Source organism: Pelophylax lessonae (genome assembly GCF_965119305.1).
Source record: "Pelophylax lessonae genome assembly, chromosome: 11".
NCBI classification, from domain to species: domain Eukaryota; kingdom Metazoa; phylum Chordata; class Amphibia; order Anura; family Ranidae; genus Pelophylax; species Pelophylax lessonae.
The window spans coordinates 114,214,581-114,286,669 of record NC_138778.1 but is presented as its reverse complement, the minus strand read 5'-3'; the positions used below and the strand labels follow the sequence as shown (position 1 = coordinate 114,286,669).

The following is a 72,089-nucleotide window of genomic DNA, read 5'->3' as shown; positions in this document are numbered from 1 at the left end:
CGGTACCGACCGATGCGGCTCGGGAGCCCCTCAATCGGTACCTGGGGGGGGGGGCGGGAGGGGACAATCCCCCCTCCCGCCGCCTTCCGTGGCTTTTACCCGGGCTCCCGTCCCACCGGGAGCCCTGAGCACCCAGCCGGCACGTCCGCGGGCTGGATGGAGTCCCGATCAACGCCGGAAACGGCTTCGATTGGGTCTCCGATGATGTAACCCGGAGGCGGCGTCCATGACGTCACTTCCGGGTTACTGTGCTGCAAAAGGTGGCAGTACGGCTGTATGCAAAAATGCCGTTTTCGGCGTTTTGCATTCAGGGTAGTGGAGGGGTCTAGGGTCTTTTAGACCCTCGATCCCTCCATAAAGTGTACCTGTCACTACATATTGGTGTCACAAGGGATGTTTACATTGCTTGTGACAGCAATAAAAGTGATCAGATTTTTTTTTTTTTAAACTGTAATAAAGTTAAAAAAAAAAATAAAATAAATGGGGGAAAAAAATAAAAAATTTAGCCGCCCCCGTCACCGTTAGCTCACGCACAAAAAAAACGTATACGGAAGTCGAGCCGCAAATGAAATCGCTGTTCAAACCACACATGTGAGGTATCGCCGCGATCGCCAGAGCGTGAGCAATAAATAAAAAAAAAAAGAGCTACACTCTAACTCTAAACTGGTAACCGTTAAATCAATTTAAAGCTTCGCCTATTGAGATCTCTATTGACCGTAGTTTGTCGCCATCCCACCGGGGGGGAGGCGCAATTTTAAACCGTAACATGTTGGGTATCTATTTACTCGGCGTGACATGTTCTTTCACAATATACAAAAAAAATGGGCTAACTTTACTGTTTAGTATTTTTTAAATGCAGTGAAATGTGATTTTTCAAAATTTTTCCAAAAAAATGGCGTTTTAAAGACCGCTGCGCAAATACCGCGTGACAAAAAATATTGCAATGACCGACATTTTATTCTCCAGAGTCTTTGCTAAAAAAATATATATAATGTTTGGGGGTTCTAAGTAGTTTTCTAGGAAAAAATACTGGTTTTAACTTGTGAACAAAGTGTCCGAAATAGGGCTGGGGCTTAAGTGGTTTAAGACGGCTCTCATGAGGGGACCATTGATTTTGAAATGCCAAAAAAAAGAAAATAAAAAAAATGCTTGATGTGGCTTAACGCTGTGTACTAACGTTTACACAAGGTTATAAGCATTTGGCTTTTGAAATACCGGTAAATTACCATCCAGAATGAGATTTATCTGCTTTCATTAAATGTTCGTAAACTCAACTGCCTCTAAACTACTTAGTGTACATGTATACATAAGATAACATAGATGAAAAAAATGGCCAACTGCTCCTAAAAGTGAGTTTAGCAGCTGCAGTGTATATGATGAGACCTTAAAGAGGTTGTAAACTCGTTTAAATTTTTTTTTTTTTTTTTACAACCTGAAAGACAAACACATAATGAGCTAGTATGCATCGCATACTAGCTCATTATGAAATACTTACCTTACAACGAGCCCCCGCCGTGCCGCTCACTCACCTGTATGACGTGCGACATGTTCAGTCGCCCGTCTTCCGGGATCGCGGCATCCGGCCATCTGATCTGCGGGAGCCGACGGTCACGGCATGGGACTCTGAAGGAACGGCACCAGCGGCCGTTCCTTCAGAGCGCATGCGCCAGTGACGTCACTGGCTGCATGTAAGGTAAATATCTCCTAAACGGTACATGTTTAGGAGATATTTACAGTACCTATAGGTAAGCCTTAATATAGGCTTACCTATAGGTAAAAGTTACAGAGGAGGGTTTACTTCCTCTTTAATTACAAAAGCATGATGCATAAACGTGTGGAAACATTTCTTGATGAGCATTTCACATTTTAATCTTCTATACCTTTTTTGCCTTTTTCCTCACTGAGGTCTCTAAAAAATTACTTTTCAACAAGCAAAGTGGGCTAATCAAAGATATGAGCCAGAAGAGCTTAAAGTGATATTAAAGGTGGATTTTTTTTTTTTTTAAATAACATACATGTTACACTTACTTGCTCTGTATAATGGTTTTGCAGAGCAGCTTGCTGGTGCTCATGGCCCCTCCCTCCTGTCAAGTGCCCCCATAGCAAGCGGCTTGCCACGGGGGTTCTCAAACTTCTGTCTATTCACAGTGTGTGGATGGGCCTTGCCCCTGCCCTCTCATTGGCTCCTTGGCTGTGATTGACAGTAGTCAATTATTTGTTTATATAGCAAAAAAAAATAACCCAGTGGTAATCAAATACCACCAAAAGAAAGCTGATTTAGTTTGGGTACAGTGTTGCATGAACACACAATTAGGTTGAAAAATAGACACAAGTCCATCTGGCTCAACCAATAAAAAATGGAATTACCAGTTAAAGTAGTGCAGTGCCAAATAGCAAAAAATGGCCTGGTTATGAAGGGGGTAAAATCTCCAGGAGCTCAACTGGTGTATGGGAGCCTCTACCTGTTAAAACAATCCATTCCATTTACAATAGAAATGCAAGGTTTGTGTATGGATATAAAAAAAATCCTTCAAGTGCATAAAGGGCTTAAGGCCCGTACAGACGAGTCGAAATTCGGCCGGGAATTTTCATCCGACGACCGATCTGCCGATTTTCGGCTTGTTAGTATAGTGCACTCGACAACCGACCCTGACTTTTCGGCCGAAAAAATCCTGGTGTGCAGGCTATAAAATTTTTGTTCACCGTCAAAACACGTCTGATTTTCATGCAGTCCATACAGATTTCGACAGGGAAAAATCTTATGAGCAAGACTGGGCATGCTCAGAGATGAAAGAACACAAAGAAAGCAATCCAACACATTACATCACTTCTGAAGTAGAATTCTGTCGTGCGGGAAAATTCGTGTGCAGGCTAGAGCACATTCCAAACAACAGACACCACTCTGGACAAAAGACGAACGACCGGTCAGCGGAAATTCGTTGCGTGTGTACAAGGCTTGAGAGAGTGGTGCCTGCAGTGAGTGTCAGCGGAGACATAATGAATATTTGTAGGGAGGCACCGATAATCATTAGAGCAAGTATCGGTACTCGCTCAAATGCTCCCGATACCGTAACCGATACTTTGCGGTGCGATTTGTGCCAATACAAAATAAATGGGCGCAAATCACACTGCAAAGAATTGCATGCGATTTCTGTCTGAATCGCAATGCGATTTCCCCCACCACTCCTGTGTGTGTTTACCCCATGCAGTTAATAAAGTACAATATTTAGGACCTTTAATAGAATCTTATGGTTCTGAACAGTCCAGAGCTTGTTGCTGAAGGTCCCCCACTTGTATTTTTCAGGTGACAGTAAGCTTTTTGCAGTCTTGTCTTCCAGGATATGGTAAGTGATAAATTGAAAATGCAGCATGCATCAGACACCAAGCCCTCTACTAGCAAGATGGATGATTGTGCAACATTTTTAAACATTAACACCATGTGTGCAGTGAATCTTGGCAAATCACATTGATTTTTATAGAAAACTGGAGAATCTAATTTGTGGTTGTAATGTAATAATATAATACAAGAGCAAAGCAGCTTTGCTCTACTACTGTATTACTATGTTAGGCCTGTAATAACATTATGAAACTTGCATAGACTGCCTGCAATAATTTTACTCATACCGTTTTCCTGTCAGCTTTTTGTCTTAACACAATAAATGTAAATGCAACTTTTTATAATATGAATGTCAAAGTATGGGGTAAACGAGCACTGTAGGCTATAGAGTGGTTATACTCCATTACAGCGCCTCTAAAACTTGTTACTCCAAAAGAACCCCTAAAGCAGAGTTCCAGCCGTTTCTGTGTTTATTAAAAAAGTCAGCAGCTACATATGTTGTAGCTGCTGACTTTTAATAAACACACTCGCCTTTCCCAGGATCCAGCGATGTGGCCACCTGAAGCCTAGATCCTCTCCCTCTTCTCTCGGCGGCACCGGCATCATTAGTGTGGGCATCCGCCTGTGACAGCTTGTGGCTTCATAGCTGTGTGTGCACTGTGCATGTGCGTCCTGAATGGCCAGGTGATTTTCTGGGACCTCAGCCGTTTCCCAGAAGATTGCAGGGAGGAGAGGAGAACTTGCACTCAGGGTGACGCAGCGCTCTGAGTAGGAGCTAGGTACCCATCAAAACTAGGTACCTGCTCCCCCCCCCCCCAAAAAAAAAGATGCCAAACGTGGTATGTCAGGGGGTCAGTAGTACTTAAATCAGAAGTCCCACTTTTCGGTGGAACTCTGCTTTAAAATAATTTTATGGGTCTGGGAACCCTTGCTAAAACCAATATATATCTGGGAATGGGGAAAAAATGCCTCTTACATTGGTGATCATTATGTAGAATGTCTTCCCTTACAGAAAGCTAAAATGAATACTGGAACAATATTCATTTAGAACAGTGCAAGCGCCATCAAATGGGAAGTCAGTCAACCACAATTTAAGAACCCCAAGCAACCTCTGGAGGCACCCTAGGGTTTCAAAGAACCCATGGTAGAGAGTGGTAGACGAAGCTCTGTGCTATATTTTAGAACAAGATTACCCAGTACACCAGCCAAACAGTTATCTGCAACAGCCCAATTCCAGGTGTCATCTTGCTTACGTTATGCCAGTTAGATATCAGAAAAAGGTTTATGGCTGTTTATTCTCAGAGAAAATGTAATGTCTGCTTCTCAACTTCAGGACTGGATTTACCCCAGCCTCTAATCTATCCCACCTAGGTGTCTACTGGCCCTTGTATGATGGTGGTAGCCTGCTCCAGTGCTTACAATCTTCTACATAATAACTCATCATAGGCCAGCTGTCCATCAGGCAGCACCAGCTACAAATTCAGGAAGCAGAATTTAAAACATCAAAGGAGAAAATTTGTATATAAATGGTGCGCTTATTCAAACACTATACTGAGAATGATCCACCTTGTACAACTATGAAATGTCCACATCCAGTGTAAATGATCAGAAAAAGAAGAAAAAAAAAAGAACAGAACATCAAAACAATGTCCAAATAGGAAGATTTTAGTTATAAACCAGTAGTGCATGCAGGTGCTTCATCCACAGGTCCCTCTCCCCTGCTACTGATTGTTCCAAAGTGGTTCTATATTGCTGAACAGATCACAGATTGCTTCCACCAGCCACCATAATTGGCCACTCACCTCAAGGAATCACCAGACCAGTCAAAAAAAAACACCTTTTACATATATAAATTGAGTTCAGGTTCTTCAGCCTGACAGGATCCATCTCACCAGCAGTTAACCTATTGGGACTAACCAGATCCACGCTTCCCGTTTTACTCTCTCTGGAGTCGGCAGGTCTCCCGGTGACAGACGTCTCGGTGTACTGGAAGCAGTACTGTAGGAGTTTCTAGTCCATCTATTGGAGTAATCAAGGGTAATGTGCATGGCTACCTGAAGAGGTTGTTTTTGCCTGTGTTGAGAAGTCTTTGCTTCTGGTTTGCCCGTCACCAGGAGATCTGCCGGCAGAAGTACTCAATACCTGAAGACTATTTATGTAAAAAGGTGTTTTTTGACCGGTCTGGTCATTCTTTAAGGCAGTGTTTCTCAACTCTGGTCCTCAGGGCCCACTAACAGGCCAGGTTTGCAAGAAAATTGAAATACATCCCAGGTGATCTCATTTGCTGCTCAGTGATTGCAGTATTCTAGTCTACATCTCCCCCAAGGTAATACCTAAAATCTTGCCTGTTAGTGTGCGCTGAGGACCGGAGTTGAGAAACCCTGCCTTAGGCCCCTTTCACACATACGGTCCGTTCAATTCATCAGTTCAGTCACGTCAAAATGTATCTGTTTTTCATCCGTTGTCATCTGTTTTTCGTCCGATCCGTTTTTTTGACGGATGAAAAATAGGGCATTCATCCGTTCAAAAAAACGGACATTGACGGAAGCGGATGAAAACGGATGTTAACTGAGGATCATCCTTTTTACATAGAGATACATTGATGTCCGTTTTTCATCCGTCAACAGATGGATGAAAAACAGACAGCATGTGTGAAAGGGGCCTTAAGGTGAGCAGGCAACTCGCTTAAAGCGTTTGCTACACCAACACTTCATATTCCTGACTTGTGGCTGCTATCGGTTCAGCAATATAGAACCACTTGGGCACGATCAAAAGCAGGGGAGAGGGTCCTGTGGATGAAGCACCTGCATGCACTACTAGATTATCACTAAGGCTAAGTTCACATGTAGGCGTTTTTCGGCTCTAAGGATCAGCTCAAATATCGCCCAACAAGATGAATCCTATTCATTTCAATGGCCCCCTGGTTCACATGTGAGCGTTCCGATGCCTTGAGCAAAACGCCCAACACGTCAAAAAGTATATGAGCTTCTTTTTGGGCAAATTACAGGCGTTTTTGCCCCATAGACTTAATGCAAACGCTGGAAAGGAGCTATATATATAACGCTTATAAAACAGCAACGCCTAGATGTGAACGTAGCCTAAAATCTTTCTATTTGGACATTGTTTTTATGTTTTTTTTTTTGATAATTTACACTGGATGTGATGAACATTTTATAGTTGTACAAGAAAGGTGGATCATTGATCCATCTAGCATTTCTTCTCAGTATACGGTATGATTTTTTTTTTTGGGTATATCACACAAGTGTTTTAATAAGCACACCATTTTTTTTTTTTTAAATGAAATTTTTTATTGTTTTTCAAAATAATACACATAACAAGTTCAAACAAAATAGGCGTACTTACAGGGAAATCAGAATACACATATGCAGATATCCAAAACCATAAGTAGCACCTGTAAAGCATCCAACAGAACACACCATTTGTATACATTTTTTTTTTTCTTCTAATTTTGAGTTCACTAATTAATGATTGCAGCTGTTCACTAAAAGTTATAGTGGAATTTATTTACATAGCAGCGCATAAAATACTTCAATACAAAACATCACAGGAGGCTGGGGCTGTCAGGAAGAGGCAAGTAGGCACCTAGGTGGGATTTAAAGCTGAAATTATGGCAGGAAACAACGTAATTTAAAGTGGTTCCAACGCCTAAACGTTTTTTATGTTAACCCCTTCTGTACCACCCACTGTGTATTTACGTAACTTATTTATTTTATTTTTTTACACAGCAGGCAGTCCCCTTTAAAATAAAAGGGGTCCCAGTGGCAGGTTCACAACAGGATCAGTGTTATGGGTGGCAGGAGAGGTGCCCCCACCACTTCCTGGTCATTTTCACCGCTTACCAGAGCCGTTGGTAGCAGGGAAAATGATCTGATCCCCTGTGCGGATGGGCAGGAAGTGAGAGCAAGATGGCCCCCACTCCACTCTATGCCCTTGGAGGACCAGAGCGAGGTCAAACGTCATTTGCACCCTCTGGCCCAAAAGGGCTCTCCGCAAATACAGTGTGACAAAGTATTGCAACTATCTCCATTTTATTTTCTAGAGCAAGGGTCTTCAAAACTATGGCCCTTCAGCTCTTCAGGAGCTATAATTCCCATCATGCCAGTTTTACAATGCCTCATGGGATGTGTAGTTTCGCAACAGCTGGAGGGCCATAGAGGATCCCTGCTCTAGGGTCTCTGATTAAAAAAAAATATAGGTTTTGGGGGTTCTAAGTAATTTTCTAACAAAAATACAGATTTTAACTTGTAAACAAGAAGTGGTTAATAAAATCTATGCTTTAAGGTTACAAAAAAAAAAAAAAACTCTGTCTAACAGAAGCCCCCTCCCCCTTATACCGTATTTATCGGCGTAAAACACGCACCTCACATTTAGGAGGGAAATTTTAGGAAAAAAGCTTAAAATTTTAAATAAACAGCATTGAGCTCAGAACTATTTTTTTTTAATCAAATGCAGTCTTACCTGTGCCCATGAATGCAGCCTCATCAGTGCAGTGTCCCCAATGCAGCCTAGCCAGCTCAAGTGTCCCCAATGCAGCCTAGCCAGCGCAAGTGTCCCCAATGCAGCCTCGCCAGCGCAAGTGTCCCCAATGCAGCCTCGCCAGCGCCATTACATTACTTCTTTAAAAAAAAAGCCGGGCAGCTCTGAGGCAGAGGGGGTAGCCGTGCGAGGAGAAGCGAGTACGAGCCGCCGCTGTCATCTGACATCCCGGCATTGGGCCACTGTGCTGTCTATCATAGGAGGCGGGACTTCCTATGACAGCAGCCACTCGTCCTTCCTTCTGCTCCGCCCGGCTTTTTTTTAACACGCACTGGTGCTTTGCCCTTTCCTTTAGGAGGAAAAAGTGCGTGTTATACACCGATAAATACGGTAATTACCCGAGTCCATTTACAATCCAGCACTGTGCATGAGAGCTGAGGCTCTTCCAGCTGTCTCTCCTCTTTGAGTAGATGGATAGCAAATCAAAGGCTGTGGAGGAGGCAAGGCCGGGCTGCCCAGTCTGCATCAATAGACACAGGCAGAGCAGGCTCAAGAGTGAGCCAGCATGAGTGCCCCTGTAGGAAGCAGCTTGCTGTGGGGGCACTCGCCAAAAAGGATCGTGGATGCTCTGTGCAAAACCATTACAGATCAGGTGACATATTTGTTTATCCTAGAGTTCATCTTAGATTAGTGGGTATGGCTTTTTTTTTTTTTTTTTTAAAAACCCACTCAAACCTATTTTTTTTTTTAAACAGCAGGTATGGGGTTAATAGCTAATGTGAACAAAAGACCCTTCATACACAATTGCACAAGGCCATATATGATACATGTATGTTGTTTTTATGACAAATCTGTCATATACTGTAAAGCTTTAGAAATGTATGTGAATCTAGTGTACAGAGAAGCGGTCATGATATGAAGTACTCTGGACGAGTAAACCCAAAGATACTTGAATAGAGGGGGGTTTTTCCCCCCCCCTTTTTTTTTTTTTTTTAGTGGTGCATTGTTTCTGCCAATAAATCTATGTATATAATAAAGCATGTTACCAAGGGAGAAATATGGCAAAAATACTGTACATAAACTGCATGCATACAACTTTCTGAAGATTGCTTACAAAAAAAAGTGTTCAGAATCTAATTGGGGCGTTGGTTTTGTTTCTCATTGTAGCCATAGACAGCTTTGCTGACATCTGCATGGAAGTTTCACCGATGACTATTTCATTGTATACAATGCCTTTTATATTGCTCTGAGCACACTAACCCTCATCCATAACACCATGCTCTGAAGGACTGCCATGTACATAATTATGAGCCTGTAAAATCTAACACTAGTTGGTATATTTGTGACCTGCATTACCACATCATCCTCTTCTGAGGGGGGTAGAAGACAAAGAATGCTAGTGCACGTTTCCTATGTACGTTCAATGCATACGTGTCATTACGGCTACATGGGCTTTCGCATACTAATAAAGATGGATGTTTTTCTTCAACCAGCCAGCTTCTTTTTTTCCCCCCTATTATGTCAGGATAGGTTAGATAATAAGCTTGCTGAGGTTGCTTTCACCAGCCCCTAGGCTGTATCCTGAAATATCACAGCCAGCAGAGGGAACCAGAGCACTGCAGTTCCCTTTGCCCCAAGTCATTAAAATGGTTGTAAACCCATCCATATAGCCAGTGAAGTGACTGGCCTCTAGGGATACACAGATGAAAGAAATCCTCCTACATAAATTGTACCGGTTTATTTTTTGGCAGCCATTTGTCCCGTATATTCTTGTAAAAACTCATAACTCACAAAGCAGGGGGGCTGCAGTTACACACTATACAAGAATGAGAGAGCTGATTGGAGGGAAGGGATTCCCCCCCCCCCTTCTTCACACAGGAACAGAGGGGAGGCTGTCAATCAGCTGAATATCCCTCCCATGTCACCAATGTTTATCTTGGGGTCAGGAAAACTTGTGAAAAGTGATTTGTGCTGATAGGACACAAAAAGCACACTTATGCCTCGTTTCCACTGAGTGGTACGGTACGCAATTTTTGCTGTTTCCATTGTCAAACGTTGAAAATGGTAGCCTAATTCAGAACCGTACCACTTTTTTGGTACACTTTCATTTGGGTATCAAGCACATTAGTACCGTACCAACAGGGTGGAGCAGCAATACTGTCAAGCTTAGGTACTGTTGGCAGTGGAAACGCAAGCCTGATCAAGGTGTACCGTACTGCTCAGTGGAAACGAGGCATTAGGGCCAGTTCACACTATTGCAATGCGGGAACACTGCGTGTTCCGGCATCGCATCCATAGCACAGGCAGTTCACACTGCCATATGTGATACACTGGGGGTGTCAATTCAAAGTTAACGACACCCCCCAGATCACATCGCAGTGCGATCTGACAGTTTGCACAGAAATCAGAACGCACTGGTGTGAACCACCATGCGATCGGATTCTGCTGCGGACCAAAAAAAAAAAAGGGTCCTGTGTGAGTTCACTGCGATTGCGGTGCAAATTCAGCCATACAAACTGTATGTCTGAATTTGCACCAGCACAGACATCGCATGTGATTTTAGGAGCAGTACGCTCCGAATCATATGCGATGTCTGATCGCAATAGTGTGAACCGGCACTCCAGGGGTTGAGTTACTAAAATTGAAGAGTGCAAAAACAAGTGCAGCTCTGCATAGAAACCAATCTGCTTCAAGGGTTTGTTTTTGTCTATGCTTAATTGAACAAGCTGAAGTTAGACACCGATTGGTTTCTATGCAGAGCTGCACCAATTAAGCACTCTCCCAATTTCTATAAATCAACCCCTTTGTGCTTTGGCGAGAGTCAAGCACACACTATAGAAATGTGCTTTTTTTTCAGATTTCAGGCCTGAGGTTTACAACCACTTTGCTGTCTCCCAGCTTGTACTGAGTAGGATGGATTATCTTCCAGTCAGGTTCAGCTATTTAGGCTCTACCCTAACCAGATGTTGGCCTTATAGTTTAACCACTTGGGTGGAAGTGCAATGTTTAAAAACAATCACAGCATTCATCCGCTTAATTGCACCCCCACCCCCCATTTTGTCACTTTAAAGGTTTCTAGACCCCGGTAAAAAGATACAATTATTCGTTTAGTCAAGAAAAGGCAGGGATCTTGCATTAAATAGGTCTTCCAGGCCTCTGCACCATCACATACATGCTTTCATTTATTTTACTGATCCATCTTTTTTGTAAAAATAAAATAGTAAAAAAATACACTGTATGCCTGTTCTATGAAACAATAAAGAAAAGATTTACTTTGGTATGTCTCTTCTCTATAATTTTGTATTCCATAGCTTTATGTAGAAACTGTTTGATTGTATAAAGAAAAACAAAAATACACAAAAATGCGGAGTTTATCAGATTTTTATTGAGACTCAATACTAGAGTGCCTGGCTTACTTTATTATACTCTGACCCAGACCAAGCATTCAGAGAAGTCACAGGAGCTACACTGGTTATATCAGTGACTAAAGTACAGAAGCCATTGTTCAGCATGACAGTCAGAGGCGAATAGCAGTCTCCATCCTTAGGAGGAAGACTGGTTCACCTAACTAATGTGCAGATACTGCCGGTCATGTGATACTAAGAACTGTACAGTGCAATAGATCACTTGTAAGCTTCACCCAAGTGCCTGCTGTGCAGGGGCATAAATCAAAACCAAATCCATTACATATACTAAAGTAGATGCAAAAATAAAATACATTTCATTTTATACATTTGCTTGCAATTACATTTTAATGACAGAAGCTAAAAAAATTCAAATTTATTTTTTAGTAGACAAGAAACCTGTATCAATCTGCAATATATTGGATTATAAAAATGTATTATCAGTGCACCTACACAGATGCTTTCTTCTTGGGTGCAGCAAAGGATGGTATAAGTATTCGTATATTTTCAGCTCAGAAACAATATTTAAATACAGCTGTGGCGACATTTGGTAGCAGCCCCTTGTTCAATTTATTAATCCGGTTGAGTACAGGGAGCAGATGAACTTCACCAGTCACAACCATTTTTGTAAATGGAACCATTTATGTTAAACTGGAAACCAAAAAGAAAAAAGACAAAGTGAGATTAGAAGAAGAATTAAAATACAGTCTGCAAAACTTGTATCTATACAAGAATGAGTTTATTGTATGTTTACTATGTCTGCTCATGTAAAAGAGGGGCTATATACCTACCTTTCTCTAGGCCTGTGTTGAAACATGGCCATTTCAGTGCTGCCAGCCACTGCACTTTTTCCGCCCTTCTTGGTGTGTTCTACCGCCTCCCACCACTCACCATGTTTTCTCTCATCGGTTCATACGTCACAAGACAACGTACTAGGTGGTGGGAGGAAGTGGTGAAAATACTAGCTGCAGCAGGTGAGTGTTAACCACTTAAGCCCCGGAGGATTTGGCTGCTAAAGGACCAGGGGTTTTTTTGCGATTTTTTTACTGCGTGACTTTAACGGACAATTGCGCGGTCGTGCGACGCTGTACCTAAACGAAATTGACGTCCTTTTTTCCCACAAACAGAGCTTTCTTTTGGTGGTATTTGATCACCTGTGCGATTTTTTGATCACGCACTATAAACAAAAAAAGAGCATAAATTTTGCAAAAATAACAATATTTTTCACATTTTTTTTATATGAAATTCCCCCCCAAAAAAAAAAATGTAAAAATCAAAATTTTTTGACATTTTTCAGCCAATTTGTTTTATGCTACCTAGGTTTGGTAAAAAAAAAAAAAAAAAAAAAATCGCAAAAAGCGTATTTTGATTGGTTTGCGCAAAATTTATCGCGTTTACTAACAAAGGGAAAGATTTTTGTCATTTTTGGTGTTTTTTTTTTAACGCGTAATGGCGGCGATCTGCGTTTTTTTTTTTCGGTACTGCGACATTGCGGCGGACAGATCGGACCCTTGACTGACATTTTTGACACTTTTGGGGGTACCAGTGACATTACTGCAGTAATCAGTGCTATACATATGCACTGTTACTGCAAAAATGACACTGGCAGGGAAGGGGTTAACTTTATTGGACAGGGAGGGGTTAAGTGTGTCCTAGGGGCGTGATTCTAACTGTGCAGGGACATTGCTATTGGTGTAAAAGCAAAGATCAACAGTTCTACATAGTAGAACGGTCAGATCTTCACTTTTACACAGGGAGAACTGACAGGCAGCTTGTTTACACAAGTCGCTCTCTGTCTTTCTCCCTTCACAGGAGCGATCGTAGTGTGACTGGCGGACATCGAGTCCGCCGGTCACACGCACTGACTTGTCTGTGAACGAGCCGCAGCGGGCGCGCGCCCGCAATGGGCTCGCAAGTCAGTGACAGGCGAGTGACGTATCGATACGTCACTCTGCCTGGCCGGGGCTGACCGCCGCAGTATATAGTCGTGCGGCGGTCGGCAACCGGTTAAAGCAATGGGGTTATGTATTTGGGCAGCCACACCTCATCACTGAAAACATGCATTATGTCCAGTTTGGGAGCTGTGGTTTCCATCTACTTTATTTCAATGCAATTATACGAGTCATCTCTGCTGCAAAATGATTTACTGGGTGCCCCCTTTAGCTGTTTTAGTCTATAAAATATTTCCAGCAATACCGATTACAATTGGGTTGATAAAAGAAAATAGGCTGCTCACTCACCTCACCTCAGGTTAGTAAATGAGGTGAAGCTTGCCGACTTGCATCATCCAATCTTTTGCAAACAAAATATGGGATTTTGGTCTTACCGTAAAATCCATGTCTCTGATGTTCATTGACGGACAAAGCTCTTGATCTTAACCATTGGGTTATACTGCCCTCCACAGGAGCAGGAGATTAGGCAGAAAAAGTCTGCCTTGCAAACTTGCGTCACTGACACCTGATAAAGGAAAGCACAGGAGCCACTGAGCCCTAAGTACAATGCACCTTGACAGGGAAATGAGGAACCTGACCTGGATGGAATAGACCTAAACCACCATCTGGAAATGGTCACAGAGGAAAAACAGACAACCCTTTCCAAGGCCCATCTGTGAGCACAAATAGTGAGTGTGACTTCCTTAAAGACTATGTAGCCTGCCAGGTACACCCCAATTGCCTGGTCCACATCCAAGGCATGCAAAGCAATTTCCCTCGGATGTCTTGGCCTGGGACACAGGAAAGGCAACACTTCATCTTAATTCAAATGAAAAACAGAGACAACCCGAGGAAGGAACGAGGGACAGGCGCGAAGAACCACCAGTAAGGTGAACGACAGTGTAACGCCAATTCAAACACTATGCGCACAGAGGTGAAAGCCACCAAAAAAGACCACCTTCTGGGACAGCGTAAGCAGGGGAATCTCCTGAAGATTCTCAAAGAGGCCTGAGAGCACCAAATCGAGGTCCCAAGGCAGCAACAGAGACCGCACTGGAGGTGTCAAGTGCCTAACTCCCTGAAGAAAAGCACGCATCAGGAAGTATGTGGCCAAGGGCTGTTGGAAGACCGCTAAGGCCAACACCTGACCCTTGATACTACTCAAGGCCAGTTTCTGCTCAACCCCCCGTTGAAGGAAGGTCAAGATCCAAGCCACCGAAAAGAGCGAGGATGAACCCCAAGAGACTCGTACCATGCAGTGTATGCCTTCCACTTATGATGGTAGCTTTTAACAGCGTTGGAAACACCGACCCACAACTGTAAAGCAGGATGGAAGATTGGTCCTTGGGACAGCCGATGCTCCCCGAGAGGAAGCTTTCAAGTAACGTCAGCGACCAGCTGCACCAAATCGGCGTACCAAGCCCAGCGAGGCCAGTCCGGGGCCACTAAGATGACCTAAATCCCTTCTGCCTCATTCCTGCGTAGAAGTCTTGGCAGAAGCTTAAGAGGAGGGAAGGCATAAATTGGACGATACTGACCCCACGGGGCCACCAGTGCATCTGTGGCATCCGCCAGAGGATCCCGTGACCGAGGTACAAACCTGTGCACCTTTCTGTTGAGAATGGAAACCAACAGTTCCACCTCGGGGATGCCCCACCGGAGACACAACTGATGAAACCCCCCTGGATGAAGGGACCACTCCCCTTGGTCTAACACATGCCGACTAAGGTAATCCGCATGCCAGTTTTCCAACCCGGGAATGTGTATGGCGGGAATGTGTATGGCGGAGAGGGCTGGAGCAAACTATTCTGCCCACCTTCGAATGCCAGCTACCTCCAGGAGCATCCAGGACACTTATGCCCCCCCTGGTGACTGACCTAAGCCATGGCCTTGTCCAGTTGAATATGCACTGGACATCCCTGAAGATGATCCATCCAATGTTCCAGGCTCAGGTCTGATTGCTCAAAATTCCAAGACATTGATCAGTAGTTTGGACTCTTCGTGTCCAGATACCCTGAGCGGAATATTTGCCGAGGACGCTTTGCCAACCAGACAGAGTGGCATTCATGGTGACCACTGTCCAATACAAGAGGAAGGATTTGCCCAGCCGAAGCGACACAAAGAACAAAGCCATCAGAGCCTGCGGATACTTGTCCCATTTGGCTAGAATCTCCCGGCAGGGACCTCATACGGAACTGTGCAAACTGAACCACCTCTAAAAAGGTAGACCCCCATCAGGCCCAGCACCCGAATGCATGTCCAGAGGGATAACCATCTGCTGGACAGCAGGAGACGAATTGTAGCCTGTAGTTGCTGGAGTTTGTCCAGAGGAATGAGCCCTCTGGCTAAGGCTGAATTCCAAGTCAGATCCATAGTCCAGCTTGTGGACAGAACCAGCGCAGACTTCTGAAAATTCAGAGGTCAGTCAAACTCCCATGGGGATTTCCACCACCAGTGGAACAGTCCACTTAAGAAGTGACTCCTCATAGGTGTGTCCCCTAGCAACTCACTTAAGGACCCCAAGGGCTGCTTTGGTCGTCCCCACTCTTCAGTGAATGCTATAAAAATAGGAGAAAGGGAACTCCTTTGCCGCTCTGGATGGCTTGTGAGTGCCAAAGGGAACCTGAGCCTCCGTCGCAGCGTCCTCCAACTTTAAGTTGCACCGCAGCCACCAGAAGAATCTGCACTGCACGAGCAGCGATCCATAAATTAAATAAACCAGGAGTCAGAACCAGGAGATTAGGGGCTCCTACCACCGAATTCGCCACACAGAGGGCTCCACTGTCATGACTGCTGCTATTTTCAATGGCAAACCACAGCAAAATGGCCACTGGACTACACAAACATGGCACCGAGGACACAGGCTACAATAAAATGGCAGCACCACGAGGCTCCCAGGAGGGATCTCAAGGCCTCAAGGATAGGCCCGGGCAAGGCCCCCTAGCCACCCCAAAACCCTCCACCATACCAGGAACCAGGTGGCCACCCCTCCAGACAGAACCTCCTCGTCATCAAAATGGGGGGTGTAGGCCAGGAGGAACGCTGCGACTCAGCCTGAGACCTGTTTGTATGAGACCTCGTAGGCGTTTAAATCGCAGGCCAGCCCAGTCTGGTGGGGCTATGTTTCGGCCGACCTAGTGTGCAGTTGAGGTCTGCACATGCTCGCTGGCCAGATTAGGGTGACCACTGGATCTAGATTATATAGCTCGTCACCCAGTTCTGCCGTTTGATTGTCGATCTCACACGAAAAAAAAAATTATATCTAAAAAGAAAAAATTACCAGGACCAGAGATCCCAGCAAGGAACTAGATCTTTACTTCTGACTAGGCAGAAAAAAAAATGGGTTCCTATAGCAGAGAGGGAGTATACCCCCCCTGGGACTGCACATAGGCGTAGCCAGAGTTTTTCTGCCTAGTATCCTACTCCTGTTAAGGGGCAGTATAACCCAATGGTTAAGATCAGGAGCTGTGTCCGTCAATGAACATCAGAGAAATACGTTTTTTCTTTTCCTTGATTGTGACTGGGTTTGCTTTGCAGGGTAAACTTTCACTAACCCAAGGGGAAAAAAAAGCCCATTTGCTTTTAGTAGGACAACCCCAATGTCTAATATAAATAATATATTCTAAATATCACTAAAAAATATGAGAAGCACAAAAAGGTAACCTCACAAAACATTCTAGTTTCTCTAACATTTTGTAAGAAGATAAAACTAAACAACCAATTTCCATAACATACTGCAAAAAGCTGGCACATCTGTCTCCAGTCTATTAGTAATCAGGCACATATCCCTGCACAGGATAATATTCAGACATAGTGGAAGGATGCTGCACTGCATATCTGCTCTGCTCATGCCTCAGAAGTTGGGTTAATACAGCAGTCAGAGGCACTGGGTAGGGGGCTTTTTGCTACAATAGCAGTACCTTAACCATTTTAACACTGCTACTGCAGCAATGTGGCTCGTTATCGTCCAGCGCCGTAGACCTAAGTCGCTGGACTCCGCCCCTTGTGGGCGCCGCGCGCCGCCGGAGGCTCGCTCCGGCTGTTTTCAGTCACAGCGGGAGTCGGGCCAGGGGAGGAGCAGAGGCGATCGCCGCTGCTCTTCCCCGATCGTCGGGGAATCTAGTTTGGAGATCCGCCCGCTTTTGTCAACAGAGCGGGCGGATCTCCTCAGTGACAAGGAGTGACAGATTGCAGTGTTCAGCATAGCTGAACATGCGATCTGTCCTTGTGTCACTCAGTCACCTCCTCTCCCCCCCCCCACACCCCACACCCCACACGTTAGTAAGCACCAGGCATACATTAACCCCTCCCTCTCCAATAAAATTAACCCTTTCCCTGCCAGTGTCATTTTTACAGTAACAGTGCATATATATATATAGCACTGATTACTTCAGTAATGTCACTGGTACCCCCAAAAGTGTCAAAAATGTCAGTCAAGGGTCCGATCTGTCCGCCGCAATGTCGCAGTCCCGCAAAAAAAAAAAAAAAAAAAAAAAAAACGCAGATCGCCGCCATTACGCGTTAAACACCAAAAATTACAGAAATCTTTCCCTTAGTAAAACGCAATAACTTTTGCGCAAACCAATCAAAATACGCTTATTTTTTTTACCAAACATAGGTAACAGAAAACAAATTGGCCAAAAATTTAAAAAAAATTTGATTTACATTTTTTTGGGAGGAATTTCATATAAAAAAAATGTTAAAAATATTGTTATTTTTTCAAAATAAACGCTCTTTTTTTGTTTATAGCACAAAAAGTAAAGATCGCACAGGTGATCAAATACCACCAAAAAAAAGCTCTGTGGGAAAAAAGGATGGAAATTTAGTTTGAGTACGGCGTCGCACGACCACGCAATTGTCAGTTAAAGCCGCACAGCGCCGAATCGCAAAAAGTGGCCTGGACGCAAGACAGCAAAATCCTCCGGTGGTAAAGTGGTTAAGAGCCGGTTCACACTAATCCAACTCAGTCGCCCCGACTTTGAAGTCGCCCTTGCAGCGCAACTTCATCGCGGCTTGCAAACAACTTCTCATAATAGAAGTCAATGCAAGTCGCTCCGACTTCGGCCAAAAATAGTGCAGGAACCTTTTCTAAGTTGGAGCGACTTGAGTCGCTCCAATTAGAACGGTTCCATTGCACAGCATTGGGAGCTACTTGTCAGGCGACTTAGTCGGAGTGAGAACCGGCTCTTATGGTGAGGATTTAGTCAAAAAGTAGTCTTAAAAAGACCCTTTCACCACCTGCTACGTTGCAAACTAAACACGAGCAGGCAATCTGTATTAAAGCTGACCTCCATGTTTTAACCTAGTGTGTGTTGGCTGGTTCAAACTCTTTACTTCAACAACATGCAGCGTCTGGGAGCGCTGTATAAAAAAGTATTTAGCCTCCTCTATAGCACTGTGTACTAGCAACATTATCAGACCTCCCCATCCGGCACCCAGAACAAAATTAAATTGGGTTTAACGCTGCTCAGATGTTAAGAGAAATTTTCTCAAGTGTCAAAATAAAAAAATAAAAACCCCAGAAAAATGAACTGGTACGCATTAAAATTGCATATGCAAAAACGCACCCAGAACACAGAAAATTTGGTGAACTAGCTTTGAGAGGGCAAATAAATGCATGTAATGATTTTTCAATTGTGCTATTCACACTGTTTATCTGCGTTCAGATGCAGTCAGTTTAGCTGCATTTACAGAAAATAAAATGGTGTATTCCAGGCTCCAGACATTCTAAATGCATGTAAACACCTCTGAATGTGTCTATACACAGACTGAAATGATCTGGGAGTCAAAAAATTGTTCACACATTTCCAGAATGACTTCTGCATTTAGAAAAGCTAAACACAGGAGTGGCAGCATAAATGAAGCCTTTGACAATCAAAGGAGCGGTTCAATCATCAGCCCACCACAGCTCCCACTGACATGGATCTCTATCTTAGCAGTTTTAACCAATTTGTACACAAGGAAAGATGTCCTGCTTGAATAACCAATAAGATTTTCATGCATCTGGAACATTTTGACGTGAACAAGTGTTTCAAGTTTACACAAGGCATGTTGGCACAGCTTAAGCCTCATGCACTCTGGGCATTTAGGTGCAGGCAGAAAGCGCAGACACAATCCAGCCCCACTTCCAGCTGCCTGTAAAACTATGAGAGGCTGAAAGCTGCTGTGGCTGGACAGCTGCACCAAGTGCTAACATCTAGGTCATAAGCACCCAAGGACAAATGCTCAGAATGCAAGAAGTCAACTGCTCAGGATTTTCAAGCTGCCAGCGCCTGTGGCTTTCAGCTCACACCTAATGGCCAGAGTCTCATGCACCAGGGCACAACACCCAGTGTGCATGGGGACTTAAACTTGCTTCTGCTAACCGGAAGAGTAAAGAATGTTAGGAAACGTCTTGCATCAAACTGGTTAAAGTTATAACTAAAAGGCAGAACTTTATCTTTTTATTTGAATAGAGCGTGTTAAAACCCTTAGTATGGTTGCAATTACTGTCCAATGTCACTGGGAACAAAGGTAAGGATATAACCAAAATTCTAAATAGCCACCAGAACAGGAATAAGAGAGGAATCTTACAAGGACACTAGTCTGCTTGACAATTTAAGGTCAATGGGAATCCTAGAATGGAATCACAGGGCCAAAATGTGGGGGTAGAAAAAAGGAAAAAAAATTCCCCACTGCAGAAAGAACACCCAATTATATCCCAATCAGGAACAGAGTGAATAGGGGTGATCATGCAGTGCATGGTGCACTGTGATCTTGCAAAGCCTTTATATAAAATATAGCCCAAATGGCCATATAAGTGAACACAGGCGTGAATGATGTGCACACAATAAGCATTGAAGTGGCCCCTCCAGTACTCACTTTTGTGGCCAGTGGTTAGATAGTAATGGCTTTGTGTTGAGTTATTTTGAGGGGACAGCAAATTTGCACTGTTATACAAGCTGTACACTCACTACTTTACATTGTAGCAAAGTCATTTCTTCAGTGTTGTCACATGAAAAGATATAATAAAATATTTACAAAAATGTGAGGGGCGTACTCACTTGTGAGATACTGAATGTTTGCTTCTCTATGTTTTCACATTTCACTTTAGCATTTAGTTCTACCATGCACATTGGATTTTTGTTTTTTGCTCACTTATGGACCCAAAATGTGTTTTGGTCCTCCAATGTGTTGTATTCACTCCCTTTTTTTTTTTTCTATGTCACATATACTTTTGGGGATATTTCATTTCAGCTACACTGTTCTTTCTGCTAAATAGCCCCAGCATTGAAGTGGCCCCTCCCCTCCAGTATACCAGTAGCCCCCGTGGTGACGGCGCACATGTACACAGCATGGAGAAATGCTGAGATGCTCTGGTACTTCCCGAGGTCACCGCACAAGTGCAGGAGCAGCGAAGTATTGCAGCAGATCTCCGTGCTGTGTACTTGTGCGCCGTCTCCTTCGTGTTGTTCTGCACATGCACCGATACCACGAGGACGTGGCTGGTCTTTCCAGTTGAACGCCACCCCGTGCCGTCACGGCTTCCACCGGCCTCGCCATTTGGATGACTTTGTCCTTCCCCTTTTGAGCCCCATGGCGGATTCCTGCCACTAGTATACTGGAGGGGAGGGGCCACTTTAATGCTGGGGCTATTTAGCCCAGGGTGCACTCCTCGGTCACCACTATTATTCTGCTTACTGGATCTACAGGCTTGGCTGTGATGTTCTCTTTCTAGCGGCACGCCAGGTAAACATTCCTCATTTCCACTATGGTAGCACCCCATATGGCCGATTGAGACAATCCTTTTGCTTCTTTCATCATGCATGTTTGCGTCTCCGTTTTCACGTTTCACTTTAGCATTCAGTTCTACCATGCACATTGTTTCGATTTTTGGTTTCGTTTGTGTTCACTTATGGACCCATACGTTTTGGTCCTCCAATAAATTTTTCCTTTTTCTACCCCCACATTTTGGCCCTGTGATTCATTCAGGTTATTTCCATAGACCTTCTATTGGTTCCAACTGGGGTCTATGTAGGCTTGTGACGGTATCAGATTTTCATGCTGCGATTAATTGATTAAGGTTTTGCCACGGTATACGGTATTATCACGGTATTCTATTATTAAATTTAAATTATTAAATTTCCACCTCACTTCAATTTCATTGCTGAATTTAGGGGCTTTGGTTCACTTATGCACATTATTATATAGTCAGTCAGTACAGACTCTGTGAACCAGGCCTAAAATAGGTCATCAAGCAGTGTCTGGCCTAACTGGTGATAACTGGTCCTGGTGCTCGGCTCCGATCCGATGGCCTGGTCATTAAGAGGGCAAATCCTTGTGGTCAAGAAGTGGTTAAACCTGAAGGAGGTGTTGTTTATAAATGACTTTACTATTGCTTTAGGCCTGGTTCACATGTATGCGGGTTGGTGGTTCACATGTATGCGGGTTGGCGGCCCACATTTGCACAGGCATAGCAGCCCATTGATTTGAACGGGCTGCTATGCCCTCATTTTCCGCAGAAAAAAAAGGTGCATGCAGCATTTTTTAAAATTCAGTGGCCTTGAAATCCATCCTGCTTTTGCACCATGCGACTAACCTGCAGTTCCTGCTCTGGCAAGCTTTCTGCATTTTTTGTAGACACTGCTTGATGGCTATATAATAATGTAATGTGGGCTGCTATGCGTGTGTGTATATATATATATATATATATATATATATATATATATATATATATATATATATATATATATATATATTTATTTATTAGAGCTGCACGATTCTGGCCAAAATGAGAATCACGATTTTTTAGCTTGGAATAAAGATCACGATTCTCTCACGATTATCTGTGTAACAAAAAAAAAAAAAAAATTGGGATAACTTTACTGTTACGTTTTTTTTTTTTTTTTATTCATTAAAGTCTAATCATTGCGTTTGAAAGACTGCTGCGCAAATACAGTGTGACATAAAATATTACAACAATCGCCATTTTATTCTGTAGGGTCTCTGCTAAAAAAATATATAAAATGTTTGGGGGTTCTAAGTACTTTTCTAGCAAAAAAAAAAACTGATTTTAACTTGCAAGCAACAAGTGTCAGAAAAAGATCCAGTCTTTAAGAGGTTAAACTTCCTTTCTCCCTGGCAGAGGGAAGGAAAAGATACAATGTAATCATTTTTGTTTATAGTTAGGAGACTTAATGCTGAAAGGGGTTAGCTGTGTGAGTGAATGAGTCATCCAGCTCACTGAAATGTATCAATTCACAAGTTAGGCAGACTTGACAGAGAAACTCGGTATTTTAAAAATGCCACAATAACAATACCGTGGCTATGCAATACCGCGATATATCGAATTACCGAAAACCGGCATATGTCTAGGTCTATGAGGCAGGGAGTTCACCAACTGATCCCCCCCCCAACAACTCCTGGGGGGAAATAAATTGACCTCTGGTTGGCTCTGTCCGGCATGACTGAAGTCGCATTGAGAAGATATTTTCAATGTTTGTGATTTTCCATGGGCATAATATGTAATGGTGAAGATATTTCGCAAGTATCCTTAATGTAAGTCTGAATTCAGAGGGGTTTTTTTGTGTCCGATTTGTTTTTTTAGATTTCCTTTTGTGCTTCTCCTGAGGAAGCGAGCTTTGATCTTGTGAAACACGTTGAAATACATTCAGCACAGATTCAATTTTTGATGGAAAGCTTCTTACTTTAATTGCTCCTATGTTGTCTACTTTTGTATTCTCCACAGTTGGCAATTGTACATTACTGTTTTTAAATGTATGTTACACTGGTGGTTTAGAGTAATAAAATGGTTTTGTATATTTTATATACATATTTATTTTTTTTGTGTTGGGTTGTTACTCATTAAAGTCCCTTGGACAATGATTTATTTTTGTGTTTGTACAATACGAGACTGAGTCCCTTGCATGCCAGCTTCCTTTGTGTAGAACATTTTGTAGTGTTTCCATCAACGAAGGGAAGGACAAGGCTCTCATCAGACCAGCAAAAACTGGAAGTAGGTATGTTCCTTGCAGCTTTTAGTCATCCTGTTGCTTGCAAGAAAAGATTGCAGTTTGCCATGGCCTTAATTTTACACCCTAGCCCATGCACCTGTGTCAGTACACTGAATCCATGTGATGGGTGGCCTACCTTTATTTTCCCCATCCCTAGATTGGCACATGCTGGGATTAGAACCCCAAAGTTTTTTTCTTTTTATTAGTGGGAATAATTATAACCTCTACCAGGTTTCTGCTGCCGTCCATGTTTCCGTCAGGGAGATTTCACCAAAGTTACTGTCCTGTAACCATACAGAAGTGAGATCTCTTCAACAGGCACGCACAGACATTGTACAATAATGTGGGATTCCCTGTCCCTCAGCAAAAACCATAATAAAATCTCCTCAGCATGGTTTCAAAAAGTTCCAGCTGAAGTTGTGCTTTAAAATAATTTTTCCCCTTGACCTTAAAAAGATAGAAACTGCTTTCTTTTGATACCTGACCAGTTGTTTCTCCTGTCAGAAAAAAGTGCTGCTTTGTTACCTTGAAAAAGAAAAGCTTTGTTGAAAGAGCAAAAGCTGCTATGATGAGGTACTTCACCATTACAGGTTTAACTCTTGCAGTAACATAAGAGACATGAAACCATTTGTAGACTGCACAAAAAAACATTAACATACCTGTCAATGAGGGAGTCTCTCATACTGGTAGCAATAGTGCTTGGCTGGGCATCACTTAGTTTGAATACACTTTCTATTACTGACAGCTCTGTACTTGTTGTGTCTAGGCCACAGAACGCACACCAGTCATTGACAACCATTCCTGCTGCAATGACTTCACTACCTCGATTCACTGTTCCAGCCTGCCAGGAGACAAGATTACTTTAGTATTTAAATGCATAAAAATAGAAGATTAAAAACAGCATTTTCAACTAAAGACTACCAAGTGCCAAACCAACTTTCCAGTCACACACAATAGTTTTAAACTGTTCACAAAAAGTAGCACTTGGAAGATAAAAAAAAAATCACCCTATATTAAAGAAATTTTTAGGCAGATTAAAAAAACCTGAGGAAGCTCTTTATTGCAGAAGAGACATGCTACGCTACCTCAGCATGCATTCCCAGCGCTCTCCGGCTGTGCTGGAATGACTAAATCCCTTCTGTAAGGCAGCATAAACAGCAAACACAAACATACACTTCCTCCAAGTCTGTAGTGTATTGTCTTGGGTAACTCTGCAAGGTAATAAAACTCTGAATTCCCAAGACAGAGGCAACTGGGGACTAGCCTCAATCAGGCATAGAATCAATAGGTCAGACCCTTCCTGGGCATAGTGGAAGATTTTTTTTCTAACTCTGTCATTGTGGATTTCTTCCCTTTGATTGGGTCTGCTACAATAGTAAAGAGGGACCCGGGTGCTGGGAGTTTGAAGAGTTGCAGGTCGCTCTATGTAAGTGCACTGCACTCAGTGTGGGTTAAAGCACATACACTGAAGACTGGACAATAAGTGGTTAACACACATACACTGCTAATGTGAATACTGGAGGGCACGTCTCACTGGTGACATGGAGAAGCTGGGTCATGGATTTCACTTTCCCTAGGTGCAAAAGTGTGGATCACACTGGTGACAAATACTGGTAAGTGAGCTGTGTGTGTAATTAGCTGCAGATCCCACTAGTAATATGGATACTATAAATGACCTATGTGTGCTGGGATTCAGTGGAACTCACTGGCAGGGGTCCTAGTCTGAAAACTGTGAGAGTCCGTAAGCTGTTTTTGTATCAGTGGCTGAGGCACTCATCCTATAGCTGCACATACATGTGCGGCTGTGGGGGGGAAGGAAACACCTCCTCTGTAGACGATTGGCCCAATACAGCGTTCGCTGACTGGTTCACTCACGCAGGTTTGGACTAGGATCTGAACACGCCCAAAGCTCATTGATGCTCATTGGTATTGTCTTGTGTGGGCTGGGGTGTAGAACTCACTGGTGACCAGAATACTAGGGATTAACTTCTGAGTGCAAATCTCACCAGTCACATTTATGAAGTTCATACATCGTGTGTTCTGGGGAGCATGCTCTGTTTAGCAGAGTTCTCCACTAAGGGCTGAATGCTCCAGCAATGGAGTAGCAGAGTCCTTTTTAATGCTATATTGGACAGATGTTTGATCATTTTGCAGAAAACCAAATGAAAAAAAAAAAAAAACCCACACACCATTAAACACTGAGTGGGGGAAATCGCTTATGTGTCTGCATCAGGGTAGGTGGAGTTATCTCTCTAAATATTATCCTGGAAGACAGGTGGGGAAAACCCTCTGAGCCATAAATTGGTATAGATTTTTAATTATGTAACTCACCACAAGGGGGACCTGGAGAAGAGAGGACAGCTCATCTTGGTCTTCTATTGATGTTTTAGGATGCACCAAGCCTCCTTGATTGCTGAAAGAACAGTAACTCCCAACCAGCACTTGGCCAGCAACAGTCTGTCTAAATACCTCTACTTTCAGCACATCTGCCAAAATCTCTTCCGTCTCCTGGAACATAAAATGGCATATCATCTCCTGCCCATACCAAATAGATTAATTGATAAAACAGGGTTTGTAGCATAAATCGAGACATGCAACACAGGAATAATGTTGGCAAGTACAATGAGGGGAATTTATCAAAACTGGGATATACAGATGTTGATTGGCTGTTTTGCCAATTGCTTCAGATTCATTTTCAAAGATTAACTGAACAAGCTGAAGATATATTCTGATTGGTTGCCATGCACAGGTGCTTCAGATTCTGTCTGCTTCAGTTTTTATAAATTCCCCTCAATGTGTATACAGACCTTCATAGCACTGGGCAAAGACCTGTGACCTTGACCAATATTATCTTTCATTAATGTTACTAAACTGCCAAAGAAAAAGGGCTGAAGGGCAGCCATAAGTTACTGAATAGAATGGTCTTTGCGCCATTCTATTAACTATCACTTAGTCCAGCATGAACAATGGGACAGGAGCCTCCTTAGAGGCCAACCCCCTGCCCACTTAACTTCCCTACCTCACCGCTTATTCCTCTGCTGTCCTAACCCTGTGTAAGCATTGTGTCATAGCGTCAGAGCTTACAGACTTCATAATGGGCTCAGGCCTAGTGACTGGCTGTCATAGTCAAGCACAGAATAATGAGATGTTGTCATATGTTCCATAGCAGCTCAGAAGAGAGTGTGCAAAGGTGAGAATTCAATTATCTAGTATTGTGCATTACAAGACCTCCTTATACTCCACAAACATCCCCATCTATAATATTAGTGATCATGTGCAAAGCATAAACCATGCAGAAAAGCAAAAATAAAAAAAAATAAAAAATTTGTAACAGCAAGTGCATTGTACAAGAAGATTTTGGGTGGTGTTCAGCTTTAAAGGCTATACTATACTATATGGTCAGAAAAAATCTTGCCATTCAGGTAAAGTGGCAGAAATGATTTTATATTTTTATAATTAGACGTAAAAAAGGGTGAAATTAATAAGTGGTGCAAGCAGAAAAAAAAAAAAAAAGGAGCAGATGTTGCTTGTAACAAAAGTGGCGCAAGTCCCTTTGCTAGGCTGGCCATAGACGGTTAAAATCTCGACCAGTTCAGAAAGAAGTGGCTGAGATTCGAACTGTGTATGGGCAGGCTAAATGTACCAACTTGGGTACAACTAACCTGCTGGAGTTACTTGCGATTATTGCTAGTGGCTGTTATAGCCGCCAGCAATAATCACCCCCCCCCCCCCCTGCTAATGGTTCGGCAGGAGGGATTCCTCGGTCAGCACTGGGGTAATCGTGCAAATTTCTTTCCAGCAACCTGTGGCTGCTGGAAAGAAATACGCACCGCCCATGGCCTGCCTAAGTTAATTAGAAGTGGTCAATTCTTTGTTGTGTGACAGAAAACACAGGGCGGGGAACAGAGCTGGAGCCGCATGCTCCAATCTGTCTGCCCATTCCAACTCAACTCAGAATGTAGGAGGCAGAGGACTGTAAATCCTGCAGGCTCTGATCTGTAGTGTAATCCCCGCACAGGCAGAGAGGAATGCGAGCTGTCTACTGCTAGCTCACATCCTATACATCTCACACCTGGTGAAATCTACATCAGTTTTGCAAAACTGTCTCTGTACTCGTAATTAGGAGCAGACATATGGTGCAGATGGACCCCAAACAAGTATCTGCTTAATGTGGCACATGCCACTCCTGACAAATTCCTGCATATGATTATAATTGGCATAAAGATTTTAGTTAATTCCCCTGACAGCGAGTGTGAAAACAGAAAACATACCCTGTCAAGGTCAGGGTGAACCAGAGCTACATAGTCATTACAAGCTATCACATTCCCTAGGGCGGACAGCCGCTCCTCCACTCGTTGGATCCGAACAGATTCTGGCAAACTGTTTCTTATATTTTGGAGCTCCTGGTCTGTTGTGTTGTTTGGAACTAGAAGGCCATTACGATTTCCTAAAATACAAGAAAAGCAAGATGGCAAGGTAAGACAGAAACCATTAACATGTTCAATATACAGTACATTTCTGATACACCTATAGGGGAAGAATTTACTGAGCATCCCGAGGCATTTCTAAACCCCCCCCCCCCCCCCCCCCCCAATAGAAGTGGTGGCACACTACCTGTCCCTGGAGAGCTACACTCACTCTTCACTGTATCAATGGAGAGAGTCATGATTGTCACTCACACATACTTTCTTAATCTCCATAAGGGGTGGGGAGTAGTAGTTCACCAATAACATTGAGCTGTGCTAAAAGCACAAACAAAGTGACAAGACAACTGCATTTCTGGCAAGATCAACAGGTATTTTCTGCACTCACTGAAAAGGTTTTTTACCTGAAAAAGAAAACTAATGCAGCCCACCACATCTAAGGACTACAGTATAAAACATTTTTGTTCCTGGGTTTAGATACCGGACTTTAGAACTTTGTAAAAAATGATAAATGCTTTGGTAATTACCTCCTGAAATCTGACTTGTAGATCATTGCCCCCCCACACCAATCTCCACAATTAAAACAAAGGTTTTTTTCCCCTCTGCGGTATCCCCATTTCCGGGCCATACAACAATAATTATCGTACAACCACTTCCTGCCTTAACCACTTGCCGACCGCCCCCAGTAAATTTACTGCGGCAGTCAGCCCCTCACAGGCGAAGCGACGTAGGACTATGTCGCTAGCCTGTGAGGCTCTAAGGGGCGTGCACGCGCCGCCGGAGGCGCGCTCCTGCACATCCCCGCGCGTGTGACCGGCGGACATCGGGTCGCTCGCGGTCGTCCGGTGCAGAGGGAGAAAGGCAGGTGGCTGAATTAAAAAAAGCCGGTTGTCATTCTCCCCTGTGTAAGAACAAAGATCTACAGTGAGAAGCACGCCCCTAGGGACACACTTAACCCCTGCATCACCAATAAAGTTAACCCCTTCCCTGCCAGTGTAAGTTTTACAGTAAAACAAATTGGCCTAAAATGTTAAAAAATTTTGATTTTTAAATTTTGGGGAATTTCATAAAATGTGAAAAATATTTTTGAAAAATATATTTTTTGCAAAATTTACGCTTTTTTTGGTTTATAGCGCAAAAGAAAGCTCTTTGTGGGGGGGAAAAAAAAGGACGTCAATTTCATTTGGGTACAGCGTGGCACGACCGCGCAATTGTCCATTCAGGGTTCATACACATTTTCACCAATGAAATTCCATGACTTTTCCATGACTTCACGTAAATATTCATGACCTAATGTTTCATGAAATGTCTATGTATACGTTTTAAATAAGAAGAAAATCTATATCACACCCAGCATGTGTCACACCCAGCACACCCAAAATGCAGCACAGTAATCTTTTAAGGCCCAAGCGACAGTCATGAGGTGCAGGCAGACTGGTATGGATGGCACAGATCTGATGGTGCACAAATGCGGCACTTACTTTTGGGAGAAAGAACAGTGGTGCTCCTGCTTGCCCAAATAAAGCTGTTCAGGTGGCAGTGAGTCATGAGCGCAAACCTTTAGACTGAGCGGGGGGGGGGGGACGTCAATGCAGAGTGACCAGCGTGCCCCCAATCAATTGCAGAGTGCCACAGCAATGCCCCCAATAAATTGCAGAGTGCCACAGCAATGCCCCCAATAAATTGCAGAGTGCCCACAGCAATGCCCCCAATAAATTGCAGAGTGCCCACAGCAATGCCCCCAATAAATTGCAGAGTGCCCACAGCAATGCCCCCAATAAATTGCAGAGTGGCACAGCAATGCCCCCAATAAATTGCAGAGTGGCACAGCAATGCCCCCAATACATTGCAGAGTGCCCACAGCAATGCCCCCAATTGCAGAGTGCCACAGCAATGCCCCCAATAAATTGCAGAGTGCCCACAGCAATGCCCCCAATAAATTGTAGAGTGCACAGCAATGCCCCCAATAAATTGCAGAGTGCACAGCAATGCCCCCAATCAATTGCAGAGTGCCACAGCAATGCCCCCAATCAATTGCAGAGTGCCACAGCAATGCCCCCAATAAATTGCAGAGTGGCACAGCAATGCCGCCAATAAATTGCAGAGTGGCACAGCAATGCCGCCAATAAATTGCAGAGTGCCCACAGCAATGCCCCCAATAAATTGCAGAGTGGCACAGCAATGCCCCCAAAAAATGCAGAGTGCCCACAGCAATGCCCCAAATAAATTGCAGAGTGCCACAGCAATGCCCCAAATAAATTGCAGAGTGCCACAGCAATGCCCCCAATAAATGCAGAGTGCCCACAGCATTGCCCCCAATAAATGCAGAGTGCCCACAGCAATGCCCCCAATCAATGCAGAGATGCCAGCTTCTCTCCTGCGTTAACATGCTGGTGGAGCAGGAAGTCGGCATTGCGGCCCGGGTAAGGGATGTGCTGCATTACGAGCAAGTGAACAACAGCCGTGACATGGCCCCCCCCCCCCCCCCCGCGACCCCGTGCACTTACCTCACGGACAGTCACAGTCACTCTTCAGTCCCCGGCTTCCCGCGTCTCCGTCCTCCCGAGTCCCGGCGCCTCCTCCTCGGCCAATGGCATGAAGTTGGCCTTTCGGCCAATCAGGAAGCGGGAGGACCCGCTCCCTGATTGGCCAGGAGGAGGATCCGCATGACAATAGCGAATTTTCATTCGCTATTGTCACACAATGGGCGTGCTCTCGGGGTGCACGCTCTGCTCCCTTGCCGCCCCGTCTGCGGCTGCGCCGTCTAACTAGGTGCTTGCGCGGGACGTAATTTACACTGCGCATCCGCGCACGCGCGCAACTTAAAGGGAACACTGCCAATGACAGGCAGCAGGGAGGGCCGGGCCGCGGTTTGCCTGTATGTGACTGGCCAGCAGCAGCAAACCAATCACAGGCAGCGGCCCGCCCTCCAGTGACGCTTCCGCCGCCTGTGATTGGTTTGCTGCTGCTGGCCAGTCACATACAGGCAAACCGTGGCCCGGCCCTCCCCGCGATTGGTGCTTGGTGTATGATCTACTCCTCGGCTGCTGCGGACCCGGAAATGTGCACAAGCATAAAATAAAATTATACATTAATTCGCAATAAAAAAGTTTTAAGCATCCGCTCCCCCCGCCGCTGCCCGCCGCTCCCCCCCCCCCCCCCCAGCTCCTCCCCAGATTTCCATGACTTTTCCAAAACATTTGTAAAATCGTACTTTTCCATGACCTTTCCAGGCCTGGAAAGTGTCATCTCAGAATTCCATAACTTTTCCAGGTTTTTAATGACCGTACGAACCCTGTCCATTAAAGTCACGCAGTACCGAATCGCTACATGGGGCCTGGTCAGGAAGGGGGGTAAAATCTTCCGGGGCTGTTAACTAGAACGGATAAAATCACCTTGAAACTACTTTTGTCCCAAATGATAATGGACTATGTAATTTCAAATTACATTGGTAGGAAAGAGGCGTTAATCCAGGAATGCTGGATGATGCAGGAGTGTCAACCCTTTTGCTTCCAGAGCCACTTTTGATTTTGCAGACACATTAACCACTGCTAGACCTCCCACTGTATATACGTCATTACTTTGATGTTATATACCGTGGTTATGGCAAAGCTAGCTGTCATAACCCGGTATTTTTTTATACAGTGGGTGATCCTCTATCAGTCGTTTCCCCCGCTTACCAGAGCCACCGGTAGCAGTGGAAATGGTCCTGTGGAGTGATGGGCAGGAAGTCGAGTGAGGGCAAGATGGCCCCCACTCAACTCTATGCCCTTTGATGACTGGAGGGAGGTCAGACGTCACTTCCGCCTAACAGCCTTAAAAGGGCCCCTTTTTTTTTTTAGGCAAATGTAAAGTGACATTCTTGTTTTTTATTGCTTTTAAGTGTAAATATGAGAGGAGGTCTTTTTGAACCCAGATCTCGCAGAATTGTTAGAGAGCAATAATTCTAGCACTAGACCTCCTCTAACTCTAAACAGGTAACATGTAAAAACATTAACACGTCGCCTATGGGGTTTTTAACCACTTTACCACCGGAGGATTTTGCAGCTTAAAGACCAGACCCCTTTTTTCAACTTGGCACTTCGTGACTTTAACTGATAATTGCGCGGTCATGCAATGCTGTACCTAAACGAAATTTACGTCCTTTTTTTCCCACAAACAGAGCTTTCTTTTGGTGGTATTTGATCGCCTCTGCGCTTTTTATTTTTTGCGATAAAAAAAGAGCGAATATTTTGCAAAAAAATGACATTTTCAACTTTGTCTTTTAAAAAATATCCAATATACTCAATTTATATCTTTTTTTGGCCAAAATATATTTAGCTACATGTCTGACAAAAAAAAAAAAAAAAAAAAAAAAAATCAATGAGCGTATTTTTATTGGTTTGCGCAAAAGTTATAGCGTCTACAAACTATGGTGTAAACACTGAAATTTACGCAGCTTTAATTTCTGACTGCCCATCTCATTTCATGAAGTGCTAAAATGTCAGGGCAGTACAAAACCCCCCCCAAACTACCACTTTTTGGAAAGTAGACATCCTAAGGAATGTTCTGAGAGGCATGTTGAGCTCATTGAATATTTAATTTTTTTGTCACAGGTGTTTGAAAAATGACTAAAAAAAAATTTTTTTTTTCTTACACAAAGTTGTCATTGAAATGATATATTGCTCACACATGCCATAGGTATATGTGTAATTACACCCCAAAATATATTCTGCTGCTTCTCCTGAGTACAGGAATACCACATATGAGACTTTTTGGGAGCCTAGCTGTGTACGGGACCCCCAAAACAAATCACCACCATCAGAATTTCAAAGGGCGTACATTTTTCATTGCATTTTCTCACTACCTATAACGGTTTAGGAGGCCCTGAAATGTCAAGATACCACAAAACCCCCCCAAATGACCCCATTTTGGAAAGTAGACACCCCAAGCTGTTTGCTGAGAGGCATGGTGAATCCATGGAATATTTTATATTTTGCCACAAGTTCCGGGAAATATATATATATATTTTTTGTTTTTTTACACAAAGTTGTCAGTAAATGATATATTGCTCACACATGCCATGGGTATATGTGAAATGACACCCCAAAATACATTCTGCTGCTTCTCCTGAGTACAGGGATACCCCATGTGCGAGACTTTTTTTGCAGTCTAGCCGAGTACAGGACCCCGAAAACCAATCATCGCCTTCAGGCTTTCCAAGGGCGTAAATTGTTGATTTCACTCCTGACTACCTATCACAGTTTTGGAGGCCATGAAATGCCAAGACAGCACAACCCCCCCCCCCCCCCAAATGACCCCCTTTCGGAAAGTAGACACCCCAAGCTATTTACAGAGAGGCATGTTAAGTGTTTTGCAGATCTCACTTTTTGTCACAAAGTTTTGGAAATTGAAAAAAGAGGAAAAAATGCATTTTCCTGTTTTTTCTTCATTTTCCAAAAAAAAAATGAGAGCTGCAAAATACTCACCATGCCTCTCAGCAAATAGAATGGAGTGTCTACTTTGCAAAATGGGGTCATTTGGGGGGTTTTGTGCCATCTTGGCTTTTTATGGACTTCAAAAGTGTGATAGGTAGTAAGGAGTGAGATCAAAAATTTAACGCCCTTAGAAAGCCAGAAGGTGCAGATTGGTTTTCCGGGTCCTGTACGCGGCTAGACTGCCAAAAAGTCTCACACATGGGGTATCCCTGTACTCAGGAGAAGCAGCAGAATGTATTTTGGGGTGTCATTTCACATATACCCATGGCATGTGTGAGCATTATATCATTTATTGATAACTTTGTGTAAAAGAAAAAAAAAAAAAAATACTCCATGGACTCACCAAGAAAATAGCTTTGGGTGACTACTTTTCAAAAAGGGGTCATTTGGGGGGTGTTTGAACTGTCCCGGCATTTTATGCTCAATCTTATCCACACATCACCCACTCTTCTAACCACTTGAAAACCAAGCAAGCCTTTTCTGTGCCTTATTGTTTACATGAAAAAATATTTTTTTTTTACTAGAAAATTACTTTGGGTAGGGGTACGCGGGAGGACATAAGGAAAATGTCTCATGCAGCCGGCTCACTGCATCTGGAAGGGGAAGTTGGGCAGGCATGCCTCCTGGGTACAGGTAGGCAAGGATGATCTCTTCCTGGAATTCCCGGAAGGATCCAGTTTGTCCTGACGCCCTGTATAGGACAAAGGCGTTCAGCATCGCCAATTGGAAAAGGTAAACAGACACTTTTTTGTACCAGCGTCTGGCTTTACGGGCAACTAAATACGGCGCCAAAAGCTGGTCGTTAAGGTCCACCCCTCCCATGTCAAGGTTATATTCGTGGACACAGAGGGGTTTCTCCATAACGCCAGTTGCCGTAGGGATTTGGACTGTCGTGTCTGCGTGAAGGGAGGACAGAACATAAACATCCCGTGTATCCTTCCACTTCACCGCAAGCAATTTGTCCGTTTTCAAGCAGGCTCTCGCCCCCCCGACTAAGACGGGAATTTACAAGCCGTTGGGGGAAGCCCTGGCGATTAGGTCGCATGGTGCCACATGCGCCAATTTGTAATTAGAGCAGGTGACTAAATAGTGGCACGCTTGTATAAAAGTTGTCCACGTACAAATGGTACCCCTTTCCAGATAAGGGTGACACCAAGTCCCAAACAATCTTACCGCTGCTCCCTATGTAGTCTGGGCAGTTCGGGGGCTCCACAGTGCTATCTTTTCCCTCATAGACCCGGAAACTAACTGTATAACCTGTGGCCCTGTCACACAATTTATACAGTTTGACCCCGTACTTGGCACGCTTGCTGGGGAGGTACTGTTTCATAGCAAGGCGGCCAGTAAATTTAATCAGGGACTCGTCAACGCAGACAACTTGTTCGGGGGTAAACAAGGCTGCAAACCGCTGATTGAAGTGGTCTATGAGGGGCCGAATTTTGTGGAGCCGATCATATTCAGGGTCTCCGAGGACGACAGAGTTCATTGTCGCTGAAATGCATAAATCACAGAATTTGCTCGTATCTCGCCCTGGACATGGAGGCAGAGTACAATGCGCATATGGTGAACTGGGCTAGTGGACCAATATAGCCGCAATTCACTCTGTTTAGTTATGCCCATGTGGAGGGAAAGGCCCAGAAAGATTTTAAAATCGGGAACCGTTATAGGTTTCCAGCCGAATGGTCTGGCAAGGGGCGAATTTGGGTTGGCGGGGAATTGTTGTGCATATAAATTTGATTGATCCACAATAGATCTGTAAAGATCTTCCGTGAAGAACAGCTCAAAAAAGTTCAGGGGCGTAAAACCAGCTGTCTCCACGTGGATTCCAGGTTGGGCGGTGAATGGGGGAAGTACTGGCGCTGTAGAATCAGTGGGTTGCCAATTGGGATATGCCAGTGCATCAGGGAGGGCACTATGGGCTCTACGGGCCTGTCTTCGAATACGCGGTGGCTGCGGGCCACTACTCGTGCTAGCCACCCCACCAGCTTCAACTGCACTTAGGCGACTCGCCACGTCACCAGGTGTTACTGCAGTGCTGGTTGTACTAGGTCCAGGGTGTACTAGGCCGCTGGGGCTTGCCAGGTCGCCAGAAAAATGAGCGGCACTAGTAACCACACACTGCTCCATACGAGCACCCTGCAATTCCTACATCTCAACAACTCCAGAATGGGGTCGGGTACGCCTGGGTCTAACAGGGACCCATCTGTCGTCGGAGCTATCTGTCAGGGAGCCGCTGCTGTCATCTGGTTCGTATACTGACACTAATTCGGTCATTGTAGCTTCCCCATCGCTATCAGATGACACGGCCAGCATACTATAAGCCTCTTCACCACTGTACAAACGTTTAGACATTTTGGTAACTAAATTTACCTGTACAGTGGTGTTGACTCACAGGTAATAAAAGCACCTGGTTGTCAAGAACTATTTCAGGCGCTACCAAAAAAACTGCTAATGCTAGCAGGGATCAGGCCTGACTCTGCTAACACAGCGGTTTTGTGTGTTGTGTTTTTTTGTAAGTGACAGTAATCTATTGATTACTACACTTACCTGGGTGAAAGGGTTAAACGCAGGTGCTGGCCGGAATCAGTGCTGACCGTGCAAACACTGCGTTTTGGGAACCCTAAACTATGGGGGCGCTATTATAGTTCTGATCAGATCAGATATTGATCTGTTCAAACACTATACTAGTAATGGAAGTGTATGTGCGTGTGTGTGGTAATCAAGGGGTTACTTCTAACTATGCGCCGGGGATCTGGTGGGGGGGGGTGGCGGGGACCTTAAACCTCCTTTGGGATAGAAACTAACTCGCTAGCGCAAACTTAAGTCACAATCACACTAATACAAAATACAGTAAAAACAGTATATTATGTGTGTATTAGTGTGCAATGTGACAGGGGGGGAAGGGGTTAACTGGATGTGATCAGGGGGGGATCAGGGGGTTAAATCTTTATTGGAAGGGGCTGGCGGGTATCCTAAGGATAAAACGGTGGCAAGCGCTAAACCTGGTCACAAGTCACACTTATACGGGTATATAGAAAATGCTATATACTGTATACAGTGTGCGTTGTGGCAGGGGGTGTAGGGGTGATCAGGGGGGGATCAGGGGGTTAAATCTTTATTGGGCGGGTGGGGGGGGGACCCTAAATCTCCTTGGGACAGAAACTTAGTCGCCTGCACTAATTCTGATCACAATCACACTAATACAAAAACACTGTATATTACGTTTGTATTAGTGCTGATGTGACAGAGGGTGTAGGGGTTAACTGGCGGTGATCAGGGGGGGATCAGGGGGTTAAATCTTTATTTGGGGGGGGGGTGGCGGGTAATTTAAGTGGAAAGGGGGGGGGGGGGGGTCGCAAGCGTTACACCTGACCACAAATCACACTTATACGGGTATATAGCAAAATGCTATATACTGTATACGGTGTGTGTTATGGCAGGGGGTGTAGGGGTGATCAGGGGGTTAAATCTTTATTGGGCGGGTGGCGGGGACCCTAAACCTTCTTGGGACAGAAACTTAGTCGCCTGCGCTAATTCTGATCACAATCACACTAATACAAAAACACTGTATATTACGTTTGTATTAGTGCTGATGTGACAGAGGGTGTAGGGGTTAACTAGCGGTGATCAGGAGGGGGGGGGGGGTCAGGGGGGATCAAGTGGTTAAATCTTTGTTGGGGGGGGGGGGGGTAATTTAAGTGGAAAAGGGGGGGGGGGTCGCAAGCGCTACACCTGACCACAAATCACACGTATACAGGTATATAGGAAAATGCTATATGCTGTATACAGTGTGTGTTGTGTCAGGGACTGTAGGGGTTAATCGGGGGGGGGGCGATCGGGGGTGAAATGTGCCTATCTAGCTGTGTGTGGTGTGCTTGGTGCAATTACTCACAGTTAGATGTGCTCTCCTCTCACGCTGGATCCAAAAAGACCGTTGTGAGGGGAGGGCACATCTTCTCTAAGCCTGTGTTTACATTTCACAGGCTTAGAGGGTGATCTGATTGGGCAGGACCGATCAACAGGTCCAGGCCAAAAATGATTGGCCTGGACCTAACTGATCGGTTCTGAACCCAATCGAGTCATCGGCGGGACCTCGGGAGCGCGCGCACCAGAGCGGCTCAGGCTAGTGACGTTAATTAACGTCACTTTGCCTGGCCGGGGCTGACCACAGCAGTAAATTTACTTGCGGCGGTCGGGGAGTGGTTAAGTACCGTAGTTTGTCTCCATTCCACGAGCGTGCGCAGTTTTAAAGAATTAGGTATCAGTTTACTGGGCGTAACATCTTTCACAATATAACAAAATTGGGCTAACTTTACTGTTATTTTTTTTATTCAAAAAATTTTTGTTTGCAAGACTGCTGTGCAAATATGGTGCGACAAAGTATTGAAACAATCTTTACTGTATTCTCTAGGGTCTCTGCAAAAAAAAAAAAAAAAAATCTATCTAAAGTGTTTGGGGTTCCAAGTAATTTTCTTGCAAAAAAAAAATATACTAATTTTAACTTTTAACCACTTCAATACTGGGCACTTTCATCCCCTTCCTGCCCAGGCCAATTTTCCCCTTTTAGCGCTATTGCATTTTGAATGACAATTGCGCAGTCATGCAACACTGTACCTACAAATTTATGTAATTTTCCCCCCACAAATAGAGCTTTCTTTTGGTGGCATTTGATCACCTCTGGGTTTTTTCCTTTTTTTTTTTTTTTTTATTTAGCAAAAAGACCAAAAGGTTTGAAAAAAAAAAAAAAATTGTTTACGTTATACAATTTTGTAAATAACGGAATTTTTGTAAGATCTTACCGTAAAATTCCTTTCTCTGAGTCCTCCGACAGTCGCCGCCCTCTCACAAGTCTTCACCAATGGGTATTGACCTTTGCTCCGCAGGATTAGCTAGGCACAAGATTTGTTAATAATAAAAGCTTTTAGCATAGACACACCCCTAGGGGCTGTCCCCTTAGTCAATACCTCCATGCACCAGCATTCCCAACTCAGTTTGGTAGCATAGCATTAAGAGTACACAAAAAAACCCCAAGAGGGGCGGGGGGCGGCGACTGTCGGAGGACTCAGAGAAAGGAATTTTACTGTAAGATTTTACAAAAATTCAGTTTTCTCTTACGTCCTCCGACAGTCGCCGCCCACTCAAGTCTTCACCAATGGGATGTCCCAAAGCAGTGTAGACCTGAGGGGTGGGAGACGCAGCCTCAGAAAAAGCAACACAGTACCCACATCAGAGAAAGGAACCTTACACACAGTAAGAGAACCAACTGGGCAACAGGAAAACGTGCTCAACAGGAGCAACAACCCAGGAAAAACAAGTAACCCAGGGGTAAAACACCCCAACAGCCAAGGACCCAAAAACAAGGGTCCCTAAGGCACTGCCGCACTGAGAACTTTACGGCCAAAGGAGGCATCGGCCGATGCCTGAACATCCACCTTATAAAACCTTGAGAAGGTGTGAATGGACGACCAAGTCGCCGCCTTACACACCTGGGCCACAGAAGCCTGATGCCGGAAAGCCCAAGATGTACTCAAAGACCTGGTAGAGTGCGCTTTCACAGGGAAGGGAGGAACCCTCTCCTTCAAGGCATAGGCCTGCACAATGGTTTGTCTAATCTATTTGGCGATAGTCGCAGCCGACGCCGCCATGCCCTTCCGAGGTCCCTCAGGAAGGACAAAGAGGGAATCCGACTTGCGAAAAGGCTTAGTGGACGACAGGTAAACCCTGATCGCCCGGACAACATCCAAGGAATGCAAGGCAACCTCCTTAGGATGTTACGGCTTCGCGCAGAGCGAAGGCAAGACAATTTCTTCATTAAGGTGAAAATCCAAGATCACTTTCAGCAGAAAGGACGGGTTAGGTCGCAAGGTCGCAAGACCATCTTATCCTTGTGAACCACCAAGTAGGGAGAGCTGCAGGACAAAGCCGCCAGCTCCAACACCCTGCGAGCCGAAGTGATCGCCACCAAAAAAGCCACCTTTTTGGACAACAGAGGCAACGAGATCTCCCTGATCTTTTCAAAGGAAGCATGTTGCAACGCGGACAGAACCAGGTTCAAGTCCCACGGAGGCAAAGGCTCCCTCCGTGGAGGGGCCAAATGGCAACGCGGACAGAACGCGGACAGAACCAGGTTCAAGTCCCACGGAGGCAAAGGCTCCCTCCGTGGAGGGGCCAAATGGCGCACCCCTTGAACAAAGGTGCGGATCAACGAGTTTGACGCCACAGGGCGCTGAAAAAGAACGGCCAGCGCAGAAATCTGGCCCTTAATCGTGGCCAGCGCCAAACGCTGGTCCACTCCAGTTTGGAGGAAAGCCAACACTCTCAACACCGAGTACGAACGAGGGGAATACCCCCTGGACTCACACCAGGCAAAGTATGCTTTCCAAGTACGGTAGTAAATCTTCCCCGAAGAGGCTTTTCTAGCCTTGATCAAAGTGGGAATGACCTCAGGGGAGAGACCCCTATCCTTCAGGACCCTGCTTTCAACAGCCAGGCCGTTAAAGCCAGCGACTGTAAAGCAGGATGGAATATCGGCCCTTGAGACAGAAGGTCTTTCCGAAGCGGCAGGCGCCACGGAGCGTCGACTGCCAGATTGACGAGGTCTGCGTACCAAGACCGGCGAGGCTAGTCCGGTGCCACCAGAACCACCGTATGCGGTTCCGAGGCTAAACTGCGAAGGAGCCTGGACAACAGCTAAATCGGTGGAAAGGCATACATCAGACGATACTGATGCCAGGGCGCCACTAACGCGTCCGCCCGAGGATCGCGCGTCCTTGCCACGAACCTTTCCACCTTGTTGTTTAGACAAGACGCGAACAGGTCCACATCTGGGGAACCCCACTTAGCGCACAACATCTGGAAGACATCCGGGTGAAGGGACCATTCCCCCTGGTCCAGGTTCTGGCGACTCAGATAATCCGCCTGCCAGTTCTCCATCCCCGGAATGTGAACTGACGTTATCGCCGGGACGTGCGTCTCGGCCCAAGACAGAATGTCGGCCACTTCCCGAGCCGCTCGGGCACTCCTGGTGCCCCCTTGATGGTTGATGTAGGCCACCGCGGTGGCATTGTCCGTCTGAACCCGAACCGGATGGCCCTGAAGCCGACCATTGCAGAAGGCAAAGCTTTATTGCTCGCAATTCCAGAAAGTTGATCGGAAGGGAGGACTCCTCCTCCGACCAAGTTCCCTGGGCGGACAGAACGTCCAGGACACCACCCCAGCCCGACAGACTGGCATCCGTGGTGACTACCGTCCACAACGGACGGAAAGACTTGCCCCCCGACACCGTCGGGACTGGAGCCCCCACAGAAGACTCCTTCTGGTGCGGTGACTCAACGAGATCCGCAGATCCAAGGACTGCGGACGCCCGTCCCACTTGGCAAGAATCTCCGCCTGGAGACCCCGCGTGTGAAACTGGGCAAAGGGGATCGAACTCATGCATGTCCGGAGGGACGAGCTTTGGTTGTCCCTGAGAGACCTGACCTCGTCCTGAAGCGTCCGGAGCTTGTCTTCCGGTAGGAAAACCTTCGCCTGAACAGAGTCCAGAACCATCCCCAAATAGGGAAGGCAAACCGAAGGACACAGAGTCGATTTCGGAACGTTTATGGTCCAACCGAACTCTTGCAGCGTCTGCACCGTGGTGGACAGGTCGGTCACCAGGCTCTGGCTGGCATTCGTCCTTATAAGGAGATCGTCTAGGTACCCCAAGACGGCAATGCCCTGCGCCTGTAACAGGGCCAGGACCGGTGCCAGCACCTTGGTAAAAACCCACGGAGCCGAAGCGAGACCGAAAGGTAACGCCACAAATTGGTAGTGGTCCTCCGCAATGGCGAATCGAAGGTACCTTTGATGACCCTCGAAGATAGGGATGTGTAGGTACGCATCCTTCAGATCGATGGAGGCCATGAACTCCCCCAGACTCAGGGCAGCCACCACTGAGCGCAGGGATTCCATGCGGAACTTGCGAACCCACACAAAGCGGTTCAGAGCTTTCAAGTCCAGAATCGGACGCACCTTGCCCTCCTTTCTGGGCACAGTGAACAGATTGGAGTAAAACCCCCGAAATCTGTCCCGGTGAGGCACCGGAACCACCACTCCTTGGGCCCACACCGCCAGGTGCAGATCCCGCAAGCGCTCCAGAGACAGCTAAAGATTTGAGGGAAAAAATCTGCCCGCCGGCCGAGAGAGAAATTCGATCTTGTAACCAGATCGAACGATTCCTGAACCCATCTGTCCTGAATGCGGATCAGCCAAGGTTGGAGGAAACCGCGCAGACGTCCCCCCACCCCAGAAACGGGTGAGGACGCCCCTTCAGGCGGAATTGGCGTGGGTTGCCGAACCGGACAGGCCGGATTTTTGCTTACCCGCCCACGGCTTCTTCTGGGAGCCTTGGCCTTTGAAGGGCTTGCCCTTGGATTGCGACCGAAAGGCACAAAAGGACCCCTGAGAGGGCCTAAACGAGGAGTTCCGTTTGCCACGGAAAGATTTGTGCTTGGGATTCTGGGGTAAGAGAGTACTCTTGCCCCCCGTAACTCCTTTAATCAGAGTATCCAAAGCCTCGCCAAAAAGGCGAGATCCCACGTAGGGAAAATCCGCCAACGTCTTGCGAGAAGATTGGTCGACCGACCCAACTTTTCAGCCATATCAGGCGACGGTTGAGCACTGCCACACTAGACAGGCGTGCAGCCAAAGGAGCTAAATTCAAGTCCGCATCACACAAGTACATGACTCCTTGATGGATTTGATCCACCATAGCCAACGTGGTAGGCGGAGCCGAATCAGCCACCAGGGTGCGCCTGAGCACCTTTGTCCAATCGGCAACCGCCTGGGCCGCCATAACCGAAGCAAAAATAGGTTTTAGCATAGAACCAGCAACCATATAGGCATGACGGGCAAGAGACTCCAACCTCCTGTCCGTAGGGTCCCGGAAAACCGGGGTATCCTCAGAAGTAGTAGTAACCGCAGTAGCTTTGTTTAAAACGGCTACCGCGTGATCCACCTGAGGCGCCACACACCAACGCTCGTCAGTGGAGGGCGCAAACGGATAAAGCAGTTTAAACTTATTCGGCACTGTAAAGGGCTTCTTTAAATTGCGCCACTGCTCATTAACAGTATGATGAAATTCTGCAGGGCAGGGAAAAACCTGCGCTGATTTGCGGGTTCTTTGCGTCCCAAAGGAGGACACCCTAGCAGGAGGAGGAGTGGGCTCTTCCTCCAGGTGCAACGTATCCTTAATGGAGGCAATCAGCTCATCCATGAGTGCAAGCTCTTCAGGCGAGCCAGGGGGAGAAAGATCAACCCCTTCCACCTCCGCCTCCCCCTCAGACCCCATAAGGTCCAGAGATAAGCGAGACCCTGAGAAGGGCACGCCAGCCACATCGCCCTCTGAATCAGAGGAAATGGATAACCTGGCCCTTTTTGCGGATCGTTCAGCCATCAGCACATGCATCTGAGAAACTAAGGACGCCACTACCATGGCCAGATCAGCCCCCTCGGGGGGTGCAGCAGCCCCCTGGTCCCCCACCAGGGCAGGGGGAAACTTGCTATCCTGAGAATCCATGCCCACAGCAATGAAAGGAAAAAAAAGGTACCGGCCCTTTAACACCACGGCGAGCGCAGCCCACCGTACACTACTATATGCACCGATCCCGCAGGGATAGAGAACACTGAGCAAGGAATGACAGGACAATGAAGGAAAAACCTGGAGAGAGCACAAACAGGCTGCTGCCACCGATCGCTGTTCCAGAGAAGAGGAAGTGATGCAATAACCAGCTGACTTATATAGCCTATGAAGGCTCCGCAAAAATGGCCGCTCGGCTGAGGGATAGAGGCTACAAGAAAATGGCGCCGACATGTGCTCGAACGAGCGCGGCCCGCCAAAATGGCGGTGAGTGGCGCCAAAACACAGCGCTGTACAGGGACAGGGCCGTCCATAGCATTTCTGCAAAAAAAATGGCGGGCCGCAACAGCGGCCGCCGCTCAAGCATGTCTGTCCCCCTCGCAGCCCACAAAGGCATGCTAACCCATACAGGGATCTGACAGGGAGCCCGCATTTCACACAGACATGGGGGTACACACAGCCACAGACTGACACCCACACAGATGGTCCCCACACAGAAGGTGCTTACCCTTTCCCGAATGGCGTGGGGAGCCGTCTCCAGCGACAAACCGCTATCAAAATGAGGGAGTGCCGCAGCCAGGACACTGTGGACTGCAGCACGAGACCGCAGAATGGCGTCCAGTGAGGTAGCCACCTCACAGGCAGCATCCCTGCAGCGAGCAGGGATGGGTCGTTCATGGCGCCAGGGCGAACCGTAGCTGAACGCTCGATGGCAGGCTGGGGATCCATCTGGCCCTCAGCCCTGGGATCCAGGGCGGCCAGTCCGAGACCCAGCTCCACATGATCATCTTCATCCGAAGATCCCTAAACTAAAGCTGACAAAATAACAGCTAGTAAAGAAAAGAAAAATACTTGAAATAAAATAAAAAAAAAAAAAAAGGGTAGAAGGCTGAGACTGAAGCCCTAGCACAGGAAAGCCTGCTACTCCTAAGCTAGGCAAGATCAAACTGAGTTGGGAATGCTGGTGCAGGGAGGTATTGACTAAGGGGACAGCCCCTAGGGGTGTGTCTATGCTAAAAGCTTTTGTTATTAACAAATCTTGTGCCTAGCTACTCCTGCGGAGCAAAGGTCAATACCCATTGGTGAAGACTTGTGAGTGGGCGGCGACTGTTGGAAGACGTAAGAGAAAAATAAGTTTTTTCCTGCACTGATGAGCACTGATAGGCACTGATGGGCGGCACTGATGGGCACTAATCGGCGGCACTGGTGGGCGACACTGATAGATGGCAATGATGGGCACTGGTGGGCAGCACTGATAGGGAGGGCAATGGGAGGCTCCCTGAGCCCTGATTGCCATTCCTGGTGGCCATAGTGGGCATCCCTGGGGTCATGGTGGGCATCCCTGGTGGTTCTAGTGGCACCCCCCCCCCCCCCCCCGAGGGTCTGCACTGGTAACCAATGATCTGATTACCAGTGCCGACCCCCCCCGTCAGGGGAGCCGCCTGTCAGGCACGAACTAAGGAAAGCCGATCAACGGCTCTTCCTGTTTACTATGTGACAAGCCGTGATTGAACACGGCTGGTCACATGGTAAAGAGCCTACGCCAGAGCGGGCGCGCAGAGCTGTATTATCCTGCCGCCGTCATATGACGTTCGGTCAGGATAATACAATCACAATCCCGCCGTCATTTTGCTATAGGGCGGGCGGGATGTGGTTGAACAACAAATGTCAGAAATAGGACTGGTCCTTAAGTGGTTAAAATGCAAATTTTGTACATGAAAACCTTGTAAAAAGTAAGCGTAGAAGTTATTGCCCAGCTTTATAACACAAATCACATCTACTACATAGCAGGCAGATGGGATGAAAAAATTTAAACAAATAATAGTATAAGACTCGATTCACACTAGCGCGACTTGTCAGGCGACTTGTCAGCCTGACAAGTCGCGCTCCCTCGCGGTCCATTGACCGCTACAGGACCCGTTCTAATAGGAACGACACAAGTCGCTCCGACTTAGAAAAAGGGTCCTGTACTACTTCGGAGCGACTTGCATAGACTTCCATTATGTAAGTCGCTCCGAAGTCGTGGTGCATGGGAATGCACAAGTCGCCCCTGAAGTAGTACAGAGTCGTGCCGCCCCAGTGTGAACCGAGCCTCAGTGTCAGTGGAAACAAAAGTGTTAAGGATACCTGTACAAAATATTTACAGAAAAAAAAAAAAAAGTAATTTAAAAGGACATAGCTTTCAAACAAACGATTGCTGAGATGAACAGGGGCGGGATGAGGTACACATTCCATTCAAATTTTAGCTGTGACAAAACTTACCAACCTGGCATGCATGAAGCATTAGTGCCCCTCCAAAAAAAAGGGTAAAAATGTGCCATTAAAAGGGTTAACGTATGTATTCTAAGCACTTTAAGAATTTAGTGTAACCCCTATATGATGGCAAATGTTCTGAAATTAAAACAGAAAACACAGAGGAACTGAATTGCATCCCCTCCCCAACAACTCAAACCTTAATATACAGACAGACAATACCCACCTACACACATCCTTCCAATAATTCTGCACCCGGCTATTGATGCATGGACAACGGGTATTGTTTCTGAAAGCTCTCCTTCAAACACACTGCAATGGAAGAAAAGAGAAGGTTAGAATAAAGCTGGGTACACACAGTTTTTTTCCCCCACATTTTAAAAACATTCATACAAAACAGGGAGTCTGTGTGCAGACAGAAGCTATTAGGAAGGACTGTCACTTTATGGTTTGGTGCACATTTGTATACCTAAAGACATGTCAGCTTGTCTGGATTATGAACACAAAGCCTCCTGCAGTTAGTAAAGTTGCTGCTCCAGAATGTCTTTAGTCCTTCCAGTTGTCTTTTCTGGCCAGGGAATGTTCCAATGTGTAGTATTAGCAGCTAGGAACCCTGTGCAACCATCAGACCTTGCAAGTATATAGCCACCCTATAATAAAGTTGAGTCAAGTCTGAGCAATGTAAGAAAGCACAAAAGTTTACTACCACTCTATCCTGAACACAGGGGAATATTTTGAGAGGAGGTGGCTGGAAACACACTACCCTCCTGGGTGCCATGAATTATTTTGACACAATTGAAATGACCAGCTATTCTCTGCAGTTCCTTTCACATTAACTGCTTGCCAACTGCCCTAGAGCAGTTTTACTGCATTTTTTTTACCCTAATGCATTCCATGCAATTAGCCCACGTTCACACCAGTGTGAATTGCCATGCAATTGCATGACAAGTCGCACCCCATTCCTGGCAATGGAACCGATTATGAAAAAGGTTCCTGCATTTTACCGATTTTATTGCGACCTGCATTCTGTATGAAGTCGCAAGCTGCAATGAATTCGGCAGTGCAAATTGCACTGGTGTGAAAAGGGGCTAAAAAGGTAAAAACACCTGTGTGCAGTCCCCCCCCCCCCCATACCTACTTGAGCCCAATCTTGATTCAGTGCACAAGAGCAGTAGCTCTCTTGGATCATTCCATTTTACAGGGCATATTGATAACAGTGGGAGCCATTGCTGTCAATCAAATACTGTGACAGGGGAACAGGGCCAAGCCCACAGGTGTGTCCCCATAGGAAATGCCTACCTATGGTAACACACCAGGAAGGAGGAGCAGGGAGTGCCAGTAGGGACCCTAGAAGATAGGGGCTGCTCTGTGCAAAACAAAGCATAAAACATTTATTGTTTAAAAATAATTACCCTTTACAAACACTACGTGGGACAGGCTGTGACAGAACCAGAATCTTACATCTTTATTTTGCCCATTTGCTCATAATTTTCATGATCCAGCTTTCCCACCGGATGAGGAATTGATCCTCCCACGACACCAATGACGGGACACTATTCCTCCTCCTGACCACAGGCGCCAAGTAAATTTAATTCCCATTGACCAACGAGCCTGAGACATTGTCTACTCCCAATGATACCAGGGAATTTTCTAATCCCACTGGCCACAGTCCAGCCCATATCAAGACTGAGGAACAGTAAAGAGGCCCTTTTTTGAGAAAGTCTGGAGGACCCCTGCCCTAGAGGACCCTTCACACTATAATATTGCAGAGAACTTAGGAATGCCTTCATTCAAATTCTAGGTTCTCTCAGCTTTTCATTACTTACACTCTTTATGGCCTGATTCAACAGTTTTACAAATTACCCCTTATGAGAAATGGTGTACACAGAATCAGAGTCCGGGGGGGGGGGGGGGGAGAAACCACCGGTCCTCCTGTAGGGGGCCCGGACAGGGAAAGGGATTGCTGCACTGTGGCAGTTACAGAAATGTTGCCCTGTGTGTCTCTGCCTCCCCTCAGGAGGAAGAGACCTATGATCCTGCCATGTGTGCCAGAGGTATCTGTCAGGGGACAAAGCAGGGGTAGAGGCCGGTAAATAATGGGATTTTTGACTTACTGTAAAATCCATTTCTCTGATGTTCATTGACGAACACAGCTCCTGATTCTTTAACCATTGGGTTATACTGCCTCCTACAGGAGTAGGACACTAGGCAGGAAAGAGTTTGACTATGCCTATTGGCAGTCCCAGAACCACAACCACAACCAGCTATAGGCACTCAGTTTTGTTACCAGCAGTGTCAGAATAAACCCAACTCCACAGAGAGGTGGGTGGGTGCTGTGTCAGTCAAGAACACCAGACAAAAAGATTTTACGGCAAGTCAAAAATCACATTTTCTCTTTCGTTCAATGACGGACACAGCTCCTGATTTTTCTTAACCATTGGGATGTCCCAAAGCAGTGTTAAACAGGAGGGGTGAGAAAACAAATATGGTAGATTTTCTAACCTTTAACAGTATAGGAATCCCCGATTCAGACAAACCTCTATCCTTCAGCATCTGGCTTTCAACAGCCAAGCCGTTAAAGCCAGCAACTAACGATGGTACATTGGTCATTGAGACAGCAGATCTTCCCTAGAGGAAGTCTCCAAGGAGCATCAGCGACTAGCTGTACCAGATCGGTGTACCAAGACCGGCGAGGCTAGTCTGGAGACACCAGAAAGACCGGAATCCCTTGCTGTCTCAATCCTGTACAGGAGTCTTGGCAGAAGTTTGAGAGGGGGGAAAGGCATAAATCAGATGATACTGAAGCGAAGGAGCCACTTATGTGTCGGCCAGAGGATCCCGAGACCATGCCACAAACTCTGTACCTTCCATGGAATGTGTACAACAGAGAGGGCTTAAACAATCGTTCTGCCCACCTTAGAATGCTGGCTACTTCCCGATCCGCCAGGACACTTCTTGTGCCCCAATGGTGATTAACATAAGCCACGGCCTTGGCATTGTCTGATTGAATTCGTACCAGACACCCCTGAAGACAAATTGTCCAATGATCCAGACAAAGTCTTATCGCTCGGAGTTCCAATACATTGATCGGCAGTCTGGACTCTTCGAGTCCAGGCCCCCGAGCACAAGCTGTGCCGAGGATGCCTCCCCACCTGGACAGGCTGGCATCCATGGTGGCAACCGCCCAGCACAGGGGGAGAAAGATTCCCTGTTGAAGTGCCGGAGAATGAAGCCACCTCTAGAGACTGGATTCTTGCATTTCACCAGAATCTCATTTTGCAGAGATCTCGTGTGGAACTGTGCAAAACGGAACTGCCTTGTAGGTAGACACCGTCAGGCCCAGCACCAGAATGCAAGCTCGGAGGGATGACCGTCTTGCTGGACAACAGAAGCTGAACTGCCTCCTGCAATTTCTGGAGTTTTTCCAGAGGAAGCAACACTCTGGCTTAGGCCGAAACCACCCAGATAGTCCAGTTTTTTGGACGGAACCAGAGCAGATGTCTGAGGCTACATTCATACTTACACGTATAGTTTTCAAGCGTTTTGGGCATTTTTTGCAGGTGTTTGGAGGCAGGCATTGACATCTAACAAAAACGCTGGTAATCAGCCAAAAAAAGAAGCTCATACTTTTATGAGCTTCAGGCATTTTGCTTAACCACTTAAGCCCCGGAAGATTTTACCCCCTTCCAGACCAGGGCCTATTTTGCGATTCGGCACTGCGTGTCTTTAACGGACAATTGCGCGGTTGTGCGACGCTGTACCTAAACAAATTTGACGTCCTTTTTTTCCCACAAACAGAGCTTTCTTTTGGTGGTATTTGATCACCTGTGCGATTTTTTGATCATGCGCTATAAACAAAAAAAGAGCGACAATTTTGCAAAAAACAATATTTTTCACATTTTTTTTTTTTATATGAAATTCCTGGGAAAAAAAAAAATGTAAAAATCAAAATGTAACATTTTAGGCCAATTTGTTTTCAGCTACATATGTTTGGTAAAAAAAAAAAAAAAATATATATATATATCTATATCTATATCTATATCCGCAAAAAGCGTATTTTGATTGGTTTGCGTAAAAGTTATTGCGTTTACTAACGAAGGGAAGATTGTCATTTTTGTTGTTTTTTTTTTTGTTTTTTTTAACGAGTAATGGCGGCGATCTGCGATTTTTTTTTTGCGGGACTGCGACATTGCGGCAGACAGATCAGACCGTTGACGCACATTTTTTACACTTTTGGGGTTACCAGTGACATTACTACAGTAATCAGTGCTATACATATGCACTGTTACTGTAAAAATGACACTGGCAGGGAAGGGGGTTAACTATTTGAGAAGGAGGGGTTAAGTGTGTCCACAGGGGCTTGTTTCTTACTGTGATTGGATGTGGCTTGTGGTGTAAGAACAGAGCTATACGATTCTGCATAGCAGAACCATATGATCTCTATTCTTGCATAAGGGAGAATGACAGGCGGCTGTTTACATTAGCCGCCTGCCTTTCTCCCACTGTAACGGACAATCGCGAGTGCCCAGCGGACATCGGGTCTGCCGGGCACACACGCGGCGGGGGGTCCGTGAACGAGCAAGAGCGCACCTCCGGCGGCGTGCGCTCGCCCCCTAGAGCCTCACAGGCGAGTGACGTAGACCTACGTCGCTTTGCCTGTGAGGGGCTGACTGCCGCAGTAAATATACTGTGGGCAGTCGGCAAGTGGTTAAGGAGACAAAACGCTCAAATGTGAACAGGAGCCATTGAATTGGATTTTGCTTGTTGGGCGTTTTGAGTTTACAAGCTGAAATACGCTCAGGTGTGAACAGGGCCTGAAGGTTCAGAATCAAACCAAAACTCCCTCAGAGATCACAGAGTAATCTCCAAGGTGTCCATCAGAGCAGTCCAAGACTCGGCTCGCAGAAGATCGTTCAGGTACTACAGTACTGCGATCCCCTGCTGACGCAACATTGCTAGCACAGAGGCCAACACTTTGTGAAGACATGAGGAGTGGAGGAGAGACCAAAGGTAAATGCCACAAACTGATAATGCTCCTCGCCCACGGCAAAGCGGAGGAAGAGCTGGTAAATGGCGCATATTGGAAATGTGAAGTAAGGTGTCCTTGATGTCGAAAATTCCCCAGATGTAGGGATGCCACTACCCTGCAAATGGACTCAGAACTTCTGTTCCCGCACAAAGCAGTTTAGCGCCTTGAGGTCCAGAATTGAACATACCTTGCCTTTCTTCAAGGGAACTGTAAACAGGCTCGTGTAAAACCCCTGAAAACATTCTGAAACCGCGAAATCGGAACAATCACCCCATGAAATAAGTCTTGCACTGCACCAAAGTGAACCCGTAATCGATTTGGGGACAATTGCAGGTTGGAAATGAAGAACCTTTCTGAAGAAAAAGACCGAAACTCGATCTTGTAGCCGGACCAAATTACTTTGTGGACCCACTTGACCTATACCAGAGAGGTTCACAGATCTGGAAATCAGTGAAGATGTCTCCTACCCCAGATACGGGTGAGGGCGTCCCTTCATGAAGAGGAAGCCTTGTCTGCAGGTCTGAAAGAGCCCCTCGTGGCTTGCCAGACCAGGTCCTCTTGGAACCTTCGGGGGAAGGCCCTGAAGGACTTTATCCTTTGAGGGACGAAAAAAGCCTCTTATGAGCTAAGAAGAATGGGCCAGGTCTACGACAGGGCTCCTTGCCCTCGGTAGCCTTTGGAAGAAGAGTACTCTTCCCCCCTGTGAGACCCTTATGATGTCATTCAAGGAAGCACCAAACTGGCGATCCCCCACAAAGGGGAGATCAGATAAGGCCTTCTTGGAAGTCTGGTCCGCAGACCAGCATTGTCAGCCAGATAAGACGCCGAAGGACCATTGCTGATACAGACAGCCTAAAAATCAAAGGAGCCGCATCCAAAGAGGCATCACAGATAAACTGTAGCCCCTGGATCAACTGATCCACCAGCTCCACAAAAGGCAGGGGTAAGCCGTTTCCCCTCCAAGTCCCAGGGGTAAAAGTTTAGCCCACTCGTCAAAGTTTGCGACACGAGGGCAATAGTAGATACAAGTCGAACCAGCCCTAGTGAAACATACGACGGACCAAAACCTCTGCTCTCATATCAACCAGATCTTTAAAGGCCAAGGACTCCTCAATCGGGATTAGGTAGCTTTATTTAACCTGGAAACCGGCGAGTCCACTACAGGTGGGGCTGTCCACTTTTTAAGCAGGGAATCCTTATAAGGATACCGCATAGCAAAAAGCTTAGGGACCACAAGAGTGCGTTTTGGACAACCCCACTGTTATGTGACAAAGTTGCCAAAGTAAGCGAGAAAGGGGAACACAACCTCGCCACAGTGGAGGACCCATGGCGAGGGTGTGTTCTGGCAAAGGAACCAGCGCCTCCGACGCAGCATCTCTGCCATGTTTACAATTTCACGCTCTGGCAATCAGTGCATTCACCAGCACCTTTTCATGCACAGCTAGTGAAGCTGAGGAAACAGTCCCACTGTCTGAGCACTCAGGGTGCGTGGACGCAGACCCAGTAAGAGGACTTGCGTTCGTGGTGACCGAAACAGATTGAGATCTGATGGACAGATGAGGGGGTGGATGCTACATACCAAGGTCACCCAGAAAAACAATCAGAGCCACCAACTGATTCCGCAAGTGGATGCCGACCCAGGGTCCACAAATGGACCACTTACTGGACCCTGCAAAAAACAAGGGGGGGGGGTTGCCCTCTTAGCCCCTCCATAGAGACCCACACAATAATAGATAGCCGCCTTAAAAGGGGGCCGCTGCGGCCGCGCAGGCAGGGTATCCTGATGGCCCAGCAGTGCTTAAAAAAAGGGTAGGTGCCCTCCACAATAATGGCAGCATGGTTGTCATCAAAAATTAAACTGCCCCTCACAGTGCCACTGTGCCACTGCTTCCAAGGGAGGTGCAAAGCTGGCCGCATGGCCTAGTAGGCCCCGGCCTCAATTTGTGTGGAGGCCCAGTGGCAAGTGCACTCATAGCAGCCAGGCTCACTGGGGCTGCCCCCCTAATGGAGGCAGGCCAATACAGCCGCATAGCCTAGCCGCATAGCCTAGTAGGCCACGGCCTAAATTTATGTGGATGCCACCAGGGCGCAAGCCTCAGCGGAGTCGACCACCCGGGGTAGCAGAGGGGAGGGCGGAAGCCTAAATGGAGGGTAGTGGCTTTAGCCACCCTCACTGGGGCCACCCCACATAGCTCCCGACCAGTAGGACATAAAGCCGCGGCCTAATTTTGGGGCCGGATCCGGCTGCGTGAGGCACGGACCCACGGATGGCAAACACCACCCCCCCAACAACTGCAGCAGGGAGCCCAGAGGACATCCCTGCCCTAGTCACCAACCCCCAGGGTAGCAGGGGAACCCTGCTCAACCCCAGTTGTGCACCAGGAAAAACCTGGTCAGCAGCAAATCCAACAAGCCCCCCCTAAGAGCATGTGGCAAAAGCCAGCTCATAACCTCACTGGGGGGGGGGGGGGGGGAACCTGAAGACCCACAGTGACCACCAAATTTTTTAGAGGGCTAAGGGGGGGGGGGGGGGGGGAGACTCAGGGGACCCACGTTCACCCCAAAAAATTTTCCATGGGTGAGGGGGACACAGCTACTCACCATACCAGGAACAGGGTGGGCACCACTCCTGACAAACCACTGCTCCATCAAGATGTGGGTGGCTGTTGGCCAGGAGGAATGCTGCGACTCAGGCCAAGGCCTGGTCACATGCGTCCTTGCGAGACGTTTAACTCGCAGGCCAGCACCCGTCCAGTGGGGCTATGTCGCGGGCCAACCTAGTGTGGAGCTGAGGTCTCTGTACGCTCGCTGGCCAGACTGGGGGGACCCTCTGGATCTAGATTATCCAGGCCGTTGCTCAGTGCGGCAGTTGATAGATTCTCACAGGAACAAAATAACAGATAGGAAAAAAATCCATAGAAGGATAAAAATTGCCAGGACTAGAGATCCCAGCAAGGGACTAGGTCCTTGCACCCGTCTAGGCAGAAAAAAAAAAAAAAAAAAAAAAAAAAAAAAACCAGGGTGCCTATACACCCTGGGACTTCCCATTGGCGTATTCAAGCTTTTTCCTGCCTAGTGTCCTACTCCTGTAGGGGCAAAATTACCCAATGGTTAAGAAGAATCAGGAGCGGTGTCAGTCAATGAACATAAGAGAAGAGAATTTTGCCTTTCCAGTGTGGGAACAGCTTCACTGCATGAAAGGGTGTTTGTTTTCTTGGAGTGCAGCTTTAAAGTATGTTGTGTTAAACGCACACATCTGGGGAATTCGCATTTACTAAGGCTCGGTTCACACTAGGGCGACCTGTGAGGCGACCGTCGCCGCAGGTCGCCTCCCATAGGGAAGCTGCGGACCCGTTCTAATAGGAGCGACACAAGTTGCTCTGACCTAGAAAAAGGGTCCGGAGCTTCTTTGGGGCGACCGCCATAGACTTCAATGTTATGAAGTCCGTGGCGGCCGCTCCGAGGTCACGGCGCGCTGCTCGCACCGCGACCTCCAAAGTCGCGGTGCGAAGTAGCGTCACCTGCATGTGAACGGGGGCTTAAGCCTGCGGTTACCCATTTTCATGTCCACCTTGAAACATAAAAATATTTACTTGGTCATTTTATGCTTGCGTTAAGTTTTTCCTTGTCTCTCTCTACCCAGCTTTTCAAAAGGTAATACTATAAAGGCGGGGCCCTGGGCTCTGAGTTATGTGGTTACTTTACTTCCACTTCACATTTCAGCAGATATTGTTGCAGACTAAAAACATTCAAATCCATTGTTCTTTTGGCGTCTGAGAAGTATTTTTGTAACAGTTTAATTTTCTTTGTAGTTCCCATCCCTGCCGTCTGAACAATGCCAGGGAAATGGGTAACAAAGTAGAAATATGTGAGCTGTTTACATGCAAAAAGGTTCATGTTTCTTTTTGGTCAGCTACCAAGACATGACAGTACAGCCAGGTTCTGCAGACTTTGCTGCAGTCTGGTCTATGACCTGCCTGAACAGTGACAGGTTCTCTTTTGGCTCTCTCCTGATTGAAAGCTTCAAGTGTTAAATAGAGATCACTGCAAGGCAGCAGAGCCTGATTGGCTTAAGGTGTTGCTTGGCTTTCTCCTGGTCAGGGTGCTGCTGCATTGGGAGGCAGATATAAGGATTGATTAAGAGATGTTTGGCAGCTTCATGTCAGGCTGTTTCATACCCACTCAAAGTTGGGCCTTGACCTGGTTTGACACATTTCTTGGTACGTTTACCTGGGATACTTTGCCAATAGCAGAATCTGTCATTATAAATTTCATGTTATGACAAGTGTAAGTTGCATCCCCAGATGTTGCTGAAATACAATTGCAAGTGAGGGAGTGGTTACAGAGTGACTCATTGCTGGTTCCAGGAGTGATAAAGCTGCATGTTAGGCTGGCTGCCTTTCACGTGTGAAATTTAATTAAAGACAGAACTGTGTTTGATATGGTCCTTTACAGGGCTGCTGTTAGAAATCACAGGGCCCTGTACAGCCTACCTGGCAGGGCCCCCCCCTAAAAAAAAATATCAAAACTAAAAATAGACAAAAATCATTAGAAACAAACACAACATAACTTAACTTAACTTACAAACATATGGGAGAACAGAGGGGTACAGTATAAGGGGGCACAGTAGGAGAGAGACAGGGAGGGAGCATTATAGGGGGGCAGGAGGGAACAGTACAGTGGTTAGGAAGATACAGTACAGGGGGAGGGGGTACAGTACAGGGGGGCACAGTAGGAGAGGTACAGGAAAGTACAGTATGGGGGGGGCAGAGAACAGTACAGAGGAGAAGGGAGGAGGGCACAATACAGTGGTTAGGTAGGTATAGTACAAGGGGAGGGTAAGCCGATACCCTATACTGTACCCTCCTAACCACTGTACTGTAAGTAATGTGTTATACAGATATGGCCTCAAGCAGAGCTGTGCAGGGAAGCTGCTCTCACAGATCCTTACTATTCTGGCAGTCTGTCACTGGGCTAAGTCTCCAACTGGAATGACATCTCCCCCTCTAGAGTCTAGGAGAACCATGGGATAAGGGGGAAAACAAGTGGGGGTGGGTATGAGATGGGGGTGAGTAGAGAAGAACTGGAGTAAAACTGGGGGATCCTGGTCCATATGGGGGTAAAAAAAAAGGGGGAGGATTTGTGCTGGCATGAAGGGTGAACAGAGGAAAAGAGATGGAGGACAAGGGATGGTAAAGGATGGGCATGGGGAATGCTGTCATCTGGTATGGAAAAGCCGCAGTATAAAAAAAAAAAAAAAAAAAAAAAGCATATGGGCTGGCTGGAAGGGTGGGGGAGATGGAGTGATCTCCATTGACTAGTAAAGAGACAGTGTTGGGGGGTGTGCAGGGTGGGGGGATTGCAGCCATTTGCAGTTTTTGTAGCTTCTGGGACACTTTCATGAAGGTGAAGTGTCTGCAGAGGAAAAGACAGGGAAGAGGCTGTAAGTCTGCAGGGCTGCTAAATGTCAGCAAATTGGCTGGGCTGGGAGAGGGGAGCGAGGGATAACAACGATCTGGAGAGAGACAGTGTGACAGCCAGAGATCTTTGTAAGGATGAAAGGTAGCAGGACAGGACAGTGGCTGGGAGGGAGAGAGCACCGAAGACTGCTGAGAAACAAAACAGAACGGACTTGTAGCAAAGCAGAACAAAGCGAGGAACTGTTGGCAGAACACTGCGGGGAGGAGACTTCAAGGGCCCCTCATGTACTTAGGCCCCCTGGACAGTTTGCACAAGTGCCTGTGCATTAAGACAGCCAGAAGAAGGGGCCAGTAAATGACATTTTTCTGTCTGGGATGGTCAGAGCATTTTTCTTATCTGATCCTCTGCTCCCCCAGTGGAGAGCTCTCCTCCATGCTCCGACGGTGGTCTGTTCCTCAGCATTCTCACATTCAATGGAGAGCTATGCTCCCTGCATCAGTCTCAATGATGTCAGTGGACCTTAGTCATGGGGAAGAAGAGGCTACAGGGACAGGGCTAGCAACACCAAGGAGCCTGAAGGAGGAGCAAATTAAAAGTACTTTCCCCTAGGCATAAATGGAGCAAGTAACCCTTACAGTGCAGGCACAGCCCCATTGTTTTAGTTTACCTGGAGTTCAGCTCAAAAGGCTTAGGAAAATAGCTAAATACGCAGTACAGAAACTGGCACAGTTTTATTGCCATAGGATTAATAACTGTTTAGCCTACTTTATGATTCATCCAGCCTTGCCAAAATGCATAGCAAGGGCTGTCACTTCCACTGTACCTTGACATGAACAAGGAAAGGGAATGCAGAAAACAAAAATCACTACTCTGCTCTCTACTTTTGTCAGCATGCTTACTGCTACAGAGCCTGTCTGTTTAATCTCCCTCTCCCAGTCTGAGAAATACTAGAAACTGAGATTCCATATGCATATGTCAAGAGTTTCAGAAACACTTTTACATAAAATACATAGCATACAAACCTGTACTATTCCCATGCAGGTCGTACTCGCCTTATACAAGAGGTTATTTTCTAAAATAATAAACTTGTTCTGTTTTCCTGCTCTGCACAATTCTATTTCACAGAATGACCCTTGAACCTCTGCTTCTGAGGTCCCCCATCGATGCTCTTGGCTGCTCCTCCTCCGTGAACCCCCCCCAGCATTTAAAGCCATGCCCATCAACTCCAAGCCTTAAGCCCCGTACACACGTAACGATTATCGGCCGACCAATTGTCCGACTTTTGTCCAGAGTTGTGTTTTGTTGGTTGGAATGTGCCTAGACTGCACACGAATTTTCTCGCCCAACAAAATTCTACTTCAGAAGTGATGTCATGTGCTGGTTTGCTTTCTTTGTGTTTTTTCTTCTCTGAGCATGCCTAGTCTTGCTCATAAGATTTTTCCCTGTCGAAATCTGTACTGATTGCACAAAAATCGGCCGTGTTTTGACGGCCAACAAAAATTTTATAGTCTGCACACCAGATTTTTTTGGGCCGAAAAGTCGGAGTCGGTTGTCGGAAGCATCATACTAACAAGCCGAAAATTGGCCGATCGGAAGTTGGCCGAAAATTCCCGGCCAATTTTTGACGCGTGTGTACGAGGCTTTACTCCTAAATAGAGCTGGGAGGGGTTCGGCTGTCTGTTTTTAAATTGTTGCCTGTCTGTATTAGGGAGATTCCCCACACCCCTTTTTTTTCAATTTCTAACAGCAAATAATGGCACACAAGGAATTCAAGGATACAGCGACAAAACACATTTTTTGTATAGTGGAAGAGGTTTAAAATTTCTGACGGTGAGGGAAGTCTACAAAAAAAGGACAAGGTCCAGAGTTAGGGTTCTTTCACACGGTCCGCCTCCGTAGGTGGATCTGTGCTGCTCAGCAGGGATTGATCCACCAATCCACGCTGAGTCGGCGGATGACAGCTCGGTCTCCGCTTGCAGTGTAGAGAGGGAGGTGTCACAGCTCCCGCTGTTCTCTATGGGGGATCGGATGAGAACGGATCGCCTGTCCGCTCTCAACCGATCCCTGAACGGATGGAAAAATAGGGTTTTCATCCGTCCAGATTTCACGGACAGGCAGGGCCGCTGATAAGCCAGTACAGCCAGCCCTCCTGTAGGGGGCCCGAGCTCTGTCACTTCAGAAGAGGGGCCCGGGCACCTGCAGGAGAGGAGAGCCGACTGTACTGTCATGTGACTCCTGTGGATCTACTTGCAACACTGCCAGCTTTCTTCCTCCAGCAGCTTGGCAGAGGGATCGGTTCTACATGCTGGCAAAGTGTCCAGATCTGAAGTAGAAGGAGACAGCTGCAGAGTCATTGTTTGTGTCTCTGCCAGGTCCTGAAACTCCCCTCCATCTCTCCCCCTGGTCAGTAGTCGGCAGTGTTATCTCCTGGCTGTCAGTGTGATGAATGAGCAGGAAGCTCCACCTCCCTTCAGATCGTGCACTCACTGCTCTGTTTCACTATGACCTCCAGGGTTTGGATGCTTCAATTCTTCTGCTGGAGGGGGTGAGTGTGGGGGTGGGGGGTGTTGCTGCTTGAGTGAAGGGGACAGAAACTTCAGGATTTTTGAGCATGGACCCAGCCTAGAACTGCAGGCAGCTGCTACTGCACTGCTGGAGCTGGGAGCCACTGTACACATCTGTACCCAGCCTTTTCTATATACCACTTTTAGTGCCGGTTCACACTGATGCGGCTGCGGGGTTCGCATGTAATGTCGGAGCGCACTGCTCCTTCATTACATGCGATCGGCTGTGCGGTGCGAGTTTAGCCATACAGTTTGTATGGCTAAATTCGCACTGCACCCGCAGCAAAGACGCACAGGACCCTTTTTTGCAGCCGCATCAGGATCGGATCGCACAGCGGTTCACACTTGTGCAATCCGATCCTGTGCGAACTGCAAGATCGCACTGCGATATGCGATCAAACTGGGGGTGTCGTTAAGATTACATTAACACCCCCAGCGTATCGCATATGGCAGTGTGAACTGCCGGGGGTGCGTGTACGGGAACAGGCTGCAAATTCACAGCCTTCCCGCATCGCATAAGTGTGAACCGGCACTTAAGGCCCACTTTATACTTCACATAGCAGTAACACACGTTCCTGCTTGCATTTTTTTTTCTTCCTTTTCGTAAATAGGTAACCTAATCACTTGAATGGGCTGTCATATGTGTGACAAACACATCATAGAGGCTCTAGTACCTATTAAGACATGTAGCTTTGCCACATGACAAAACGCAGGTCTGATAATTGCATTTGGGGTGCCATTAACAATTAATGACACCACAAGTGATTTGCGCATTTGCAGTGCATTTCCAAAATGCACTGCAAAACGCCCGTTACCTGTGCACTTATTCACACATTCAGGAAACATCACACAAGTGTAAATACGGCCTAATGTATATACTGCTAGTTTTTTTTTTTTTTTTTCGTTCAACCCTGCGGGCTAAACAAAAAAACCTTACACCTCAGGTCAGAGCCGCTGTACTAACAACCCAATGTCAGTACAGCAATCTCCCCTGCTGTTCAATTGTGTTTTAACAAGGGGACCACCCACCCACCAGAAAACTCTGGTCAGCGCTCTCAGGCCATTGGCTGAGAGGACTGATCGGGAGATGGTCGGCAGACATTTTTTGGTCATGCCCCTTCGACAGAAGCCAGCTATCATATAGTCAGACAGGACTGTGTACATGCCATGGCTGCGATGCTTTACTTCATAGCTGTGGCATTTTTAACGCAGGCTACAGAGTTTGACAGGCAGTACCATCTGTCAAACTCCCCATTGAGTTCAATAGGGTCGCTCTGCACCTTGAAGTCAAATAATTGGCTCACAGTTGCAATGCGATCTCACAATGTGAAATTGCCATTCAGCAATTTAAAAAACAACAAAAAAAAAAAAAACATGCCAGTAGCGAGGCTCTAATTTCTGCCATGGCAGCATACCATTGCGACCATGGCATTTTAGCGAATTGATATTTCGGGGGGGGGGGGGGGGGGGGGCCCTGTCAGGTAGGTTGTAGGGGGCCCCGTGATTTCTAACAGCGGCCCTGCGGACAGGATCGGATACGGATGGCAGCGGGTGTAGGCGGAGGTGTCTCCGCTGACATCCACTGCCCCATAGAGCTGCATGGAGGATCCGATCAGATCCGCCTAAAAAACTGACAGGTGGATCTGATCGGATCGCCCGTGTGAAAGAGCCCTTAGATAGTTCTCTCTACTGACACTTTGAGAACCCGTTGCTATGGCTACGAATTATCACCAGTTTAGAGATATGAAAACTGGAGGTAGTTAAGACAAACTCGGAGTATAGAGAGACACCAGTGCTCAGAGATGGGCACGGTTAGGAATGGGACACCTTCCTGCGCAGGGCTTGTGGTTGCTAGGATGTCAATAGTTCAGGCTTCCTAACAACTGATGACCTGGCCTCATTCATATTTGAAAGGCAAGTTGGGTTTTGTTTGGTTTGTTTTACCCGCATTGATTTTTAGCTTTAAAACTTCTATATATTTATTCGTACAGCAACATTATAGTACCTTATGGCACTAAAATCCCACACTGCCCAACTGACATTTAACTACTTGCCGCCCGCAGATATACTGCGGCAGGCTGGCTCGGCTGCGCGGATTGCCATACCCATACGTCGCTCCTCAGAAGCTAGTGTGGGGTTGCACTCCCGTGGCAATTCGCGAGAGGGGACGCTGATGTGCAGGGCCGGGGGCCGCGATTGCTGCCGGGCACCCAGAACAGTCTGCCATTGTAAACACAGCAGACCATTGCTCTGTCAGCATTTAACACAGGGCTCCTGTGTTCCTCCTATTTAGGAACACAGATCTCTGTTTTGATTCTGTATGCCCACCCCCCTCAGTTAGAACACTCCCTAGGCATACATTTAACCCTTTGACCACCCCTGGTGTAAACTCCTCCCTGCCAGCGTCAGTACAGTAACAGTGCATATTTTTAGCACTGATTACTGTAGTAATGTCACTGGTCCCCTCAAAGGTGTCAAAAATGTCAGTTAGGTGTCCGCTCTGTACGCCGCAATGTCGCAGTCCCGCTAAAAATCACATATCGCCGCCATTACTAGTAAAAAACAAATAAAAACAACAAATCCTTCCCCTAGTTTGTAGACCCGATAACTTTTGGGCAAACCAATCAAAATACACTTTTTGGGATTTTTTTCTTCTTTTTACGAAAAATGTTGTAGCAGAATATTCTCATAGTGGCCTAAAATGATGAAGAAATTTGATTTATAGTTTTTTGTTGTTTTTTTTTAGTTGGGAATTTTATATAGCAGAAAGTAAAAAATATTGTTCTTAATTCAAAACTGTCACTTTTTTGTTCATAGCACAAAAAATAAAAATCACAGGTGATCAAATACCACCAAAAGAAAGCGCTATTTGTGGTAAAAAAAAGGCTGCTATATATGGGTACAGTGGCTCACGACTGCGCAATTGTCAGTTAAAGTAACACAGTGTCGCATCGCAAAAAATGGCCTGGTTATTAAAGCGGAGTTCCGGCCACAAAATCGACATAGTCGATTTTGGGCCATCCGCTTCCTATTTGTCACCTGAAAAAGAAACGGGAAGCTACGTTTTTTTTTTTTTTTTTACTTACCTTGTAATTGCAGAGAAAAAATACTCACCTTTCTTTCACTTCCTCCCTCGCAGCCCGCGCCGTCACTTCCTGGCTTTGCAATGATTCCTGGGAGCTGAACGTCATCGCTCCCAGGAATCAATGCGCCTGCACCGGCCCCGATGTCAGTTCCGGTTCAGGCGCCGTCATACCTTGCTAAACAGCTTCTGGGCATGCCCAGAAACTGTGCAGGGATGACGCTGCAGACCCGGAAGTGACGGCGGAGCCGGTGCAGTGCATCGTGGGACCGAAGAGGACGCAGAAGAGGATCGCGCTGGCTTCAAGCTGCCCACACCTGAGATGGCAGCGCTGGAGAAGACATTTTAAAAGTGAGTATTTCTTCTAAAAAGTAAGTGCGAACCGGGACAGATCAGAGGCTATCCATTGTGGAATGTACTAGCCCCGACTGTCCCGGGGGTATTTTTATTAAAAAAAGCTTTCCCAGGGTGGAACTCCGCTTTAAGGGGGTAAAACCTTACGGTCCAAGAGTGATGTTTCACATATATGTGATGTGGGAACCCTGCGAAATCACTGGGGGTGTCAATACAAAGTTAATGTCACCCCAAGATCAGTTTGCATATCGCAGTGCGAACTGTCAGTTCGGACATGAATCAGAATGCATGCGATCCAATTCTGGCGCAGACCCAAAAAAAAGGGTCCTGTGCGAGTTTTGTCCGAATGCGATATGAATTCAGCCATACAATCTGCATGGCTGAATTTGCATCGCATGTGATTTGCAGAACAGTGCGCTCCGAATCTCATGCGATGTCTGTCATCACACATATGAACCGAGACCTAAATGGTTAAAGCAGAAAAAAAAAACGTTTTTCTTACCCATATTTGATAGAGTAGGGGGGGGGGGGTTATAATGTGTCAGGTTTTCTTGTAAGCCCCACTAGGGAGATTCCACTTCACTTCCTGTTTCATAGCCATGACAGGAAGCAAGAGGAAATCCTTCCTGTGCCTTTTCCTTTTTTTCTGTTCTGCCGACAACCCAAAAAGTGGGATTTTCTTTTACTTTCTGTGATACCAGTAAACAGGACAAAAAGAGAGGGTGACACAGACACCAATAAACACTGACAGGGGTTCTAATCCCTCCCCACTATCCAGAACTAAACTTATACTTTCATTAACCATGAACTGTCCATAGTCCAGCTGAGGACACATGCAGGAGGTGTATAGGAGCATTCATTCCTGATTGGGGGGGGGAGGGGTCCCTGTACCTGTACCTGTGTAGAACTCTCACCTGTAGAAGTTCTCCGAGCCTCCTATCGCCACCAGGCAGTAGGTATTTGTCAGCTTGGCGAAGCAGCCGATCTCGTTGTTATTCTCGAAGGAAGCCCGGACAGCCATGTTTATGAACAAGAAAAGTTCTCTGAAAACACACAACAGAGTTATCCTCAAACACTACACACGTGTCTCTATACAACACCGAGCAACGTCCTCCTCACCTCACTCCGCAACACTACTTCTCCCCGCTGTCTGCAACACCTCAGCACGTGGCGGAACACCGGAGAGAACAACGCCTCCACTTCCGGGATGTCAGGCGCGCAGCCAATGGGGTGCGTGCGTCAGGAAAGCTTGGGGATCCTGCGGCGGCCATGTTTGTTGTGGGATTCCAAAGAGGTTTTATAAATACAGTTTATTGGTGTTCAGAAAGATGTTTATTGTAATTGATCAATATTTTTGGCGTAAAGTTTATTTTTAAAATCCATGCCAAGAAATAATTTTTCCCTTCTGAGTGGTTTGTGCTGTATCAGTCACATGACTGTGCGGACCCGCCCACTGCTTTTCAGCTCCTCCTGATTTCATCTTCAGGCCTTTCAGAGAAAAATGATAGCTTTGAAACATGTTAAATTACTGTGCCACTGTTTGCAGAATGAGCTGCTGGCACTACAATATTGTTAAAGCGGGTTCCACCCAAAAGTGGAACTTCCGCCCTTTTGTTTCCTTCCCCCTCCGGTGCCACATTTGGCACCTTTCAGGGGGGAGGGGGGAACGGGTACCTGTTTTTGACAGGTACCCTCCCCCACTTCCGGGATATGGCGCCGCGGCGTAGTCCCTCTGAAGCTCAGCCCCCTTCTCCTCCGCCAAAACACTAGGAATGTGCAGCGCGCTTTGCGCATGCGCAGTAGGGACCCGCCCGCAAAGCCGCAAGGCTTCACTGGCGGGTTCCCTTACCGGCAATGGCGGCGGCAGCACCCGACAGCCGATGCAACAATCGGCTGTGGTGCCGACATCGCTGGACTCCAGGACAGGTGAGTGTCCTACTATTAAAAGTCAGCAGCTACAGTATGTGTACAGTATGTGTAGCTGCTGACTTTTAATTTTTGGAGGGGGAGGTGGAACTCCGCTTTAAAGTGGTTGTAAACCCACTTTGATGACTTTTACCTATAGGTAAGCCTTTAATAAGGCTTACCTATAGGTACTGTAAATATCTCCTAAACTTGCATAGTTTAGGAGATATTTACATTGCAATGCAGCCGTTGAACATCATGCCCGCCCGCGCCGTTTCTTCAGAGCCATGTGCGGTGACTGGCGGCTCCCGCGTGCATGCACAGGAGCGATATCACTCGGCTCCCGGCCAGTAGCATAGCCGAAGTCTGCAGGCCAGGAATGAAGAGGGATGGGGGGACGAGTGCTTTGTTTGGAGGTAGGTGTCACATAATGTGCTAGTATGCAATGCATACTAGCACATTATGCATTTACTTTGCAGGGAAGTAAAGAAAAAAAAAAAGGAAGAGTTTATTTCCTCTTTAAACAAATAAAATCCAAAAACAAGTGCCGCGCTATGAACAATGAAAGTGTCAGAATACTCTAACACATAAGGTGCTACATCACAACTGTATGGTTCTGTGCAAATAACAAATAAAGTGCTATATGTGAAAAATACAGACAATATATTGCCCATAAACATCACAACAATCAATGAAGAATGTTAAAAAAGGTGTAAAGTCCTTAAAATAGTGATCAAATCAAGATTAAAAAAGAGCGATCCATGTTCAGAGGTAGAAGGATGTCACTGCAGGTGCCACCGTCACCATAAAGGGAAGTCAGAAGCGCTTACCAGACTCTGCTGTGGATAGCAAAGAGTTATACATGCAGGAGGCTAAAAGCCTTAGTGCAACATCATTAACCACTTGCCGACCAGCCATCGCAGTTATATAGCAGTCCGCAGGAGCGATCCTCGGGGCGCACATGCGCGCCTACTCACCAACGGGGAAGCCAATCCATGGGGCGGGTGGCCGCGATCCCTCCCCGTGAAGAGAGAACATCGGTCTGCTGTTGTAAACACAGCAGACCGTTGTTCTCAGTAATCATCACAGGGCTACTGTATTCCTCCTATTTAGGAACACATGTCTCTGTATTGATTTCACAAGCCTATCCCCCCACAGTTAGAAAACACCCCCCTAGGCTCACATTCAACCCTTTGATTGCTCCTGGGTTAACCCCTTCCCTGCCAGTGTCAATAATACAGTGACAGTGCATATTTTTAGCACTGATTACTGTAGTAATGTCACTGGTCCTCCCAAAAGTGTCAAAAATGTCAGTTAGGGGCCCGATCTGTCCGCTGCAATGTTGCAGTCCCGCTAAATATTAGAGATTGCCTCCATTACTAGTAAAAGAAACAAAAATGAAATAAAAATGACATAAATCTTTCCCCTAGTTTGTAGATACGATAACTTTTGCGCACACCAATCAAAATACGCTTATTGGGATTTTTTTTTTACCAAAAATTTGTAGCAGAAAACAAATTGGCCTAAAATGATGAAAACATTTGATTTTAAATTTTTTTTTTTTTATGTTATATAGCAGAAAGTGAAAAATATTGTTTTTTTCAGAATTATATAACAAACTATTTTTTCTTGCGCTATGGAGCCTAAAAAAACCTTAGTTGCAGCTGCTCATCGCAATGTGATCATTCGAAAAAAACATTTAAAACACAGTGCAAGAAAGGGGTGATACCAATTCTTATGAATCTAAATCAGGGGTGGGGAACCTTTTTTCTGCCAAGGGCCATTTGGGTATTTATAAAACCATTCGGGGGCCGTACAAAATTATCACCTTAAAAATTAGCCTGTTATATTTGGTCAAACATTTAATTAACTCACCCCTAATGTGATGGCTGCAACTGCTTCTCTTTGGTGAGGTGTGTGAGGTTAGCTGGTATTGATGATGTTGCTACTCGCAACAGGTTTCCCAGGTTTGCGTCGGTCAGTTTGGAGCGCAGTCGACTTTTTTGTGGTGGTAAGTTTTGAAAAGAACTGCTGGCAGGTACTGCTGGTGGGTACTGCTGGCTCAGGCTGGTACTGCTGGCTTGTACTGTGCTGAGCCTGCGAGTACTGCTGGATGGTACTGCTGGCTCAGGCTGATACTGCTGGCTGGTACTGCTGTGGGTACTGCTGACTCAGGCTGGTACTGTGCTGTAGGTACTGCTGGCTGGTACTGTGCTGTGGGTACTGCTGGCTGGTACTGCTGGCTCAGGCGGGTACTGCTGTGGGTATTGCTTGCTCAGGCTGGTACTGCTGGCTGGTACTGTGCTGTAGGTACTGCTGACTCTGGCTGGTACTGCTGGTTCTGCTGTGTGTACTGCTGGTTCTGCTGTGTGTACTGCTGGCTCTGGCTGGTATTGCTGGCTAGGAGAAGTGTAGCAGCGCCACACTGGAGGAAGAGGTGATGTTTCCTGTATTGGTCACAGGCGGAGTGGATTTGATATCATTCCGCCTGTGACTCACTCAGACTGTAATAACGGAGCAGGAACTATATAGGACGCATCGGCTCCATTCTGACAGATCAGCTGAGAGACACAGACTCAGCTGCATGGGGGGCCGGACCAGATGACTTCAGGGGCCGCATACGGCCCCCGAAACGTAGGTTCCCCACCCCTGATCAAAATGAATGTAACTGTGAACAAAATAAATCCTCACACCAAAAAAATATATAAACATGTGCTCAATTAAATAATTATAGTGCAGCACTGCTGCTGAAAGTAACCACCAAATACATATGTGTATGTATAACAATGTCCCAATCCAGAAAAAAAAAGTCAGAATCAGCAGGTATCCAGTGAAAAGATGTGCAGCGTGCTCTGTGCTGTCTTCCTACTACAAATTAGTGCCAGTCCATTGAAAAGCATGCAATAAGTTTAAGGTGCACTCCCAATCTCAAATACACTTACCGGACTCTGTGGACCCCTTAGCAATACTGCATATGGGTCATTCAGGCTTAGGGTCCGGTATAATTAGGCACTTGTTATCCTGGTGAGCACTTTAACTCCTGGTCCCCCCCAGCGGTAGATGGACTTTTCAGGAAGTAATGTAGATATCCCCAGTAGACATGTATTCAAAAGTGATGGAAGAGAAAGATCTCCATAGCATGATAACATTTAAAGAGTTTTATTATAAAAGGCAGAAATACACTTACAAATTGGTAGTTGTAAAATCGCTAGTAGTATATCAGAGGTGTCCGGTTATCCTGTGGCCGCTTTGGGTGTGCACATCCCTATTTGCGTTCCACTAGGTTACCGGAAGTGACACCGTTGGTACTGCCGTCAGCCAGAAATTGCGTTGACTCGTTTCACCCCTCCCAGTGGGCGCTATTACAGACGTAAGCTATCTGTGATAATGCCCAGTATCTCACAAAAGTGAGTACACCCCTCACATTTTTGTAAATATTTTATTATACCTTTTTATGTTACAAAACTGAAGAAATGACACTTTGCTACAATGTAAAGTAGTGAGTGTACAGCTTGTATAACAGTGTAAATTTGCTGTCCCCTCAAAATAACTCAACACACAGCCATTAATGTCTAAAACGCTGGCAACATAAGTGAGTACACCCCTGGGTGAACATGTTCAAATTGGGCCGAATTAGCCAAATTTCCCTCCCCGGTGTCATGTGGCTCTTTAGTGTCACAAGGTCTCAGGTGTGAATGGCAGGTGTGTTAAATTTGGTGTTATCGCTCTCACTCTCCTACTGGTCACTGGAAGTTCAACATGGCACCTCATGGCAAAGAACTCCCTGAGGGTCTGAAAAAAAGAATTGTTGCTGTACATAAAGATGGCCTAGGCTATAAGAAGATTGCCAAGACCCTGAAACTGAGCTGCAGCAAGGTGGTTAAGACCATACAGCGGTTGAACAGGACAGGTTCCACTCAGATTCACCATGGTTGACCAAAGAAGTTGAGTGCACGTGCTCAGCTTCATATCCAGAGTTTGTCTTTGGGAAATAGATGTATGAGTGCTACCAGCATTGCTGCAAAGGTTAAAAGGGTGGGAGGTAAGCCTGTCAGTGTTCAGACAATACGCCACACACTGCATCAAATTGGTCTGCATGGCTGTCGTCCCAGAAGGAAGCCTCTTTTAAAGATGATGCACAAGAAAACCCGCAAACAGTTTGCTGAAGACAAGCAGACTAAGGACATGAATTACTGGAACCATGTCCTTTGGTCTGATGAAACCAAGATAAACTTATTTGGTTCAGATGGTGTCAAGCTTGTGTGGCAGGAACCAGGTGAGGAGTCCAAACCAAAGACAAGTGTGTCTTGCCTACAGTCAAGCATGGTGGTGGGAGTGTCATGGTCCGGCACTGGGGAGCTACAGTTTATTGAGGGAACCATGAATGCCAACGTGTACTGTGACATACTGAAGCAGAGCATGATCCCCTCCCTTCTGAGACTGGGCCGCAGGGCAGTATTCCAACAGCATAATGACCCCAAACACACCTCCAAGAAGACCACTACCTTGCTAAAGAAGCTGAGGGTAAAGGTGATGGACTGGCCAAGCATGTCTCCAGACCTAAACCCTATTGAGCATCTGTGGGGCATCTTCAAACGGAAGGTGGAGGAGCACAAGGTCTCTAACTTCCACCAGCTCTGTGATGTCATCATGGAGGAGTGGAAGAGGACTCCGATGGTAACCTGTGAAGCTCTGGTGAGCTCCATGCCCAAGAGGGTTAAGGCAGTGCTGGAAAATAATGGTGGCCACACAAAGTATTGACACTTTGGGCCCAATTTGGATATTTCCAATTAGGGGTGTACTCACTTTTGTTGCCTGCGGTTTAGACCATAATGGCTATGTGTTGAGTTATTTTGAGGGGACAGCAAATTTACAATGTTATACAAGCCGCACACTCACTACTTTACATTGTAGCAAGTTTTGTATAACAGTGTAAATTTGCTGTCCCCTCAAAATAACGCAACACACAGCCATTAACCACTTGCCGACCGCCGCAAGTACATATACTGCGGCGGTCAGCCCCGGCCAGGCAAAGTGACATATGGGTACGTCACTAGCCTGGGAGCCAATAGCGGGCGGGCGCGCCCCCCCCCCGGAGGCTCGTTCCCTAACAAGTCCGCGCGTGTGAACGCTCGCGATCGTCCGCCGTGAAGGGAGAAAGGCAGGCGGCTAATGTAAACAAAGCCGCCTGTCATTCTTCCCTGTATAACAGCAGTGATCTAACGGTCCTGCTATGTAGGACCGTTGATCTGTGCTGTTACATGTAAAGCCACATCCCTGCACAGTTAGAAACACGCCCCTAGGAACACACTTAACCCCTCCTTCCCCAATAAAGTTAACCCCTTCCCTGCCAGTGTAATTTTTACAGTAACAGTGCATATGTATAGCACTGATTACTTTAGTAATGTCACTGGTGGTACCCCCAAAAGTGTCAAAAATTTCAGTCAAGGGTCCGATCTGTCCGCCGCAATGTCGTAGTCCCGCAAAAAAAATCGCAGATCGCCGCCATTACTCGTTAAAAAAAAAACAACAAAAAGGACAAAAATCTTTCCCTTAGTTAGTAAACGGAATAACTTTTGTGCAAACCAATCAAATATATATATTATTTTTTTTTAACAGAAACCCTAAAGAATAAAATGGCGATCATTGCAATATTAAATGTCACACCGTATTTGCGCAGCGGCCTTTCGAATGCAATTTTTTAAAAAATACACTTTTTTAATAAAAAAAAAACAGGAAATTAAGCCCAATTTTTTTGTATAATGTGAAATATAATGTTACGCGGAGTAAATAGATACCAAACATGTCATGCTTTAAAACTGCGCACGCTCGTGGAATGTTGACAAACTGCAGTACTTAAAAATCTGTGTGGTTTGAACACCATTTACATACTGTATGTGGGCGCGACTTATGTATGCGTTCGATTCTGCGTGGGAGCACGGAGGCACTTTAATTTTTTTTAGTTCCTATTAAACCTTTTACTTTTACACTGTCCCTTTAATTTTTTTTGGGTCACTTTTATTTTTATTACAAGGAATGTAAACATCCCTTATAATAGAAATAAGCATGACATGTCCTCTTTATTGAGAGATCTGGGGTCAAAAAGACCTCAGATCTCTCTTTCACCCTTAAAGAGGAAGTAAACTCTGCTTTTTTTTTTTCTTACCTGCAAAGTAAAGGCATAATGTGCTAGTTTGCATCACATTTGCATGCACTAGCACATTATGTGACACTTACCTGCAAGCCCCACTGGAGGCCGCATCCATCTTCACCCGACTTCCTTCTGGGTCCACGCTTGCGGGAGCCACAAGTCACAGCACAGGGTTCTGAAGAAACGGCACGGGCGGCCGTTCCTATAGAGCGCATACGCCGATTACGTCATTGGCCCAGTATACAGTAAATATCTCCTAAACGGTACAAGTTTAGGAGATATTTACAGTACCTATTATAGGCTTACCTATAGGTACAAACATTAGAGGGAAGTTTAGTTCCTCTTAAAAAGCAAAAATAAATCATACCTTTAAGGCCGAGAGGCAGAAGTGACGTCAGACATCGCTCTGGTCCTCCAAGGGCATAGAGCCAAGTGGAGACTATCTTACCCTCACTTGACTTCCTGCCCAGGCATCCGACAGATCGGATTGGCTCCGGGCTTACCAACAGATCCCGTAAGCTTGGAGATGACGGGAAGCGGTGGGAGGCTCCTCTCCTGCCGCCTCTAAAAGTGATCTTGTGGCGAATGCGCCACAGGGATCACTTTTATCTGTAAGAGAATCTCTCAGAGTACAAAAGGATTCCGGCTAGCTACCCACAATAACAATGGTATTTAACGACAAAGTAATGGCGTAAATGTACTGCGGGCAGTCGTCAAGTGGTTATTGGGTGTGGCTTAAAGAGTTATGGTTAAATACAGTCTAAGCCTTTACATCAGTGTTTCTCAACCAAGGTGATGAGTAGAGATGACCTTGCGGTTCGCGGCGAATTTTGCTTGTTCGCTACCCGCCAATTTTGCGAACACATGGCGTTGTTCGCTGCGGCCATATTAGTTTACATTGGGGAGAACTTTGACCCATCACACAGCCGTCAGGTGGAACAGGACAGCCAACTGAAACATTTCAGCACATGGACATGCCCCCTATCTTATAAATAGACCAGAGCAGGCGGCCATTTCACATTCTGCTTTTTGTCAGCGTAGGGAAAGGTCTGCTGTATGCATCAGGGAGAGATTGCCAGACACAAATAGCTCTGTTAAGATCCACAAAAGTCCTTTTCAGGGCTGGTATTTCGGTATAGGTCTACTACAGTCTCTTTTCAGTTTAGGGACAGGTATCCACTCTGTGCTCCAGGGACAGATAGAGATTGGCAGTGACACAAATCGCTCTGTTAATGTCCACAAAAGTCATTTCAAGGGCCGCTATTTATTTAGTATAGGTGTGCAGTGCACTTTATAGAGGTGTAATCCACGGTATAATATACTTTGTAATATAGAAAGCATATTATAGTGGATTTGTATTGTGCACTGTGCAGCATTGTGACTGGTGTGCTGACTGAACATTGCTGCAGCAATACTACAAACAGTGACAAAAGCACTTTTAATGTATTATAACTGGTGTAAATGACCAATGGCCCCCCAATACCACATATTGAAGTGGGGTGTTATCTGAGTATACTTTTACAAGTGTATTTGTGTCCTGCAACAATATTGCCTCTTTTGCTATGTTAACTCTGCTACACACAGTGCCAAACTCACTGGCCAAATTTTTGAACAACTGGTGTGATAGACCAGTGGCCCCCCAATGCCACATTTTGCTGTGTTAACTGTGCTACATACAGTGTCAACAGTTAATGGCCAATTATTTGTAGAACTGGTGTGATAAAACTGTGCCCCCCCCCCAATACCACATATTGAAGTGGGGTGTTATTTAACAGTAAGATTGTATTTTAGTCCTGCAAAAATTTGGCCTCTTTTGCTGTGTTCAACTGTGCTACACACAGTGACAACAGTTACTGGCCAATTATTTGTAGAACTGGTGTAATAAACCTGTGGCCCCCCCAATACCACAGATTGAAGCGGGGTGTTATACAGTAAACCCCCCTCCATTGCGGGGGTTACGTTCCGGACCCAGCCGCGAAAAGTAAAAATCCGCGAAATAGAAAAACCCTATTAAAATGCATTGTAGGCATGTTTTTTTTTACTGTCACTGTACGTGTAAAAGCATTTTAAGGTCTTTAAACACACTTTTAAAACACTAGAAACTCATTTAAACACATAAAGGATACTGAGAGACATAGCAAGAGCTATGGAAAACACAAAAATATTTCATTTTTAATGATTTATATAGTAAAATAACATTACAAAATAAACGCAATATACCGGGACCGGAAAAACTGAACCGCGATGAAGCGGGGGTTTACTGTATACCTTTTTCCAGATATACTGCGATTCTCTAGAGACTTTTGTCGCAGGGTAATTTAAAAACATAACAGGCAGAGGAAGAGGCAGACACTTACGCAGGGATGGTAGGGGTAGGGCAGGAGCAGTAGGCCGGAGCCAAAGTGTGAAGTTTCGGAAGGCGCGTACGATTACGTCAAAGGACGCACCAGACTTGGTTGAGTGGCTCACTCAGCCTTCCTCTTCTGCACCCTCCTCATCCTCTCTATCTGCACCCTCTTCACTCTCTGCTGTGTGCACCCCCAAAGACACCACCACAAACACAACCACCACATACTCTCCGGTTGAGTCACTGGAATTATTTTCCGATCCATCACAAGACATTTGCGATGCGCAGCCATTGTTAGCATCGGA

General features: G+C 46.1%; 1 protein-coding gene across 1 annotated transcript; it reads right to left on the bottom strand.

Moving 5' to 3' along the window:
* Window positions 1–23,753: 23,753 nt before the first annotated feature.
* On the bottom strand, window positions 23,754–62,527 carry EIF6 (eukaryotic translation initiation factor 6; the record flags this gene model as incomplete). The annotated part of the gene is made up of 5 exons (XM_082272805.1): window positions 62,296–62,527; window positions 45,158–45,243; window positions 27,433–27,608; window positions 25,493–25,669; window positions 23,754–24,002 (listed from the first exon to the last, which is right to left on the bottom strand). The coding sequence occupies exons 1-5, from the start codon at window positions 62,400–62,402 to the stop codon at window positions 23,754–23,756; spliced, it is 795 nt and encodes a 264-aa protein (XP_082128931.1). The 5' UTR covers window positions 62,403–62,527.
* Between the last annotated feature and the right edge of the window lie 9,562 nt (window positions 62,528–72,089).